At 43.9% G+C, this 60,948-nt stretch overlaps 1 protein-coding gene across 1 annotated transcript; it reads right to left on the bottom strand.

The window, feature by feature from the left end:
• Window positions 1–30,443: 30,443 nt before the first annotated feature.
• Window positions 30,444–53,281, bottom strand: Nr1d2 (nuclear receptor subfamily 1 group D member 2). The gene is made up of 8 exons (XM_040747639.1): window positions 53,123–53,281; window positions 45,472–45,738; window positions 44,166–44,254; window positions 40,701–40,845; window positions 38,552–39,177; window positions 35,590–35,775; window positions 34,391–34,601; window positions 30,444–32,777 (listed from the first exon to the last, which is right to left on the bottom strand). Exons 1-8 carry the CDS (start codon window positions 53,136–53,138, stop codon window positions 32,581–32,583), a joined length of 1,737 nt encoding a protein of 578 aa, XP_040603573.1. The 5' UTR covers window positions 53,139–53,281; the 3' UTR covers window positions 30,444–32,580.
• Between the last annotated feature and the right edge of the window lie 7,667 nt (window positions 53,282–60,948).

Genomic DNA, 60,948 nt, shown 5'->3' on the forward strand with positions numbered 1-60,948 from the left:
CGCATGCCAGGGCCCCCATGCTCCTCCACACACACAGCAACAATGATACATTTTTTAAAGAAAGGAAACAGCTTTGCTGCTCATTTGAAACCAACCACATGTGGCATAGGTATAAAGGCTGCATATCGTAACACAAAGCCCTCAAATATTCTAAAAAGAAAAAAAATGTCAGTCAAACCGCAACACAATTTAAAATCCTCAAAACAAAATATTAAATTAATGTTTTAGGGCTGTGGCTATGGCTCAGTGGTTACCATTTACGGAGGACCAGGGTTTGATTTCCAGCATCCACATGGCAGCTTGCAACCATCTGCAAGTTCAGTACCAAAGGATCTGACGTCTTCTTCCGGCCCCCACATGCACTGCAAGAACGTGAAGCACACACATGCCATCGAAACATCTACACGCATAAAACAAAAATTTAAACTTATGTCTTTCACCACAAAAGCTATCTACCTTAAAGCATAAAAGCACTTTTTCAATTTAAGTAGAGCAGCACACACACACACACACACACACACACACACACACACTTTCAAAGAGAATCAAAATTATACATGATTTCTACACATGTGTTCTGTCAAACTTACAAGGTTACAATTCCCAGGTTAAATAAAGAAGCTCATCTGGCCGGGCAGTGGTGGCACACGCCTTTAATCCCAGCACTTGGGAGGCAGAGGCAGGTGGGTCTCTGTGAGTTTGAGACCAAGCCTGGTCTACCGAGCGAGTTCCAGGACAGCCTCCAAAACAATACAGAGAAACCCTGCCTCGGAAAACCAAGAAAGAAAAAAGAAAAAAGAAGCTCATCTGACAGATACAGGAGGAAGCCACCTCTTCACATCTGCAGAGTCTGGGAGATGTTCACTTAGCAGAGCCTGCTGCTCAAGCAGGGGGACCTGAGTGTGAATTCCTACCACAAATGTAAAAACCTGGTCAGGACAGAAAGGTTTAAGTGGGAATACGGGTGAGAGGGAATAAGGTATGAAAAGTACAGAAAAAGAAGAGGGTAGAGGTCAGGATCACTCAAAACAAAATATGCATGGAAAGTCCATATGGAAATGTCAATTTTAGAAACTAGTTAAAATATATAATTTAAAAAAAAACAATAAGTTTGGACAGAGGTACCTTGCATGGGTGGTGGATAATGGTGCTCCCAAAAGGAAAAGATTATTAAATGACAATCTCTCTATCAGGTATGGGATTCCTCCCTATAAGTAGGTTGGGGAGGCCCCAGAGAATACCCACACCCCAATATTCTCAGTTGCCCACAAGAACAGTCACTACAACTCTATTACGGCATACAACACACACACTTTAGTTGAAGAACATAGAGAAATCAAGCAGGAATGACCTAGAAGCTTCCTCCCTGTTGGCTGCCTCTCACAAGTGCCAGAAGGTGCTGTGCAAGCCACAGGGGAAGAAAAGGCATCAATGATCTTAACCAGCTTTAAACCCAACAAGCTACAATACCAACCTACTAGGCAGGGTATGCTCACTCCTGGCATAATGGCATGACTGTTGGGAGGCTAACTAACCACTTTCTGATTAGAGCTGGGGCCTGTTCCATAGGAGGAAATTCACTCTTGGTACTGTAAATCTAGTCAAAAGCCATGAACGAAGCAGACACAGACTCTGGGAGAACCTACTATTTCAGTTTTGCTACCTGGATTGCCTTCTAAATGTTTGTGTTTGTATCCATACACTAGTTCTGATCTCAGCCTTGGACAGCGATACGTATGTTTGCAATGAGTGATGGTTAATGTAAACATTCATAATTCATCAAAGTACAGAGAATAAGTAATAAGTGACTGACTATTAGCTGTTCAGACCTAAACAGAACATCTATAATCATCCCCCACTAAAGCTAAGAGAACATTGGGGAAAGAATTTAAGACCTGGAGAACAGAAAGGAGGTAAAGTAAACTGTGAAATACTGTCTTGTGGACATGGCACTGCCTTAGTACTCATGAACCCATAGAGGCTGGAGTTGCTTACATAAGACCTACATAAAATCAAGCTATGCAAAACTTCAACAGGGATTGGGAAGGTCCTCCCGCTAACTGAGAAGCTACTGACTGGTAGCCACTGGGAGGAGTCAATTTTCTTTGGTGGTGTGGGCACTGGTAGGGTGCCCATGTTCCAGTGGATTGCCCAGTATACATGTGCAACATTAACTGGACTCAGTGGGTAATAAAGAGAAGAGGGAAGAGATACAGGGAAATATGAGGTGTATCGGAGGATTTCTAGGCAAGCTGAAAGATGGTATAGAGGAGAATATGATTAAAACCCATTGGAGACGTGTATAAAATTCTCAGTGAATAAATACAGTAAAGAACTACAGCAATGGAGTAGTTAATCAGGCTAGCTCCATGGTCACGCATTGTATACATATGTCTAATATCACAGTGGTCCTTGTAAGTATAATTTGGAAATATAATAAGTGTTCTCCTCCTCTTCTTATTCTCTTGTAACTTTGAATATGGGAGTAGAGTCTTGCTCTGGAGCCTGAGATGTACTAGAACCTGTTAGGTAGCCCAGACTGGCCTCATGTGCCTCATTCCTCCTGTCTCTGTTTCCTGGCTTCTGGGATTACAGGCATACACTACTATACCCTATCCCTATGTAAATATATGTAAGTATATGTACTAGATATTTTTTTAAGTTACACAATAACAAGAGATACCAAAGCTCCCACAGACTGAAGACAAACTGGTATTTTCAGCAACCAGTAAGAAAGATGAGCTATTCCACGTGTGGTGGCACACACCTTTAATCCTAGCTCTTGAAAGGCAGAGACAGGCAGAATTCTGTGAGTTTGAGGCCAGCCTGGTCTACAGAGCAAGTTCCAGGACAGCTAGTACTGCTACAGAGAAACCCTGTCTCAAAAAAAAAAAAGGAAAGGCCGGGCGGTGGTGGCGCACGCCTTTAATCCCAGCACTCGGGAGGCAGAGGCAGGCGGATCTCTGTGAGTTCGAGGCCAGGCTGGACCGACAGCCTCCAAAACAATACAGAGAAACCCTGTCTCAAAAAAACCAAAAAAAAAAAAAAAAGGAAAGAAAGATGAGCTCCTTTGTAGTTACTGTATTTGTTTGATACAAGGGGTGTGTGTGTGTGTGTGTGTGTGTGTATTCCTACCTGTCCTCTCTCTGCCTCCCAAGTGCTGGGATTGAAGGCATGCACCACCATGCCTGGCTAACAAAGATGAGCTCTTAAGATCTAAAACTAAAGGTTCAAAACTCATTAATAGATTAATAAAACTAAATCAAAGCAGACATGGTCCCACATGCCCATCACACCAGCCCTCAGGAATCAAAGACAGAAGGATAAAGAAAAGGTGACAAGTCTAAGCTACATAACAACACCCAGTCTCTAAATAAATAAGTCAAGGAGATCTCCCCAGATATAAACAGAAGACAAGGACAATAATAAAGAGAGGTGCTGCATGAAAGGTGTACATTGTGTAAAGGTGTGTTGCTGTAGTTGGTTTAATAAAGAGCTGAATATGTTTTCTTTTTTCCATAATGGGACCTCCTGAAACTGAGAAGCTTCTGTAAAGCAAAGAACACAGTCAACAAGACAAAGCAGCTCCCCACATAATGGGAAAAGATCCTCACCAACCCCTCACATCTAACAGAGGGCTGATCTCCAAAATATACAAAGAACTCAAGAAACTAGAAATCAAATTACCAAATAATCCAATTAAAAATGGGGTACAGATCTAAGAGAATTCTCAACGGAACAATTGCACATGGTAGAAAGATGCTTAAGGAAATGCTCAACATACTTAGTTATCAGAGAAATGCAAATCACAACCACTCTGAGATTCCATCTTATACCTATCAGAATGGCTAAGATCAAAAACATCACTGACAACTTGTGCTGGAGAGGACGTGGAGAAAGGGGGAACACTCCTTCATTGCTGGTGTGAGTGCAAACTTGTACAGCTGCTGAGGAAATCAGTATGGCAATTCCTCAGAAAATTAGGAATCAACCTACCTCAAGACCCTGCAATACCACTTTTGGACATAAACCCAAAGGAGTCCCATTCACACCACAAGGGCATTTGCTCAACTATGTTCATAGCAACATTATTCATAATAGCCAGATCTTGGAAACAATGTGGTATATTTACACAAAGGAGTACTACTCAGTGGTAAGAAATAATAACATCCTAAAATTCACAGGCAAATGGATAGAACTATAAAAAATCCTGAGGGAGGTAACCCAAAATCAGAAAGACAAATATAGTATGTACTTACTCATAAGTGGACACCAGACATAAAGCAAAAGAGAAACCCAGCCTACAATCCACAACCCCAGAGAAGCTATAACCCTCTTCCAGAAACAGATAGAAGCAGATGCAGAAATTCACAACTGACCAATGGACCAAGCTTCTGGAGTACAATCAAAGTGAAGGAGGAGCAAAATTATGAACAAAGGAATCAAGACCATGATAGGGAAACCCACAGAATCAGTTGACCTGAGTTAGTGAGAGATCACTGACTCAGGTCTGACAAATGGTGAACCTGCATAAGACTAAACTAGACTCCCTTGATATAAGTGACAATGGCACAGCTGGAACAATATACGAGGCTACTGGCAGTGGGTCCAAGATCTAACTCTAATGCACAAACTGACTTAGTAGAGTCCATTCTATATGGAGAGATACCTTTCACCTAGATACAAGTGTGGGGGGGGGTGGAGAGGTGCCTTGGTCCTGCCTCAACTACATGATGGGACAGACTTAGTAGACTTCCTAGGAGAGGCTTTACCCTCTCTGAGGATCTGAGTGGGAAAGAGGAAGAAGTGGGAACTGGGATTGGAAAGTGAAAAATAAATTAAAAAGTTTCCTTTTTATTTAGACAAAAAGGAGAAAATGTTGTGGGATATTTGTATACTTATGTGAAGATATATTGCTGTGATTGGTTTAAAAGAGTTGAACAGCCAATACCTAGACAAGAGGCATAGGGGTGACTTCTGGACCAAGAGAGGAAGTAGGAAATAAATCTAGGTATATGAGAGTTGCCAAGAGACACAGAAGAAGCAGAATGTGTGGTACATGGCAAAAGATATGCTAATAAAAATATGGGTTAATTTAAATTATAAGAGCTTTAGCAGGGCAAGCCTAAGTTAAGGCCGAGCTTTCATAATTAATAGTAAGTCTCCATGTTGTTATTTGTGAGCTGGCAGCCCCAAAGAAAGTCTGATTACAGAGAGGCACTCACAATTATTGTGTGTTCCAGAACATCAAAAGTAGAATTTCCAGAGAAAAGGGGGGAAGTCACTAAGGCAGAGGTAGTCAGTTAATCCAGGAACTAGGAATGCCAACAGAGTGGAGAAGAAGGAAACTTCCTATATAAAGGAAGTTGAAGGGTAGCAGGCCAGAGAGCAAGCCCAGGTACAGGCATCAAACAGGGGGCACAGGCAGGGGTGGCTAGGGATGGGAAGTGGGACCCACAGGCCATCTGCTGGTGTAGGGAAAATAACAGCTCTGGGAAAACGAATCATAGAAAACATAATGGAAGGATATCGAAGTGTTTTTCCTGAAACACTGAAGATGCACAGTTAGAGCACAGTGACTGTCTTTTCCCTGTCTGTCAAATGCAAGATGTGGATTTTCTTTCCTGAGGACAGCATCTGCCAGCTTGGAAATCATTAATCAAGAAAATGTTTCCCCTCTTGCCTATGGGTCAATCTGATAGAAGTTAATAGTAAGAATGTTGTCAGGGCCCATAGAAGTTGCTCCATTCCATCTCTGACTTAAGATTAGAGAGTTTGATCCTATCATTGCTTCTTCAAGGTTAAACAACAATATGTTTGGCTTAAGGTGTGTCTATTGTGTGTCTTTCCTCAACAACAGGATATCTGACCTAAAGTGTAGCTAATGGATGTCTCACCTTGACAACAGGATATCTGAAGTAAAGTGAATATGATTAATGGATATCTCACCTTGAAAACAGGATATTTGTTTTAGGGTGTGGTTACTTGATGTTTAGGGTATTGAGAAGGTAATTATGCTTGCTTGTTCTTTGTATCTTGGTAAGGAAGTTTTTTGCCTTTTGATTGGGATATATAACAATTTTGAGTAATAAACCTGGGACTGATCCTAGTATTCACTGGGTGCTCTCCCAACTCTGTCTCTTATCTCTTGTATAATTATTTCTTCAATCTACAGTCCTCCTTCTAAGCATGAACCAGATAAGTCTGCACTGAACAGACTGTCGAAAGAAAGAAAGAGAGAGAGAGAGAGAGAGAAAGAAAGGAAGGAAGGAAGGAAGAGAGAGAGAGAGAGAAAGAGAAAGAAAGAAAGAAAGAAAGAAAGAAAGAAAGAAAGAAAGAAAGAAAGAAAGAAAGAAAGAAAGAAAGAAAGGGAGAGAGAGAGAAAGGGAGAGAGAGAGAGAGAAAGAAAGGAAGGAAGGAAGAAAGAAAGAAAGGAAGAAAGGAAGGGAAAATGTGGCTTGGGAAACAAAGCTAGCTTTATATTCTGAATATCAGAAATCCCACCTAGAAACCAAGGGTAAGTGTCACCCAAGAATGGAGCAGGGGACTTCTATCTTAAGGCTGAGCTCTGTTTGACTTTTTCAGATTCAGTGATTTTTTTAAAAAATAGTTTTTGATATTAAATAAAAAGGGAGAATTTTCCATGCATGGTGGTGCAGGCCTTTAATCTCATCACTTGGGAGGCAGAGGCAGAGGCAGATGGCTTTCTGTGAGTTCAAGGCCAGCTTGGTCTACAGAGTGAGTTACTGAACAACCAGAACTACACAGAGGAAACCCTGTCTCAGGAAGGAGAGAGAGAGAGAGAGAGAGAGATTCTTTTTGTAGGATCCGGTCCACTCCACTGAAACATGTCCATTTCAGTCTGAACTGGCCCTTTCCAAGGTTGGCTTGAAAACCAACACCTCCTCTTGCAAATAAAGCCTGTGGTCACACAGGCAGCTTTGGCATTCACATGCACTTAAGTGGCTCCTTAATGACTCTTCCCGCTTATTATGTTTGTGTTCATGTGTGCACTCTAGTGTGCATGTGTGTGTGAATGTATGTGTATGTGTGCACTAAGGGGGGTACCAGCTATGGAGATCAAGAGACCAATAAGAATATGTACATGGGGTCTCCTTCTCCACCCACGGGTCCAGGTAAACTGAGGACTGCTTCTGGACCATGTTCCTGTGCCTGGGAGGTGTCACTGCAGCTCCCACCCAGACAGGAGCCAACGCACCCCAGCATCCTACTCTCCTCCACCCATGGGACTAAGACCAGGAAGAGGAGAGCTACCAGAGTATTGGACTTGCTTGCACCCGCTGAAAGGGAACCCTGGTCTCCTACCCACCAGGAGAGAGAAAGGAAGAGGCTCTTTCTGCATCCACTGGAAGAAGGAATAGGAAGGAAACAATACAGAAATACACTCAGCAACAGAAAAACAAATATGACACCGCCAGAGTCTAGAGACTCTACACCAGCAAGACTCGAACATTCCAATGCAAATAAAGCAGAAAAGAAGGACCTTAAAAACAACTTCATGAAAATGATAGAGGCCCTCAAAGAGGATAATGAGAAAATCCCTTAAAGAGATGGAAGAAAAAACAAAACAAAAATGCAAGAAATAGAAGAAAAGACAAAGCAAAAATTGCCAGAAACAATTCAAATAGTGCAACAGTTGAAAGCTGAAATAAAGACAATAAAAAAACACAGTCTGAAGGAATGCTGGAAATAGAAAAGCTGGGCAAATAGCTCAGTACTACAGAAGCATAACCAACAGAATACAAGAGATGGAAGAAAGAATCTCAGGTGTTGAAGATACACTAGGAGAAATAGATTCATCGACCAAAAAATTTAAATCCAACAAATCCATAACACAAAATATCCAGGAAATATGGGACACTATGAAAAGGCCAAGCCTAAGAATAATAGGTATAGAAGCAGGTGACGAAACCCACTTCAAACGGGCAGAAAACATATTCAACAAAATCATAGAAGAAAACTTTCCCAACATAAAGAAAGACATGCCAATGAAGGTACAAGAAGCATACAGAACGCCAAATAGAGTGGACCACAAAAAAAGTCCCCTTGCCACATAATAATCAAGACCCCAAAAATACAGAATAAAGAAAGAACATTAAGAGCAGCTAAGGAAAAATGTCAAGTAACATATAAAGGCAAACCTATCAGAATTATATTTGACTTCTCCATGGAAACTCTGAAAGCCAGAAGGTCCTGGATAGATAGTCTACCAACACTAAGAGACCACTGATGCCAGCCCAGACTACTATACCAGCAAAGCTTTCAATCATTATGGAGGGAGAAAACAAGATATTCCATGACAAAACCAGATTTAAACAATACATAATCACTAACTCAGCCCTACAGAGAGTTCTGGAATGAAAACTTCAACCCAAGGAAGTTAACTACAAACATTAAAACATAGGCAATAGATAATCCCGCTTTACCAATAGCCAAAGAAAAAGGGGGTGGAAATCTGCATATAATTCCAACAACAACTATTCCAAAACAAACAAGAATGAGCAATCAGTGGTCATTAATATCCCTCAGTATTAATGGTCTTAACTCGCCCATAAAAAGACATAGGCTAACGGAATGGATAAGAAGACAGAAACCATCCTTCTGCTGCATACAAGAAACATACCTCAGCTTTAAAGACACACGATACCTCAGAGTTAAGGGTTGGGAAAAGATTTTCCAATTAAATGGACTCAAGAAACAAACAGAGGTAGCAATCCTAATATCTAACAAATTAGACTTTAAACTAAAATCAATCAAAAGAGATGAATGAGGTCACTACATACTCATCACAGGAGAAATCCACCAAGATGAAGTCTCAATTCTGAATGTCTATACCCCAAATGCAAAGGCATCCATGTTTGTAAAAGAAACATTACTAAAACTCAAATCACATATAAAACCTCAAACACTTACAGTGAGAAACTTCAACACTCCACTCTCATCACTAAACAGGACTACCAGACAGAAACTTAACGAAGAAACAAAGAAACTAATAGAAGTTATGACTCAATTGGGTTTAACAGACATCTATAGAATATTCCATCCAAACACAAAAGAATGTACCTTCTTCTCAGAGCCACATGGAACCTCCTTGAAAATCAACCACATACTTGGAAACTTAGCAAACACAACAGGTGCAAAAAAATTAGAATAACTCCATGTATCTAATCAGACCACCATGCTTTAAAGTTAGAATTCAACAACACAAATTGCAGAAACCCTACAAACTCATGGAAATTGAATAATGTGCAAGTGTACCATTCCTGGGTCAAAGAAGAAATAAAAAAATAAAGACTTCCTAGAAGTCAATGAGAATGAAGACACAACATACACAAATTTATAGGACACTTTGAAAGCAGTGCTAAGAGGAAAGTTCATACCACTGAATGGCCACATGAAGAAACTGGAGAACAGTCACACTAGGGAATTAACAGCACAACTGAAAGCTCTAGAACAAAAAGAAGCAAACTCACCACAGAGGAGTAGTTGCCAGGAAATAACCTAATTGAGGACTGAAATCAATAAAGTAGAAACAAAGAAAACAACACAAAGAATCAATTTAACAAAGAGTTGGTTCTTTCAGAAAATCAACAACATAGACAAACCTTTATCCAAACTTACCAAACGTCAGAGACAGAATATGCAAATTAACAAAATCAGAAATGAAAAGGCAGACATAACAACAGACAGTGAGGAAATCCAGAGAATCATCAGGTCATACTTTGAAAAAATGTACAGCCGGGCGTTGGTGGCGCACGCCTTTAATCCCAGCACTTGGGAGGCAGAGGCAGGCAGATCTCTGTGAGTTCGAGACCAGCCTGGACTACCAAGCGAGTTCCAGGACAGCCTCCAAAGCCACAGAGAAACCCTGTCTCAAAAAACCAAAAAAAAAAAAAAAAAGAAAGAAAAAGAAAAGAAAAGAAAGTGGGTGGTACCCTTGAACGAATTGGTACAGGAGACTGCTTCCTGAACATAACCCAGTAGCACAGACAGTGAGATCAACAATTAATAAATGGGACCTCCTGAAACTGAGAAGCTTCTGTAAGGCAAAGGACACAGCCAACAAGACAAAAAGGCAGTCCACAGAATGGGAGAAGACATTCACTAACCCCACATCTGACAGAGGACTGATCTCTAAAATTTATAAAGAACTCAAGAAGCAAGTCTCCAAAACACCAAAGGATCCAATTAAAAAGTGGGAGGCAGAACTAAATAGAGAATTCTCAATAGAGGAGTCTAAAATGTTTGAGAGACACTTTAAAAAGTGTTCAACATCCCTAGCCATCAGGGAAATGCAAATCAAAACAACTCTGAGATACCATCTTACTCCTGTCAGAATGGCTAAAATCAAAAACACCGAAGACAATTTATGCTGGAAGGGATGTGGAGAAAGGGGAACACTCCCACACTGCTGGTGGGAGTGCCAACTTGTACAGCCACTTTGGAAATCAGTATGTAGATTCCTCAGGAAAATAGGGATCAGTCTACCACAAGACCCAGCAATTTTACTCTAAGGCATATACCCAAAAGATGCACATTCATACAACAAGGACATCTGTTCCACTATGTTTATAGCAGCACTATTTGTAATAGCCAGAACCTGGAAGCAACCTAGATGCCCCTCAACTGAAGAGTGGATAGAGAAAATATGGTACATTTACACAGTGGAGTAATATTTAGCTGAAAAAAAAAAACAATGGAATCTTGAAATTTGCAGGCAAATGGATGGCACTAGAGGAAACCATCCTGAGTGAAATAACCCAGTCACAAAAAGACAAACATGGTATGTACTCACTCATATATGGATTTTAGACATGGATCAGGTGAGTTCCAGTCTACAATCCCACTGCCAGAGAATCTGGGAAACAGGCAGGACCCTAAGAGAGATATGCATGATACCTCAGAGAAGGGGAATGAGGCAATATCCCTTGAGTAGATTGGGAGCATGGGAGGGAGAGGTAGGGGGAAGAGAGGGAGAGAAGAGGAGGGGAGAAGAGGACATGGGGGAGCAAGAAGGTTGAGTCCGGGGAAGAATAGAGGAGAGCAGGATGAGAGATACAATAACAGAGGGAGTCATTACAGGTTTGAGGAGAGACCTGGCACTAGTGAGATTTCCAGAGACCTACAAGGATGACACCAACTGGCAATCTAGGAAATAGTGGAGAACCGTATATGCCATCCTAGAACCTTCATCCAGTGGCTGATGGAAGTAGAGGCAGACACCCACAGCTAAACACTGAACTGAACTCCTGGAATCCAGTGACAGAGAGGGAGGAGTGATGAGCAAAGGGGTCAAGACTGGGCTGGTAAAATCCACAGAAACAGCTGACCTGAACAAGGGGGAGCTCTTGGACCCCAGACTGATGCCTGGGAATCCAGCATGGGACTGATCCAGACCCTCCTGAATGTGGGTGTCAGTGAGGAGGCCTAGGTAATCTATGGGCCTTGGGTAGTAGATCAGTATTTATCCCTGGCATACAAATGGACTTTAGGTGCCCATCCCACAATGAGGGATGCTCTCTCACCCTGGACTCTTGGGGGAGGGAGGACTTACGCTCTGACCTGAAAGAAATGGCAGACTCTGGAGAATCCCCATGGAGGGCCTCACCCTTCCTGGGGAAAGGAGTGGGGATTGGGTGGGGGCTGGGGGGCTGGGAGTGGAAGGGGAGGGGAGGGGAGGGAGTGGGAGCCCAGACCAAAAAAGAAAAAAGAAAAACATAATATGCACATGGAAAGTATGAGGGGCAAACAAGAACAATGAGATAAATGTAGGAAAATGTCATTACTGAAACACTATTTCATGTGCTATCATTAGGGTTACTATAAATGTAGGAAAATGTCATTACTGAAACACTATTTCGTGTGCTATCATTAGGGTTACTATAAATGTAGGAAAATGTCATTACTGAAACACTATTTCGTGTGCTATCATTAGGGTTACTATCGCTATGACGAACCATGACTAAAACCAACTTGAGAGGAAAGGGTTTACTTTGCTTACATTTTCACACCACTGTTCATCACAGAAGGAAGTCAGGGAAAGAATTCAAATATGGCCAGAACCTAGAGGCAGGAGCTGATGCAGAGGCCGTGGAGGGATGCTGCTTACTGGCTTGCTCACCATAGCTTGCTTAGTCTGCCTTCTTATAGAACCCAGAACCACCAGGCCAGGAGGGGCAGCACCCGCAATGGGCTGGGTGCTCCCATATCCATTACTAATTAAGAAAATGCCCTATAGGCTTGCCTACAGCAAGCTCTTAGGGAGGCATTATCTCAGTTGAGAGAATTCCCTCCTCTTAGATGACTTTAGCTTGTGTCAAGTTGATATAAAACTGACCAGAACACCAACTAAAACACAAAAGAAGAGATTTAGTTCCACCCTGAAAACCATCCAAAGGGAAGTAGTCTGTCTGCTGCCCCAAAGCCTCAAGTTGAAGGGTGAGCCTGTCCCATCACAAACAGGTGGGCTAGAAAGACTAGCAGGCTAGTCTTCTGTGCTCCCCCTTCATAGTCAATGTCACTCACCAACAGGAAGTATTAATGTCAGAGACAGAGAGTAGGCACTAGGTGGGGTCCATGAGCAGACCCCTCTTCCCCCATACCACCATTGGGCACCTTTCTCATGTCGCTCGTCCTGGGCTCCCCTCACAGTGATACCAGCTCACCTCAAGAGTAACACCACTCCTAGAGGTTTCGCCAAGCTCTGACAGCACAGTGTGCTACAGAGAGAAGATGAAAGAAAGCATTTCATATGTTTTTCCACACATCCACATGTGTGAGAGCATGGGTGCACATACACACAGAGACACACGCATGAACAGAAATAAAAAAATATTTTAGAAAATAAAAAATAGGGGCTGGAGAGATGGCTAAGAGGTTAAGAGCACTGACTACTCTTCCAGAGGTCCTGACTGAGTTCAACTCCCAGCAACCACATGGTGGCTCACAACCATCTGTAATGAGATCTGGCGCCCTCTTCTGGCCTGCAGACATACATGCAGACAGAACACTGTAGACATAATACATAAATCTTAAAACAAATAAATTTCAAAAAGATATGGAGTTATTCTAAGGACTTATAGACAGATTAAATACTAAAAAAGATTGTATGTTCACTTTTAAAAAGAAGGATGTTTCACAAGATGTTGGTGGTGCATGCCTTTGATCCCAGCACTGAGGAAGCAGAGGCTGGCAAACAACTGTGAGTTCAAGGCCAGCCTGGTCTACAGAGCAAGTTCCAGGACAACCAGGGATAAACAGAGAAACCCTGTCTCAAAGTAAAACAAAAAGAAGGTGTGAGAGCCAAAGTTATATTTTAAATTTTAATTACTATGCCTGACAGACCCATGAAACAAAAATGCCTCTGATCTGCAAATCCCTTCCCCAAGGACAGATAGTTCCTGAAATGCTATTGTTTATGGGAGAGAACAAGCCACATGTTTTCACTCCCCTAAACAAGATTGCTTGACCCATCTGTACCAGATGTGCTTGATCACATGTGGGCCAGAGTACTCAGGCAGGAAATAGGATATAAATGCTTGTCCCTGATTGGACCTGATGGGAAATGCAATGTTATAGGTTTTCCTTCTTTTTTGTATTTTTATTAATTTATATTTTACATTCTAATCCTGGCTCCTCCTCCCTCCTCTCCTCCCACTCCCCCAACACACACACACACACACACACACACACACACACACACACACACACACACCTTCCTTCTGCTCCTCAGAGAGGGTAAGGCCTCCCAGAGGAAGTCTACTAAGTTTGTCCCATCATCTCACTGAGGCAGGACCAAGGCACCTCTCCACCCCCACACCCCTGTGTCTAGGCTGGGCAAGGTATCTCTCCATATAGAATGGGCTCTATTACATCAGTTTGTGCATTCGAGTTAGGTCTTGGACCCACTGCGAGTAGCCTCACATATTGTCCCAGGTACACCATTGTCACCTATATTAAAGGAGTCTAGTTCAGTCTTATGCAGGTTCCTCATTTGTCAGACCTGAGTCAGTGATCTCTCACTAACTCAGACCAGCTGATTCTGTGGGTTTCCTCATTATGGTCTTGACTCCTTTGTTCATATTAAGGCTCCTCCCTCACTTTGATTGTACTCCAGGAGCTTGGCCCATTGGTTAGTTGTGGATTTCTGCATCTGGTTCCCCTTCTTAAGTCCTTGTCATACTTGATTTTGGGGCATTTCCCAGGAACCTGGCTATGGACCTGACCAGAGACCATCCACCCAGACAGCATTTAATTAAAGCTTGTTTCAAATTTGGCTTTAAAATGTGGTAGTGCTCCTATTCTCAACCTGTGGGATTAACAAAGGAAGTATCAAAAATAATAGTCGCAAAGAAGAAAGCCCTGTCATCTGTGCATCTACGAATGGAGAGAAGCAGGAAACGAAAACCCACAGAACCTCACTGTCTCTGACTGTGGGGTCGGGAAGCTAAACTCACAGAGGCAGAAGACTATGGGGGGGAAAGGATGGGGGATGGGGGGCCCGGGGGTGGGGGGTGGGATCCGACTGGGGATGTGGCTCAACCAGCAGAGTGTCTGCCTAGCATGCATGCAGTCTCCAGATACACACCTGGAGAAGTTCGAGGTCATCCTTGGCCACATATCGAGGTGGAAACCAGCTTGGGCTACATGCTGTTGTCTCAGAAACAATTATACTTCAGTAGGAGTAGTAAGTCCAGGATGGTGGCACATACATCTAATCCCATCACTTTGGAGAGCACACAGGAGGATCTTTGTGAGTTCCAGGCCGCCAAGCCTACATAGTCAGACCCTGTCTCAAACAAACAAACAATTAATTATATCATAGTAACTCTAGTTGGTAAAATACTTTGCATTTCTGAATATTGCTGGATGAGTACATCTTTGTAAGGTAATGAATAAGATAATTAGCATTATTTGGCCATTTCACAACTTAGTCATTTTTCAAAACAACATGTTGTATGCATATATTCAATATGTATACATATATATAAATTTTGCAATTTAAATAAACGAATAAAATGCTTAAAATTGGATAAAATGGCAAAGTGAACATATGTGCTACAGTCTGTCGCCCCCAAATGCCTTGGAAGTGACAGAAGAAATATTTTTAAATAATTAAATCTATAACAATGTTGGCAAAAACATGAAGCACCCTCACCAGAACTTTTAATGAATTCCTGGAAGTTGGAAATGACTCTTATCAGGTTTGTGGTAGAGCAGAAAGACCAGGGACCAGCATCCGAAACACTGAGGGCCGAGTGAAAATGGGTGACAAGACAGCCACAGGGCAGAGGACACGTGACGGCATACAAAGTGCAAAATGCATAAGGAGTACGTAGGAGTCAGGAAGAAGGCTGGGGATCCACACTTGACCCAGCTCTCGGAAGGCAGAGGCAGGAGAATACCAGGCCAGCCAGGAGTACACATGGAGAACCTATTTAAAAAAATAAAATCAATAAAGATTTTTATCCATTTTTGCAAAATTTTTATTTTTAATTATGTGTATGTGAGTGTGTGTTTGTTGTGAGTATGTGTTGGTGTGTAAGTGTGTGAGTACAGGTAACCATGGATGACAGAAGAGGGTGTCAGATTCCTTGGAGTTAGAATTAGTGAAGGTTTCCAGCTGTCCTACATGGGTGCAAGTAACTGAACACTGGTCCTCTGCCAGTTCAGTACTCAATCTTAACCACTGAGTCATCTCTCCAGCCCTAGAAAGAATACACACACACACACACACACACATGCACGTACACACGCACACACACGCGCGCGTGCACACACGCACACACGCACGCACACACGCACGCACACACGCACGCACACACGCACGCACACACGCACGCACACACACACGCACACACAGAGTTGGCTTTTTGAGGCTTGCTTTCTCTATGTATCCTTGGCTATCTGGAACTCCCTCTGTAGACTAGGCTGGCCTTGAACTCCCACAGATACATCTGCTTCTGCCTCTCAAGTACTGGGATTAAATAAGTGTGCCCCTGGCACACTGGAACACCCAGAATTCCACACACCAGTATGAGTAGAAATGGGTACAGCTTTCTAGAAAATGACTGGAAATTCATTAATAGAATCAAAGATGTGTGTGCCCATAGCCTGCACATTCACCACAATTATTGTGTACAGTGATTCACAACCACCTGTAACTCCAGCACCAGGAGATCTGACACCCTCCTCTGTCCTCCACGGGAACCTGAACTCACATGCACTTCCCCACACACAGACACGGACATGATAGAGATAGAGAAGGGGGTGGGGGCGAGAGAAGGGGAGGGAGGGGGACCTGGGGTTGACTGCAGTGTCCTGGTTTGCTTTCTACCACTGTAATGAGACAGGACCAGAGGCTGCTTAAGAGGGAAAGGGTTTATTTCTCCTTACAGCTACCGGCCCATCATGAAGGGGTCAGAAAGGGCTCAGGCAGGAACCTGGAGGGGGGAGCTCAAGAGGAACCCAGGACCCACAGTGGGCTGTGAGCCTCCCTCATCTATCACTAATGAGGAAAGTGTCCCCTTGGGCTTACCTAATAGACAATCTTAGAAAAATATTTTCTCAATTGAGGTTCCTTTTCCCAAAGGAACTGAACTTTTGTCAGACTTCCAAAAATATCTAACCAGCTACCCAAGAGAAAAGAAGTTGGGGGTGGGGAGAAAGAAGGAAGGAGGGAGGGAAGGAAGGAAGGAAGGAGGAAAAGGTGGGGGGGGGGGAATAACATGAGAATTCCTGCTGAGAGTTTGAAAGTGTTTAAAATTAAAAGCTAATCTGGAGAGTAGGGAGAAGGCACCATGAGGAAGAGCCTTGAGCTGAATCCCCAGTACCAAGTACAAAAGCCAGACATGGCTGTGCACAGCCCTATAACCCCAGTGTGACTGAGGAAGCAGAGACAGGAGGGGGTAGCTGTCGAGGGCTCTTCATGAACAGGTGAGGACAACGGGGCATCTGTCACCCCGCTGATCCAGCAGGGTCTACTCAGATGACCTGGTGAGGCCGCTTTCCCTCACCACCCCATGTGTGTCCCTCCTAAAGCTATATGCTCCCTTCCTGGAACGAAGGAGGACCAGCCTCTGTCATGGCTGTTCCAACAGCTGCACTCCCTGCTAGAACCTCCTGTACAATACCAGGAGAGGACAGCAGAGTTGGCAGGGCCATGGGAAAGATTTAAGTGAGAAGATGGATCCCATGGGAGAGAGTGCCTAGTGTGCACAAGACACAAGTTTGTTTCTCCAGAACCACACAGAGGAAGAGGGAGGGAGGGAAGAAAGGAGGGAGGCAGGGAGGGAGGCAGGGAGACAGGGAGACAGGGAGGGAGGGAGGCAGGGAGGGAGGCAGGGAGGGAGGCAGGGAGACAGGGAGGCAGGGAGGGAGGCAGGGAGGGAGACAGGGAGGGAGGCAGGGAGACAGGGAGGCAGGGAGACAGGGAGGCAGGGAGGCAGGGAGGCAGGGAGGCAGGGAGGCAGGGAGGGAGGCAGGGAGGGAGGCAGGGAGGGAGGCAGGGAGGGAGGCAGGGAGGGAGGGAAGGAGGGAGGCAGGGAAGGCCCAGAATATAAGACCCAGTAGAACACCTATGATCTCAGCATTCTGGAAACAGCTGGTCCATTTCTCTGGCCACCTTTCCAGAACTTTCCCCCATTCTTCTTTTAAAAATCTGGTCAGTAGCACAGACTGCTCTTTCCAAGGACCCAAGCTGGACTCCTCGAACCGACCTTGCGGGACTCACAAGTGTTTACAACTCGGTCTCTGGGGATCTGATACCTCTGGCCTCCCAGAGCACCTGTATTCAACTGTACATTCCCACACAGACACACACGTGTGCACTTGTAATTAAAAATAAAATGAACCTTTTTTTAATAGAAAAGGTCTAAAGAGTGAAGCCTGCCTTTGGAGACATCGCCATAATCCTCAACAGGCCAATGTAGATAGCACTCCCCAAATCCAACCATTTCTGCTGTAAATAACTTAATTCCACTATTTGGAACCTAACCCCAATAACTAAAATCCCAATCCATCCGTTTAATTCTGCTAACGTGGCTTCCAGGCCATACCGGGCCTCTTTCCACCCATGCAGGCACAGATGCGACCGACGCAGAACTGGAAGGACTCAGTTTCCGGGATCTCAAGTTCAAAGTCAGCCAGAGTCAGACCTAGTGGCCTGCGCAGTCGCACACGGGACTGGCCAGGCAACCAGAGTGCCCAGCAAGGTCATCGCCTCTCCCGGGGCTCTCCGGTCCCACCCAAGCCTGCGGACGGTCTCTACGGTCCTGTTTCCCTCATCTTCCCTCTGATTTCCAACGTTTTGTTTTTCTTCCTCCTCTCGAGTTTTGGTGGGGTTTGTTTTGTTTTTAAACCATGCTTACAGGCCTCTCAGCATTTACTCGTGCAGGCATGTTTTTTTTTTTTTCTGTCCTTGGAGGGACAGCTTGTCTTTCCCTTCAAACGTCGTTATCGCAATGCCTGGTAAACTATTTTTCCTAACAGCTTTCCTGGAAAACAAACATTAACCAAAACCCGCCTCTTTTCTCTGATTTGTAACTTACGCTGAAATCGCTGGAGCTGGAGCGCCGCCTGGTGGGAAGCTGAAAATTAACAGGTAACGCTGCCTTTGCCTTAGCAGCCCCTAATTGATTTGATACAAGGGCCTCCTGATTCTGCCGGCCTGGGCCTTGAACTGTTCTCCCCCAACCTCCCGAGTGAGTGAAGCATCACAGGCATGTCCGACCATTCCTGGCAGGTGCCTTGTGCTGTTTGTTTTTGTTTTGAGAAATGTCTGATCACGTAGTCAAGGATGGCCTTGAACGCAAACCTTTCCTCCCCGTTACTAGGATTAATGTGTGTGAATGGGAGGGAATGTGTGTATAAATGCACATGTCTGCGTGCGGGGGCCAAGGTTGATGGATGTCAGGGTTCCTCTTCAACCCATCTTCTGCTTTATTATTTGAGGCGGGGTCTCTCCAGCAAACTCAGAGCTCACTAAGCTCCCCAAGCTTGCTCTGGGGACATCCCATCTTTGCCTTCTGAGTCCCATATTACAGGTGGGCCTCCATGCCTACCTGGTGTTTATGTGGGCTCCTGGGATCTGAACCCTGTTCCTCTTGCTTGCATGGCAAGTGCTTTAACCACTGGTCATCTTCCCAGCCCTGGAGTAACTCTCCTTTTTTATTGAACATTTTTAGAATTATTTTTGTTTGGTGAGTGCTATGCCTGCATGTATATGTGTGTGCCTTGTGAATGCAGTGTCTGTACATTTCCACTGGAGTACAGGTGGTCGTGAGTTGCCATGTGGATGCTAGGTCCTGTCCTCTGCAAGAATAGCCAGTGCTCCTAACCACTGAGCCATCCCCCAACCCTGGTTACGAAGCCTTAACACCTTCCCTTTTGACATATATCTTCATGTAGTACCTGGAATTCGAATGTTTTCCTTTCTATGATGGTGCCTCATGGATATATCTCTGCATGCAGCTGGTCTTTTGTGGTTTTTATACTATTGTTTTTATATTATATAGTGTTCTCTGACTGATATGGTCTGCATGTTACCAGAAGGGTGTGTTAAGTGAAAGGGGTAAACTAAACTCAAAGGCTTCACTTCTAATAATTTAGAAATAAAGGGACCAGACCCTCACTCAGCCCCCTGCTTTAGTAGCCATAACAGGCTACAGAAAAGACACATAGGCCTCTGTCACAAGGAAACTCCAGATCCTCTGGCCTCTCGGAGCCTGGGGCCAAAACTGAACACAAAGAAATTCCAGACTCCCCCTAGCATTCCAGATGCTTGGTTCCTGGGAACTGTTTGGCCACAAAAGAAACTCTAGAGGGGACCAAAACCTCCCCTGTAATCTCCAGGATACAGTTCTGAAAACTATTGGTATCTATGAACAACAGGCCACCTGCAAGTAACAAGACAATGCCGTAGAAACCACAGGATGTTCCCTCTCAGCACTGACCAATGAAAATAATTGGCACACAGGTATTTCATGCCAAAATATGACTTTGAGAAATTCTCCCAATTGTTCCCAAATGTCAACCAATCAGAAGCCAACCCGTACCTACTGATATAATCCTGTAACTTTTGTCTTTAAAACCTAGCAGTAGACAGGGAACTTCACTCCTACAGGTTGCTGCAACAGCTAGCCAGATGGGGTCCCTGTCATGGTTGGATGAACAATCATTAAACCTTGCTTTTGCAGTTTGGTGGGTTTGTCTGTCTTCCTGGTGGTCTCTGGGGACTTTGCAACTTGGGCACAACATTAAGAACCTGATTCTGCATAATAGAGGGAGTCATTATAGTTTTGAGGAGAGATCTAGCACTAGTGCGATTTCCAGAGATCTACAAGGATGATACCAACTGGCAACCTAACCAATAGTGGAAAGGCTACCTTAAATGCCCTTACCCAATAATGTGATTGGTGATTACCTTATATGCCATCCTAGAACCTTCATCCAGTGGCTGATGGAAGCAGATGCAGACACCCACAGCTAAACACTGATCTGAACTCCTGGAAACCTGTTGCAGAGAGGAAGGAATGATGAGCAAAGGTGTCATGACCAGGCTGGTTAAACCCACAGAGACAGCTGACCTGTACAAGGGGAGCTCATGGACCCCAGACTGATGGCTGAGAGGCCATCATGGGACTGATCCAGATCCCCTGAATGTGGGTGTCAGTGAGGAGGCCTCAGCAATCTATGGGACCTCAGGTAGTAGATCAGTATTTATCCCTGTCATACAAATGGACTTGAGGAGCCCATTCCACATGGAGAGATGCTCTCTCAGCCTGGACACATGGAGGAGGGCCCTAGACCCTGCCCTGGATGACATGACAGACCTTGGAGATCCCCCATGGAGGGCCTCACCCTACCTGGGGAGGGGAGGGGGAATGGGATGGGGGCTTAGGGGGATGGTAGAGGCAGGGGAGGAGGGGAGGGAGAGGGAGCTGGGATTGACATGTGAAGCAAACTTGTTTCTAATTTAAATTTTAAAAAGGGAAAAGAAAAAAAAAGAACCCAGTTCTGGGTTCTGGCTGCAACTTTCCTGGGAATGCTTGAAAAGCAGACTTTTTACAGTGAACACCAAAACATCAACAGCACTGGTCTGTCAACACAAGGGTCAGATACCTTGTGGACTAAGAGGACATCGGCTCACCTGCTTGTGATCCCTGTGACCTGGAGTTCTGGCATTGTGAAGCCTCATTAGGAACAGCCCTGCACAGATGACTGTACTGGCTTTATCTGTGTACCCACTGAGGGTGTGGTGAGAGCCATGGAGCCAAGGATTCTGAGTGTGCCAGCCTGCCTCCCTCTCCTGGACTCGTGCCTGTACTTGTGGGTTTTTTTAAAACTTTGTCACCAACCCTTGAAGACTCTAAGGCTATGAAAGAACACTGTAAATGTCACTGTCTAGACATCTTACAAGCCTCTCATCTCTGCTGAGCTGGCCTCTTTACTGTTTGTGGTGTGGACAAGGAAGGCAGAATCCAGATTCAAGTCAGGTTGCTGGAGCTCTGGGTTGGTGCAATCTGGAACTTCCTCTTTCTCTCACCTTCATTGTAATAAGGTTTGCATGGAGGCCACCAGCAAGTGATCAAAGATATGCCTTCATGCCATCAGTAGATGACTGTCATGATGAAGTTGAGGGACTCATGGTCACATCTGGAAAGTTAGCCAAAGGAGTGAAATTAAGATCCTCAAAAAACAGTTTTTAAATGCAACAGCTAAACTTACTTCTGAGCATTTTGATGAAGATTTGAAGTGGGTGGGAGAAAAATATTCCCTCTTCAATCACAGATGTAGTTCTTCTGGGGTTAGAGGACTCAGATAAGGACATGTGACCAGATCCAAAGCAGCTGGGGAGAAAGTCCTCTTCAGAAAAGATAATGCTGTTGGAACCTTTAGAAATGAAGTCACGGTGATGGGAAAGGACCGTCTGTACTTACGACTGAGACAGCTTTGCAATGATATATTAAGCTTTGGTGTCTAATCTTGGAAATCTGTTCATGCAAATGAGTTCAGGTGGGAGGAGGGACTTCCGCCCTCATAAAGCTGACTTTAAAGGTCAGTTTAATTGCCATTAAGCTGCCTGAGTTTGGAAATAATTTGAGAAATGTTACATAAATGATGTGTACACAAATGCCTGATCGATGACAGTGGTAGATATGTGGAGTGAGGGGTCGCTCTCTTCACTGAGGAAAAAAAACAAATGTCTGTGTGAATACCCATTTCCTCTCACCTTGGAGAAAAATGTGATTTTTTTTTTTGAGACAAGGTTTCTCTGTGTAGCCCTGGGTGTCCTGGAACCTGAAACTTGCTCTGTAGACCAGGCTGGCCTCAAACTCAGAGTTCCATCTGGCTCTGCCTCCCTAGTGCTGGGATTAAAGGCGTGTGCCACCACGCATTTAATGTTTTGTTTTTTTTTTTTTGAAGACTAGCCTAGCAGTGTTCACCTTTTGCATTGATAATTTTATCCTATGTTTACACTGACATGAGTTAGTGTTGGAACATGAGCACGTTCGTAAGTTTAATTTTGCCCTGTTTTGGGTGTGCATAAAGGTCTTGTCTGTAAGTACAACCATGCACTGCCCACCATTGGAGTTACTTCTTGTGTGAGCTCTAGGGAACACATATGCCCAGAGGAGTCCTTAGGGTACCTCCAAAGAGTTGTTCTGTCATTGTCCTCTCCCTCGGGCCAGGGGTGTACAAGCTGATGATGATTCTGCTGTGACTCCTGGCCACAGTGCTCCCCTAGAGCACTTTCTACCCAGCCAGCTGGGTGCCCCCTTCCTTGTGAGCTTCTTGGGGACTAGCATTATCATTTACAGACTTGGTATTTTCCACTTCATAATAAAAGGATATTTAACTACACCACACACCATACTCACTTTTAATTAACAGCCCTCAGCCATGGTTTACACCTTTTGCTAAACTATGTGTGTAACATATGGTTTCAAAGGTTTTGTTCTATTTTTTAATAATGCCCTCGACATGAAAGGCACTTGAACGTGGTATGAAAATGTGAATGCTTGGTTTGCTGCCTTCACAACCAAAGACACCAGGCCAGCGGGTATTCAGCATGGTGATGCAAGGCGGGGCTTGCATGGTTCCTCTCTGAAGGCCTTCCATCCAGCATTGCAAATTGAGAATAACTAGATAATTGTGTTTGAGAAAACATGAACATCTGACCAGAAAGGAGCACTTAACTATAACCTACTATGGTTTGCACTGTGATGCCATGAAACAAAACATTCTTCAAAAACCTGCTTTCTTAATTCCCTACATTCTCATGTCAAAGGGCTTGATGGGGATGTGTTTCTAACAGTCATGCCTGCTGGAAATGTGTTTTCATAGTGAACACTGGGGAAGCTCATGCTGTTGGCACACCTGGTGAAAAAAGGGCTGTCTTTCAAGATCCCACTGCTTTGGACCCTTCCCATGGGTCCCTAACCCTTCCCATGGGTCCATTGTTTCCATCAGTTTCCTCCACAGGGATGAGTTCCTGTATGCTTCCCAGAGTGTCTGTCCACCTTCTGACCCAGTCATTTTAGAACTGGAGATACTTTTGGCAGGGCAGGGTGTCCCTGTGGAGCCCTCGCTGGCCTTGGACCTCTGACCCTCTTGCTAAGATCACAGGCATGCACCGCTGTGGCCCACTGTACATTTGGATGTGATACAAATACAAATGCCCGCCGGGCGGTGGTGGCACACGCCTTTAATCCCAGCACTGGGGGGGGGGGGGCAGAGGCAAGCGGATGTCTGTGAGTTCGAGGCCGGGCTGGACTGATAGCCTCCAAAACAATACAGAGGAACCCTGTCTCGTAAAAACCAAACAAAAACAAAAACAAAAATACAAATGCCCTCGTGGGATGAACAGTTGACCTCTGCCCACATGTCTACAACTGGAGAGCCCAGGGCGTGCAGCCAACAGGTGCTACGAATTAAGTGGACTGTGAGTGGGGAGTTGATGACCAGGAAAATGCCTCTGACACCACCCAGTAGTGTTTAAAAAACAACAGGAAAGATAAATGATGGCATCTCTATGGAGGCATAGCTCCAGTCAAAACTAACTTTTCTTTCCGTCTGGAGAAAGTTTCCTCTCAATAACTTTCTTAGGAGTGGGGTTTTTTGTTTGTTTGTTTGTTGGCTTTATTATTTCTTTTGAGTTTATAATTACATAATTTCCCCTCTGTTTCTGCCCTCTAAGTCCTCCCATGAGCTTCCCCTTGCTCTCTTCCAAAGCCATGGCTTCTTTTTTCAAACATCCAACCTGCTCAGTCTATATAGTATTACATGTATGTTTAGGGCTGATTACTTGGTATTGGAGAACCAATCGATGTGCATTTCCCTGGGGAAAACTAGTTCTCCCTTGTCCCGCATTCCCTGGTTGCCTGTAGTTATATGTTTGGGGTTGAGGTCTCCTGGGCTTCACCCATCAGTTCTGCCTTGCCTATTGCTGTCCTTGTTCACTCATCTTTAGGTACTCATATTGGTGAGAATTTCTAAGCGTAGCTTCTGACATTACTTGGTGACCCAATCCTACTGCAAACTCCTGATGTTCTGATTCTTAACAATCTTTCCACCCCATCTTCCACAATGTTCTCTGAGTCTTTGGTGTGGAGAATTGTTTTGGAGTGTATCCATTGGGACTGGGCTCCACAACTTTGCATTTTGATTGGTTGTAGCTTTCTGCAATGGTCTCCATCTATTGCAAAGATAACTTTCCTTGAGAGGTGAGGACTACACATATCTGTGTGTGTAAGGACATATGTTCAGAATGCAGTTAGAAATTATATAGTTTGGTAAAGTGACATGTAAGTTCTCTAGGATCCATGACTTCACCAAGCCTTGGGTAGCTGGGTAGGTTTCCAATGCCTCTCTTGTTAAGCAGGTCTCAGTGAGCCCGTAAGTGAAGTGATTATTTATATTGTTCTAGTATTAAGAATAAGTAGGGAGTTAGATATTGGGGTAAATATCTGATAGATCAGAGACTCGGTGAAGCGACCAGTGACCTCCTCTCACACTCCTTCCTCCATCCAAAAGGGCTGTGAATCATTCTAAGCCCCTTCCCACTACTTCCTGTGTCTATGTCCTGGGTCATCCAAAACCTTTATGACTATTTCTGGTCAGCTAGTAGCTAACTCCTCCCTCCAATTCAAGGTAAACTTTATTGGCAGTCTTGGGAGTATCAGACTGCAATCAAAATATCCCACAACTCATACAAGCCCTGCTTAGTTGATACAGTGAGCTGTGTTCTCCTGGTGTCCTCCATTCCCTTCTACAATCTTTCCACCTTCTCTTCCTCAAAGTTCCCTGAAATCCTGAGGGGAAGAACCTGATGGAGACCTCCAGTTTAGATGCTGTCACAAGTGTTTTTCAGCCATTTGAGATTCTTCATTTGAGAATTCTGTTTAGATCTGTATCCCATTTTTGTACCCCATTTTTTAAGCTGGATTGTTTGGTTTTCTGGTATCTAGTTTCTTGAGTTCTTTATATATTTTGAATATTAGTCCTCTTTCAGATGTAAAGTTGGTAAAAATCTTTTCCCATTCTGCAGGCTGCTGCTTTGTCCAAATGATGGTGTCCTTTTTCTTACAGATTCATGAGGTCCCAGTTATTAATTATTGATCTTAGTGCTTGCCTTACTGGTGTTCTGTTCAGGAAGTTGCCTTCTGTGCCAATGTTCAAGGCTATTCCCCACCTTCCCTTCTATCAGGTTCAGTGTATCAAGTTGAAGTCTTTGATCTACTTGGACTTGAGTTTTGTGCAAGATGACAGGTATGGATTTATTTGCATTCTTCTAAAGGCTGACATCCAAATTGAATGACACTATTTGTTAAAGATGCCTTATCTATTGTGTACTTCTTTATCAAAAATAAAGTATCAGTAGGTATATGGATTTATGTCTGGGTCTTCAATTCCATTTATCAGCATATCAATTTTAGGGCAATACCATGCAGTTTTTATAGCTCTGTAGTACAACTTAATATCAGGGATAGTGATACCTATAGCAGTTCTTTTATTGTTCAGGATTGTTTTAGCTATACTGAGTTTTTTGTTGTTGTTGTTTTACCATATGAAGTTGAGAATTGTTGTTTCAAGTTCTGCAAAAGATTCTGATGGAATTTGGATGGGTACTGCACTGATTTTTTTTTTAATTTAGGTTAGAAACAATCTTGTTTCACATGTCAATCCCAGCTCCCTCTCCCTCCCCTCCTCCCCCGCCCTCCCCACCAGGACCCCCAGTCCCCCACCCAATCTCCACTCCGATCACCAAGGAGGATGAGGCCCTCCATGGGGGATCTCCAGTAACTGTCATTTCATCCAGGGCAGAGTCTAGGCCCTCCCCCAAGAGTCCCGGCTGAGAGAGCCTCCCATATTGTTGGACCATCTCTTCATCTCTAGGATGAAACCTATGTTATCAGGGCAGATGATCTTGAATAAAATTTGCAAGTATTTTATTGAGCATTCTTGCATCTATGCTCATGAAGGAAACTGGTCTGTAATTTTCTTTGTGAGTCTTTATGTGGTTTGGATTATCAGGGTGAGTGTGACCTCAAAATGAATGGGAAATGTTCACTCTGTTTCTATTTTCTAGAATAATTTGAGTAGTATTAGTATTAGCTCTTTTTTGTAAGTCTGGTAGACTTATGTTGCAAAACCATCTGGCATGCTTCTGGTGCCCTGCTTGGAGCCTCCTGAGGCTTGGGAACTGTGCACAGAGGGGGGGACCATTCTGGCAGAACAGCTCAACCAGAGTCTGTCAGCATCTCAGTGCTAGTTGCAACTCTACCCACAGGAAGAGGAGAGCCTGCTTGCACCCACTGGAAGAGAACCTTGGAAATGTACCCACTAGGAGAGAGACAGACCCCACCTGTACCCACTGGAAGGGACGAGAAGACAACAGTATAAGCAGTATAAGAACACACCCAACAACAGAAAGATGAGTATGACACCATCAGAGTCTAGGGATTCCACAGCAGCCAAGACCTGAACATCCTAACACAGATGAAGCAGAAGAGAATGACCCAAAAAACTCATTACCTCTTTAAGAGGTAATGAGAAAATCCCTTAAAGAATGGAAGAAAGATTGAACAAACAAGTTCAAGAAATGGAGGAAAAGACAAACCAAAAATTGCAAGAAATAAACAAATCTGTTAAAGAAAACAAGGAAAGCCAAGAAAAAACAACCAAACAAGTGAAGGAAACAATTCAAATAGTGCAAGGCTTGAAAATTGAAATAGAGACAATTAAAAAAAAACAGTCTGAGGGAATGTTAGAAATAGAAAAGCTGAGCCGGGTGGTGGTGGCGCACGCCTTTAATCCCAGCACTTGGGAGGCAGAAGCAGGCGGATCTCTGTGAGGTCGAGGCCAGCCTGGTCTACAAGAGCTAGTTCCAGGACAGCCTCCAAAGCCACAGAGAAACCCTGTCTCGAAAAACCAAAAACAAAAAAAAGAAATAGAAAAGCTGGGTAAACGATCAGGAACTATAGATGCGAGCATAACCAACAGAATACAATAGATGGAAGAAAGAATCTCAGGTGTGGAAGATACACTAAGAGAAATAGATTCATCAACCAAAGAAAATCTTAAGTCCAACAAATCCATAACACAAAATATCCAGGAAATATGGGACACAGTGAAAAGGCCAAACCTAATAATAATAGGTATAGAAAAAGGTGAAGAAACCCACTACGAAGGTTCAAAAAACATATTCAACAAAATCATAGAAGAAAACTTTCCCAACCTAAAGAAAAACATGCCAAAGAAAGTACAAGAAGCTTACAGAACACCAAATAGAGTGAACCACAAAAAGTCCCCTCATCACATAATAATCAAGACCCCAAACATACAGAATAAAGAAAGAATATTAATATTTCTACTCCTCTTAAGTGTGCTTAATTCTTCTTGTTCTAGACCTTTCAGGTGTGCAGTTAAGTTACTAGCATGAGGTCATTCCAATTTTTGTGTAGGCACTTGTTAGGAACTTTCCTCTAAGTTTAGATACCCTGTGTATTCATTTTAATTCTAGAATTTTTTTGTTATTTGACCTGTTTTTCATCCAGTTTCCATGAGTTTGTAAGCCTTGTTGTTTCTGTTGTTGATATCCATCCTTAATCTGTGGGAGGTCTGACATGATGCAGGAAATTATTTCAAATTTCTTGTGTATGTTGAGACTTGCATTGAGTATGGGCTCAATTTTGGACAAAGTTCCATGAGGTCCTGAGAAGGTATATTCCTTTGTTTGGGCCAAATATCTGTTAGGTTCATTTGGCTTAAGTCTGTTAGCTCCAGTATTTCCATTCAATTTTTGTCTGGATAAGAAAAGGGTATTGAAGTCTCCCACTATCAATGTGTGAGGGTCAATGTGTGATTTAAGTGGTAGTAGTTTCTTTCACAAAAGCAGGTACTCTTGTGTTTGGTGTACAAATGTTAAGCATCCTGATGAATTTTTCCTTTAATGTCTATTTTGTTAGATATTAAAATGGCTAAACCAGCTCGCTTTTTAGGTCCACTGCTTGGTTTACCTGTTTCCAACCCTTTACACTGAGATAATGTCTGTCTTTGGTGTTGAGGTGTGCTTCTTGAATGGATCATTTTCACACTAATTCTGTTAGTATGAGTCTTTATTGGGGAATTGACACCACTGATACCAATGATTGTTAATTACTGTAATTTCTTGGCAGTGGTGGGTATGTATGTGCTTCCCTTCTTTTAGTTTTGCTAGTGTGTTTTCATAGGGTAGCTAACCTCTCTTCCTTCTACCACCTCCTGTATTTGTTGATATAGTTTAAATTTGACTTTAACATAGAATATCTTATTTTCCCCACCTATGGTGATTTAAAGTTTTGCTGGGTATAGTAGTCTAGACTGGTATCTGTGGTCTCTTGAAAGTCAGTAGCACATCTGTCCAGACCTTTTGTTGAAAATATTTTCTGGACTTTTGATTGTTCACTTTCCTCTATTTCTAATATTCAGATTTGGTCTTTTCATGGTGTCCCACATTTCTAGGATATTTTGTATCAGAAAAGTTTTAAATTTAACATTTTCTTTAACCAAAGTATAAATTTTCTTTTTTTTTTTTTTTTTTTTTTTTTGGCTATCACATTTTTCAATGCCGGAGATTCTCTCTTCCATCTCTTGTATTCAGTTGAAGTGTGCCTCTATAAGTTCCTGTTCAAATTCCTAATTTTTCATTCCACAATTCCCTCAGTTTGTTTTCTTTATTGCTTCTATTTCTACTTCCAGATCTTGAACAACTTTGTTTCCTTCAACTTCTTGTTTTTCTTGGCTTTCTTTAAAGGGTTTACTCATTTCATCCGTTTGTGTTTTCCTGGCTTTCTTTACAGGATTTATTCATTTCCTCTTTAAAGACCTCTATCACCTTCATATAGGTAGTTTTAAGACCTTCTGTCTTGTGTTTCAGCTATATTAGAATGTTCAGAGCATGCTGTGGCAGGTTCTGGAGTCATATTGTCCTTGCTGTTATTGTGTTTTTACCCTGGCATCTAAGCATCTGGGTTTAGGGTGATTACAGATGTAGGTTTTGATTTCTGAGAGTTCAGGATGGGATGTTCAGTGAGATCCACAGGAGGCATGGGAGGAAGGGAGGCTACAGCTGGCGTGAGCCTGAGGGATTGAGTCTGCTGGGGGATAGAAAGAGCAGAGAAAAATCTTCAAGCTGCCTATAGTCTGAGCTGGAGGCTGGGAGACAACTGAGGGGAGGGAGGCTAGTAGGGGATGTTCCGTGAAATCAACAAGAAGAGTGGATGGGGAAGGCAGTCTTCAGCTGGTGTTCTGTTGCAGCATTAGGGGTGAGCCCATGGGACTGGCTGGGAGAAACAGAGAGCAAAGCAAATAAACTTTTTTCTTATACATTCAGCAAACTTTATATTGCAAAAAGAGAAAGAACAATTGAGACAGGTGTTTGCTCTCGTGCACAGGAATACATCTATCTGAGCTCCTCTCACAGCTTTGCTTTGCAATGTTTACATAATACACATCAATTCTGACCCAGTCACAATGGTAATTTCTTAAAATGTAGATATGAAATCTATACACTGATCTACTGAAATACTCGAATTTTTTAATCTGCAATGAAACCATCACCATGAGAACAAACTTCACCCCAAAATGCCTCTCCTTTCCCTCAGCTATCGCTCTCTGAAACCTGGAATCCTCTCTCAGATCATGTAGACACATTAAAAGCACAGGAAAAAAAAAATGGTTCATCTTGCTAACATAATGCCCATAAGTCTGGTGAGATAATGCCCATATTTTAACCTTGAACCATAAAGTCAAAGTTAAAGCATCACTTAATTCATACAGTACATTATTAATTATCAACAGTGCCCCACTGACTCAGAAGTTCCCTATCTGGCTGTTATCATTTATTACTTGTTTAACCATGACTCAATCAAAGAGTGTGCTTATATTATGCTGCTGGTTTAATTTAGAATTAGAATGTTCATATTTGGGCAACTTTCAAATACAGAAATACTACATGTGGCATATGAACTATGATGAATTTTGTTTCCCATTATTACAGGAAGAATTTATTGAAATAAAATTTTACGAGACAAAATGCAAATCTACATGCTTATATTTAGGTGTGTACATGTATATACTAACCCTAACTAAAGCATTACAAGCAATACTAACAGTTCTAGTTACATATTCCCAAAGACTTAACTATTTTAAAGATACATGTTATAAAGACACTTATGTCAAAGGCAAAAATGAATAATCAACATAATCTTTGAGGTTTTCAGTATTACTTCAAAAAGCTCTCTATCCTCCATAGAAGAAACTATGCATTTGTTTATTCTAGAAAAAAAATATAAAAGGATAATGCTATCATGTAAAGGATTCACAAAACCTAGTTGTATATCCCATGAAAGCCATACCCACTGAAGGCAAACAGCAGTTATGGTCCCTACTGTATGACAGACACACCATCAGCTTTCCTCTTTGACAACAAGGGTTTATCTTTTTCAAGCTCTCTTAACTGTGCCACAGAAATTCAGATCCTGTAGCAACAAGTTAAGACTACAAAATAAGGCATTCTGCTTACATGTCACAAAAGTAACAAGCTTAAAATAGTAAAGCATATTCTTAACGTCTTTACAATTTCATATAATCCAAACATTATACAGAAAGTAATTTTACTCAAAAAATACAATTACTTGCTACTTTCCAGGGGGAACATGTTCAGGCATCTTCAACTTTGGCTATCTCTCCTACCATGATCTTTAAGTCTAGGCAGGTCACCCACTAAAAGGTTTTTCAAATTATATTGTATCTAATTTGACAAAATCCCTGTAATGTTATTTAGGAAGGAAAGAAAAGTGGACTTGGCATAGACGTGCCAACAGGATAACAAAGTTTCCTTAAACAAAACTTCATCCTCCACACAGTGCAAACCTTCCGCCTACCTGCAGTGGGTAAGAGGCAGCAACACCACCTCTATCAGCACAAGGGAGAAAGCTGAAATGCTCTGAAACACCTAGTATTTCAACTGTAGACGTTACACCAAAGATGTACTCTAAAATACATGTTTTTTCAGAAATCTGGATTTGACTGCCCTTCACACTTTTACATTAAATGTTGCTTAAACAAAAATATAGCATAATTTCAGTATTCTACCACCTAAAGATCGTAAAGCAATGGTTATACATCAGCAGCAGGAGGTAAAATGCACCTAATTTGGGTCCTTGACACCTCTTGTTTAAGTTTATTGTATGATAAAGTCTTCACAGTTTAAAATATTGTGAAGTAAGATTTTATATATAATTATATTCACATACATACTATGTACAAATACTATGTGAGGTGTCCATAAACCTGGAATATGTGTTTATCAGTAGGGTACCCCACTTGAGAAGGAACCCTGAAAAGATTGGTGTGGACTGTCAAACAGTTTCCAAGAAATGCTTAGAAATAAGACAAGAATATTATTATGATCAATTATATTAAAAACTTCACGTTATTTACATAGTGCCTATCTCCCAAGAGGTAAAATATGCTTCATGGATATTTTTCAGTATCTCTGTGAGGCAAGACATTGGGGACACTATCAATTATCATTTTCCACAACCCAGGGACTACTAGGACAATGTACTAGAGCAAAATTCAAACATGTAAAGACCTCTTGGCTCTCAGTCTCCCTTACTACATTTCAGTCTTGTGGTACAGCAGGATTCTCAGCACAAAGGGTTATGTCTAAGTCTTCCTGTATCACCAATGTGTGTTAGGTTTCTACCACAGGGAGATCAAATGGTATTTTGGCTTTGGCAGATGAAAAAGTCTAACATTCAGTGTGGTTATATCTCAGTGTAACTTCTCCAGTCTAAGTGCAACACAGCTGATTGGTCTACAGGGGGAGGGGGAGGCCAATGTCTAACATGGCAATGAGTTCTCATCCAAACAGCTACTGGTAACTGACTACAGAGACAGTCCAGGACCTGGCACTGTCTAAGGTCTTTTCTAATTCCACATATGGTATACACATATAAATAAGCATCTTAGCATACACTGTACAGTTGCATCAGTTCACGTTTCAAGGCCTTACGGGTGAACTTTAAAGGCCAAGAGCTCCTCAGAGTGCATATTGTTTAAAGATCGAAGATCTGGCAACTTCAGAAGTAATTTTGTAAAAATGGAGGCCTCATTTGGGTGGTTTTTCATGATTAAGGTCCTTAGTGCACGGATAAGTGTTTCTTGCAAAGCTTCCACTGAGTTGACATTCTCAATTCCAGACCGATCTAATGGGAAATAAGGAAGAGAGAACTATGAAGGGAAGGACACATTAATAATATATATTCTTACTTAATGATCACTATCAAACACAAGCTTAAAACTTTACAGCCCAGCAATGGTGGCACACACTTCCAGCAATTGAGAGGAAGAGCTCTGAGTTCAAGGCTAGTCTGGGCTACTGAGCCAGTTCCAGGATAGCCAGAGCTACAGAGAAACCCTATCTCAAAAAAAAAAAAAAAAAAAAAAAAAAAAAGGGAAAAAAAAAAAGGAAAAATTCTCAATGGGAAGTTTTATAGCTGCTTATTGTGCATATATCTCCCATTTGGTAAATCAGAATTCTTTTAGTAGTTGGAATTTTGTTCATGTAAGTCTAGAGGTTCTTATCTTTTTTTCTAACATATATGGGTTGTTTTGCTTGCAAGTATGTGTGTGCATGCCTGACACTGAGGAGTCCAACAGACCCATTAGATCCCCTGGACCTGGAGTTATAGATGGTTGTGAGCCACTATGTGAGTCCAAGGAATCAAACCCTAGTCCTCTGGAAGAGCAGCCATTGTTCTTAACTTCTGAGTCATCTTTTCAACCCAGAGTTTCTCAATATTTAAATTTGATACTAACGCCAACTGCTTCTGACTGGCAATATAAAATAACAGTGCAGAAGTATTCCTTTACCACACAGGGACTACACTCCTACTTCCATGCACAGTTGATTGCCTACCTAGTATTCACAACTTGTGGTCCCTTCTTAGAGAGGGTGTAGGGGATTCGATCACATTACGCTGTAAACCCCGAGTATGCATTTGCATTAATTAAATAAAATTAACCTTGGGTCAGGAGGCTGAGTTACTAACTAGTTGGCCAAAAGTAATCGTAGAGCATCAGAGGGCATCTGGACAAGATAGAGAAATGCACCAGAAGTAGTAGGGAGGGATTTGGAGTGAAGCAGCTTTTTTTCTCTTTGGTGGAACAGAAGGATGCTCTCTTTCAGAGATGCCAGCAAGGACAGAAAGTTAGCTAGGTGCTAGTCAACCTCTCTGAGCTAGCAGGTTTTCACCCCAGCCTTTGAATCTCAAATGTTATTTATAAATAAAATGACAGAGATCTAGTTAAAGCTATCTTTAGCGGTGGCAGCAGAGTTAAGTGTCTGCAGGGACAGAATTCCTGCCAGGCTGTGCCTCAGCAGCCAGGTCACTGCCAGAGAAGCAGGCCAGTGACTGTGGAGTCACAATAGCAGGGAAATAGCAGTAGATTAAGGCACAGCCAACGTGCTGAAGTTAAAACAAGAGGGCTAGACTTACTGATCCCCATACAATGAATAAAATGTGGCCACTGAGAGGAGCAAACCTTAATGGCTACTATCTGGAGAGATACCTTGAGAGGAAGTTGTTACAACCAAAATACAAGGTGTCAGGGAAACTGGGAACAACACAGAGTCATGAGGAAACACTGTGTAAGGACTCAGACACCTGGTCACTCATTCAAACAGCAAGTAACCCCATACTAGGTTCACATGAGAAAAAGCCTTTTCTCTAACAGGTTGTGGAGTCTGAAGCATAGAAGGATGAAATTATCAGTCACGAATTAAAGGCATAACCGGATTCAGAGCCAGCCTGCTTACCTGCAGATACCAGAACAACTGCTGTGAACAAGCTCATCTCCTCATCACTGAGCTGGAGGGCGTTCAGCTTCTCGCTGAACTCAAACATAGAACTGAGCAGATCCCCTGCTCCCATTGAGTGCAGGTCATCCACACTGTACTTCTTCCCACTTAGAAAGGTGACAGTCCGCTCCTTTGCATCAAATAATGAAGCAAATCGTACCATTAGAACCTGGAAGGCAGAAAGTTCAAATGTATTTGGAGAAGTTCATTCAGAAAACTAAGATCTAACTATTCGAGTCAATTAAGAAACATCGTACATATAAAAGTAATTTTATAAAAAGGAAACTGAATTTATATCTAGAATTTTAAAGGCTAATTCTCCACAAAAGCAATAAATATCCCAACATCAAAACCAAGTCCAGATAGCAACAGCAAGATGCTAAACACTCTTAAACCCTATAAGCAGAGATTCAGAAACACAAATATAAAATTAAAATGAGCAATGATTTCAATGAGTTAATAAATAGAGCCTAGCCAATGGCATTCAAGATACTCTTCAGGATCCCAAGCATATTTCAGGTGTCTATGCCCTGAGAGAAGTCCTATTTCAACAGAGCATCACTGAGAACCCTCAAATAACCAAAGGCAGTCAAGAGAAACACATCACACAAACCCTTAGAACACTGCAAGACCCAGAGTCTACACCTAAAGACAGCAATCACAGCAAGTGACTGCTACTCAAGCCAGGCAAAGACTATATCAGGACAACAGCATTCCCTGCATCCCACTCTCTGACATTAATGCTGTCTACATGCCTCTTTTACAACTGAAGGTGCACTGTGCTTTCTTCTACAATGCCCCAAGCAAAGGTGGGCTGATCAGACAACCCAAAAGGGGGTGACTATCCTGTGATAGTAATTGGCATTACTATCAATTACTTTGGAGCCAATTACTTTGAAGCACAGCCACAAGGTAGAAAGAACATAAATCTTGATGTCCAGGACCCATGTTGAAATCCTTGTCACCATAAGAACTCTCATGCTGGGTACAGAGTTGAATGCTTCCAGTCCCGAGTAGTTCATCGTACCTGTCCCTTGTCGAAGCCCCGGGATAATTACTGTTTTGTTAGTGTGAGACTCTGAACTATAAACATTTATTTAGAAAAGAAAAACAGGTGTATGGGCTTTACATCGACAGTCAGGATGAATACAACCTACCTCAAAAGTGCCAGCTTTTAAAAGGTTGACCTGATCATGCTGAGACAGATCTCGGAAACCAGGAATACGTTTTGCAAATTCCACCACTTCTTTTACTGCTGGTGTAAAGCTCATTGAAAACTCTTCCCAGATTTCATGCCCAGACTTCTGAGGGTCCACATATGGAGACTTGCTCATAGGACAAACCTAATTTACAGCAAAGATAAAAACTCTTAAATTGTGAGGGGTCACAAAGAATTCAAAATTGTCATCTCAATCATGAGAAACCTCAACATGAAGTAACTCCCTAACTCAAGCAAGGTATTCCATTAACCCTTCCTCTGTATGTATTTCATTTCACCTTAACACAAGAACCCTCCCAGCAGTAAATACAGTTATACTTGTCAGTGTACATAAGAAAATGTATAAATCCTATGCAATATAAGGTAGGTAAATAAAATAGACGCTTTACAAATCACACATTCAAGCTGGAGATGGCTTAGCAGTAAAGAGTAAATACTGCTCTTCCGAAGACCCAGGTTCAGTTCTCAGCACTCATGTCCGAGGCTGCCTGTTAGCTGCAGCTTCAGGGGCTCTAACGTCTCTCCTCCTCCAGCACTTTCATACACATGCACATACCCACACTCACACATGCACAAAGTAAAGATGCAGCAGCACATCCCAGAAAAGGGGAGACAAAGGCATGAGGATTTCTGAGTTCAAGGTCAACTGGTACACATAATGAGTTTAAGGTCAACCTTGAGTACACGGTGAGACCCTATCTCAAAACAAAAAACAACAATAAATGTTTTAAATAAAATAGAAATCACCTGTCTTTTACATTTAAAAAGTTTTGTGCGGGCAGTGGTGACACACGCCTTTAATCCCAGAATTTGGGGGGCAGAGGCAGGTGGAGCTCTGTGAGCTTGAGGCCAGCCTGGTCTACAAAGCAAGTTCCAGGAAACTCAGAGCTGTTACACAAAGGAAACCTTTCTTGAAAAAAACAAACAAAAAGTCTTGTAAAGCTAGGAGAGGTGGCTCACAACTTTAATCCTAGTACTAAGGAGGCAGAGGCAAGCACATCTCTATGAGTTCCAGCCTGGTCTACAGTCCCAGACCAGTGAAGGCTCTACACAAGACCTTGCCTGGATGGATGGGCAAAACAGTCAGCCCTATAAACTAAGTGTGATGGCACACACCTTTAATCCCAGTACTAGGGAGGCAGAGGCAAGGAGATCTGAGTTCCAGGTCAGTCAGGACCACAGGAGACCTTGTCTCAATTATGATTTAAACAGCCTAAGGCAACCTAATCTAAACAGCTATAGATGTTTGAGATAGCCTAGGAAATACATTATCTAAAACCAGCTACTTCAAAAACATCTTGCATAGGCCTACTGTACTCTGTAACACTGCTGCCACCTCCCACAGGCATGCAGTGCTTTCAAGTTCTGAGAACAAATCTTCCCATTTGTTTCTCACACCTTGGTTATTATAGCCTGGTTGTAAAGACAGGGAGTCTGTTTTGTTTTGTGGCTGGAGAGACAGCCATGGGTACTGGGAACCGAAGCCTTACATTGTGGGTTGTGAGCCTAGCCTTTAATGGCTGAGTCGTCTGTAGGCACCATGAGTACATGAGCCTCTGAAAGACTCAGTGCCTCATCTAAACCCAAGTGAGGTTACAAACCTCTACTTACTTCCTATTTCAGAACTCATTTTTTCCTCAGTAAACAAAAACACTGCACACTCTAAAAGGTAGGCAGTATAAGGTGCCTCATTTAATAGAGTCACTGGTCCTTTATCTCATTAACAATGGTGACCAGGGACCTCCACCTGCTCAACTAGGAGACAGACTGGATACCAGGTACACCTTCCAAACAGGAACTAAGGGAAGCCAAAGAAGTTGTAGCAACACTAGATACATGAAGCATGTACCATATCGTCTATTATTAAAACTAGCCTTTATTTAAATTTACACTAAACCCGTAAGAGTCCAGGAGTGAGATGATTCTTAAGCCTGGAAACGGCTATGAAACAGAACCTACAAAGTCTACAAGTGCCTAGAGGAAGAACCCAAGGACAGAAGGTAAACATGTCTAAGGGTGCCTTCCAGACCCACACTCAGACACTGGCAAGAGACAAAAGAAAAGCGAGCATGAAGACTGGGATACAATCAACTAGTTTTAAGATGAAAAACCAAAAGGTAACTGCCTGCCAGCTGCACAACACAAGCACTATCAAAGGGTCTCCCAGTTTAAACTGGAAATGGCATAGTACTGCTGTTGACGAAATTCTGAACACCGTATATTTTGGGTAGAATGTTGAATTTGAATGATACAACTCAGGATAAAATCTTAGAAATTAGGCGATTAAATTAGTCCTTAATTCTAAAACAATAAAAGATCTATCTCCAAAGCTCTTTCTACATCATAACTAAACAGAGGCTAAAAGAACCTCTCTGCTAGGCAGTGATGCACCCTGAAGTCCCAATGATCTACAAGGTCACTTGAACCTAGGAGCTCAAATCCAGTGTGGGCAACATAGCAAGACTGCCCCTACAAAGAGCAACAAAACCTCTCTCCACAGAAATCAAAGAAGCTAAAAAACAAATAAATAAATAAAAACTAACCCTTCTGAGAAAGATCCCAAAGCTAATGAAGTACTAATTGATGAGAACACTTACATTTCCAATGAGATTTCCACGTACTACAGGATCAGTTCTGTGTGAATCATAGTTTATACGAATCTTAACCCTACAGCAGTAATGAAAGTACAAGCCTGTACCTACTGCTATGTGAAATTAAATTAGTCCACTAGCATTGCTTATTAGCATTATTTCACTAAAAATGCTACTACACAAAGGCTTCTAGAAATCTCTCTTGGTCTTCCTGACCCACTTCCCAAGTCAACATACCACCCCCACCCAAAACAAAGCCTTCCAAGCTTTCCTTGATACAAGGCGAGCAAAGAATCGATTTCACTATACCAGATGCATCCTCCCTCCAGTGTTGCACAGGAAACTATTCTTGTTCTCATTCTGAGAAAATCCATCTAGTGGAACTCTATCACAGACTCTTTGCGTATAAGCACTGGAGAAGTTCACACAGTGTCCATTTGCAATACAAATGGCATGCCCATTTGGGTAGTGCATTATGTTCCTCCCTTTGTATTGTCCACTGAGATGCTGCTGGTTCTCACTACAGGTAAAGTGGCTGTGAAGCCCACTGCCACAGTGGTCATGATTTAAATTATATTGCTCCACATTCCTGGGGATCCGTTCTCCTCTCTGGGATGGTATGCTCTCAGCTGAGTTTTCTCGACGCTCTTGATTATAGAGAAAGGTATCCTTGTGGGCTCTGGTCACCATGCCAATCACTTCCTCCTTTGCAAAATCAGAAGAGGGAGGAGAGTTTTTGAGGCTTTCTTGCTCCAGCTGGGGCTTGGGCCGCAGCTGTTCCTGAGCTGGTAGGGCTGACTGTCCATGGCGCTCTGCTAAGGTGTCATTTTGCAGGTGGCCGCTGAACTGGGTGTTCATCATGGTCTTCATTGCACTCTGCATTTCAATTAACATTCTCTGTTTCTCACGCTTAGGAATTCGGCCAAATCGAACAGCTATTGAGGAGAAAGACAGTTAGCGTCAGTGTCTGTATTCTAATAGGCTCTGCTTATAGAAATGCTGACACAAAATTGCCTCTGAAAGCCATGGCCTCTTACCATACAAGTCAATAATGTCTGCATGTCCTTGGCCTAAATTCTTCTAAAGTTCATCTTGATACAGGAAGAGAAGTAGGAAAGAACAGAAAACTTGCTGCTGCTTTCTCTCCCTACACAAGGTTAAGGAAAACATGTATTTCTTGGCTGTTTTCTAAGCAAAAATCCAAGAAACACGGAAATAACTAATGAGAACTACAGTGTAGAGCAGGACCTTACTAAAGACAGACACCACCACAGCATTCTGTACAATCTCTGTGGGTTCAGGACAATCAGGGCTACACAGTGAGACCTCACCTAAAAAAATTTTTTTAAAAAAAAGAGACAGCTGAGAAGATGGCTCAGTAGGTCAAAGCAGCTGCATGCAAGCTGATGACCCACACAGAAAGAACAGCTCCAAAAGTTGTCATCAGACCTCCACATGTATGCCAGGTCACACACAAGCCCACACATAAATGCGATATAAAACAGGTAAGTAAGGAGCTGGAAGGATGGCTTGGCAATTAGGAGCACTCCTTGTTCTTGCAAAGGACCTGTGTTCAATTCTAACCACCCATAAAGTGGCGGCTTACAATCATCTGTAACTCTAGTTCCAGGGACTCTGACACCATCTTCTGGCCTCAGCAAGCACTGGGTGCCCACATGGTATGCATACACACTTGCAGGCAATAAATAAATAAATAAATAAATAAATAAATAAATAAATAAATAAATATCATACAATAAAGTAAGTAAGTCTAAATAAGTAAGAAATGGACTCTTTAGTAATACCAAAGGACCAAGACAAAGCCAAAAAATAAATCTTAAAAACAAGAATTAAGGTCAGACACGATGGTGCCTGCCATAAATTCCAGCACTCGGAAGCAAAGGCAGGTAGGTCTCTATGAGTTCAAAGTCAGCCTGGTCTACACAGAGCATTCGAGATCAACGAGGGCTATATAGTATAATACATAAAACATAGTATAATATAGTACTTAACACATAGATATATTTTTACGTATATGAATGTTTTGCCAGCATGTATATAAGTATTCCACAGATGACAGAATAAGGCATCAAGTCCCCTGATACTAGAGTTACAAGTAGTTGTGAGCCACCATGTGGATGTTGGGAACTGAACCTAGGTTCTCTACAAGAGCAGTGAGTGCTTTTTAATCACTAAGCCATCGTTCTACCCACTCAAAGGAAAAACGTGAAATCACTGAGAAAAATGGAGGTCCAGTTACAAGAAGCAACATAAAAAGTAGCCATGCCAACAGCTGCCTCTGAGATGACAGCCCTAATCCTACCACAGTGAGTTTCAATCCACAAGATGTCACAGGGGGCTTCCTGAAATCTGCACTTCCGCATAACAGGGCCTGGTAATCGCTGACAGCTCAGTGACCAACTTTACACTCTAGAAAAACCCTGAGCTGGGAACTCACCGTCTCTTGACATTCCCACTGACAGACACTTCTTGAAGCGACATTGCTGGCATCGGTTCCTGTTCATCCTCATGATAGAACAGTTCTCATTCTTCAGGCACTTCTTGTATTGGATATTTTGCTGAATGCTCCTTCGAAAGAAACCCTAAAATAAAGGAAGATTTATGTATCCATGTAAAAATAGCTGCATGAAGTTTTCACAAGAACTAGTCCCACACTAACTAGTGTATGTAGAGCTGGGCCCAGGTCAAAGAAAAAGAAAATCTGACACAGAATTTAACTGGCTCCTTACTGGTATCAATCAGCAGGTACAAGATATACCAAACAAACAAAATTCCTCTTCCCACTGAAGATTCTCTGTGTGGCACAAAGTACCTTTTTATAACCACTCCTCCTGCTAGACCTCAGCTGCAGCCACATGCTCTACCTTGAAAGCAAGTTCCAAGCTTTTTTTTTGGGGGGGGAATGGGTCTCCTATAGTCCAGGGTGGCCTTGAACCCATTATATAGCTTGGGATGGTCTTGAACTCCTCATTCTCACACGTCCACCTCCCAAGTGCTGGGATGATAAGCATGTGCCACCATATCTAGGTTTCAAAACTTCTGAAACATAAGTAAGTTTCAGAAAGCTGACAAGAGTCTGACAGTTAACAGAACATTGTTAACAACAGCAGAGCTTTGTCGTTTCTGGGTCATTACCTACTGACACCAACAAAGCCAACACGCTCATGCTAGATGTCCAGATGTCCCTGACCATAGGTCAGCAGCCATGTCACAGCACACACCCAGGGCGAGAGTTCCCGGGCAGATGACTATAAACAGCTATCTTAACTACACAAACTATTAAGCACGTGCTCTATGCCAGGTCTTCATCGACGCTCTAGCTTAATGTTCCCAGAAAGAAAAGAAAACGTAAGAAAAATAACTACAAAATCATTTCAAACTGTCCTTCCCTCTAATATTATAACCACACATAATATATTTGTTAAATATTAACCAGATTACATATATATATCACTTTTGTTTCTTACTGCTGTGATACTATATACTTGGCTTAAACAATGCAAGAGCTAAAAATAGTGCATTTTCAAGAGGGTACTGAGGGTCAGGAGGTAGCTCAGTGGTAAAGAGTGGCCTAGCCAGTGAGAGACCTTGGGTTTCATTCCCAGCACTGCCCCAAAAGCATTCATTTAGCAGGATACGGTGGTCCACTCCTGTAATCCCGTAACTTGGGAGGCTACAGCGGACTGAGTTCTAAGCTAGCCTGGGTTACATCAAGATATGGATCAATTATTTGTATTTATCAATGGGGTGCTAGAGAGATGACTTAGTAGTTAAGAGCACCGGCTGCTCTTCCAGAGGGTCAGCACCCACATGGAAGCTCATAACCATTTGTAATGTGTGTTCCGAGAATCTAACACCCTCTTCTAGCCTCCACAGGCACCGGGCATAAAGAACTGCATAGATATTCAGGTAAAACAAGAACATACATAAACTGGTAATACTTTTTAAAGAGAATATGTAATACATTTCATTCAGATCACGGTTTTACTTTCTGGCTGAAAAGTGACATGAACTTAGTTTAAAAATACTTCACATTTTATTTAAAAATATATACAGAATTTATACAATTCTTTAAAACAGTAGAAAAGAGCTACATCTACACAATACTTATTAGTCATTAGAAAGCTCCCAGATTCAACTATTCAGAACTGTCCCAAGAGACTCACTCTTTCACCACGAATGTTCCCGATCTTATTCGCCCTGCCACATCCTGCCAAACTGTCTTCCTACTCTAGCCCACTCCAGTGAGAAAACAACAAGAACACATGCTGGCCTTGCTAATGTTTAGTAACAGGAAAAAGGGTTGTGTCAGATTAAGAGACATTCCCAGATGTAGCTAAGGAGGCAGAGCCGCTTCAATGAGACTACCTAAGGCTCTGGTTGCAAGCACTAGAAATAATCAACTTACAAATCAACTCTTTCCTACGTATTCCATTTGGATTCAAGGTGATCTGACTCCACTTGTATTATATTGTTGGTTGCTATTACTTACTTTTGCTTGTTTTGTGTTTGAGATAAACTCTTGTTAAGTAGCTCAGGCTGGCTTAGCATCAACAATACTCTTACCTCAAGCATTAGTTCTTACCACACTATATTTTGGCAAATACTTAGCAGTTATTTCCATCTCATAGTACCTAACAAGGTCTAAGATCTGATATGGTTTGAGCCGGGCGGTGGTGGAGCATGCCTTTAATCCCAGCACTCGGGAGGCAGAGGCAGGCGGATCTCTGTGAGTTCGAGGCCGAGCTGGTCCGACAGCCTCCAAAACAATACAGAGAAACCCTGTCTCATAAAACCAAAAAAAAAAAAAAAAGATCTGATATGGTTTGAATATGTTCCTCAAAGATCACGTTCTAGAAACTTAGCACTCAATGTCAGTCTTGATGGGCGAGACTTTGTGAGTGGGATAACAAGTGTTCTGCTTTCTTCAACTGGCTAACGTTAATACAAAAATGAACTTGTTGTAAAAAAGTAAGTTGGGAGTCAGGCATGTTGGTACATGCCTGTAATCCCAGAAGAAGCAGGTGGATCTCTGTGAGTTTGAACTCAGCCTGGTCTACATGGTGAGCTCCAAGGCTACATGTAGAGACCTTGCCTAAAACAAAACAACGACAAAAAAAGTTAGCTGGGCTCATTCTATACACACTCAAGCTCACATTCTTAGGCATAAGCACTCTATCTGCCCCTATTCAGGGTCTTCCATCCTCCAACAGAAAGACTCTCCCCCAGTCTCCAAAATTCTAAGGCAAATTAACTCTACAATTACCCCACCTGCAGTATTCTGCTTCAGCAAACAGAAGATACTGCGACCTAACTCACATCTTGATTTATAGGCACGGTGCCTGTAATCTCACCCCTTGGCAGGAAGCAGGATCACAAACACTGGGCCATCTTCCGTTGCCATACACAGCAAGTACCAGGTCATCGTCCACTACCTTACAGACCAAGTACCAGCTCATCCTCCACAAACCACCACAGCAAGTACCAGCAAGTATCCTCCACTGGCATATACTCAAAGCACCAGCTCATCCTCCACTGCTGTACATAGCAAGTTCCAGGCCAGCCCTAGACTACATGAGGCCCTGTCTCAAAAACACAAGAAGAGTAAAAAGTGAACTACCCCAACAAAGCAGTGAAACCCCTCACTGTCTGATTCATACCTATTTCCTGACCACAAAGGCCTGTGCCTGACTGGACAGTGAATGAACCAGAACTGTGGCTGCTCCACACCCCAAGTCACTGGAACTAAGATAGCAAATTAATTTTGATCAGAATCTTAAAACTGAGAACGAACAGCTGAGTCCTCCCTCCCTTCTAAGTAAACTGTGGACATTCACAAGCCTAACCCGCTTTCTTTAGTCCCAGAGTTAGGATGGTAGTAAGAAATAAAAGCTTGCGTTACCTTACAGCCTTCACAAGCATGAACTCCATAGTGGAATCCTGACGCCACATCCCCACAGACTTTACACAGTAGAACCATGCCACTAAATTCTAGGGCACAAACAGACAGGAAATAAAAAGCTGGAAGATCACTCAAGTGCTTTCCCAATTGAATATTTTATCTCGTTAAATTTGCAAGTGCTTTAAAACAATACACTTACACCTTTGTAGCATAGAAAAAAATCTCCATAACAAATTAATAAAGGAAAGTCTTTCCTCTCCCCTCACCCAGTACTCAGCCAAATGCACCAAGCTGTATCCCCAGCGATAGCTGACTTTTTCCATTTTGATGATTTTATAAGTATCCATGGAAATTTTGTAAATCTGTAGTTACCATACATGCAACAAGAACTAAGAAAACAATTCTCTTAGAGAAAAAGAATTCAGAGAAATTAATCAATAGAAAATATGTCTAGGAGGGGAAGGGACAGTGGCTGACAGATGGCTCAATGATTAAGAACACTTACAGAGGACCAGGGTTCAATTCCCAGCACCCACTTGGCAGCTACCAATAACTTAACTCAGTCCCACCTGATCAGGTAGGGTGCCCCCTTCTGGTCTCCAAGGGTACGTTACACACACAGTGCACATACATTCTTCTAGGGCACAGACACACAGACACAAACGGTGCATATGTATTCTTCCAGGCTCACATACATAAGCATAAATTTTAAAAGCAAATAAATAAGTGAACCTTTTCCAAAAAAAGAAAATGTAAAGAAGGCGGAAGGTATGGTTCAGTGAAGAATGCTTGCCTAGTGAACAAGAAACCTGAGCTCCTTCCTTCCCCAGCTTCACAGAAAAAAAAAAAATTAAAGTTGCAAGGGTTTTGAGTTATGCTGCTTCAGTTCAACAGCAAGAGCTGGGCAAGCCCCGTACCTTCTCCTCCAGCTGCACTAGCCTTGCTCACCCACACTCACCCAGGTGAGCCACCACACTGGTCAGTACAATCCTGCTTGGCTTCCTAGTCCCAAATGTTTCCAATTCTGGCTTCATGAAAGTAAACCCTTCCACAACTAGAGACAAGACTCAATACTAGGAGTCCAGCAGAAAGGTCCCTGCAAGTGTGTGGAAAGGAAGAAGAGACAGAATAGAACCATGACAGCCAGCTCCTGGCTGAAACTTCTAAAACAATCACTGATGTTTTGTCTAACCACTGACCATGATTACCAGAGGGAGAATAAAGTAGAGTAGTACCCAAAGGAAAAGCCTGGGATACAAAACCCATCTTCATTAGTGATCACAAAATAAAACACTAACAGACTTACTTGTCATACCGCTGTGACTCTTGGTCATGCCAGGAGCACCAGGTTTGCCAGTTTTCACAGGACAATCTGTGCGATCACTCTTCAAGACACCGTCGATGCTAGAGATATCACTGTTCTTGGGATTTCCGTTGGCATCAGAGTTAGAACTATTTGGAGAAGATGGAACGGATGAGGACGAGGACTGGAAACTGTTCTCAGAACCCTCACTGTGACAAGAGGCAGGGCTGGAGGCAGAGCTGGAGGAACTGATGTAGGCAATCACACCTCCTAGAAAGCAGTACAAGTAGACAATTAGATAGAAGATTATACATGTATTTGATTTTTACAAGTAGACAATTAGATACAAGATTATACATGTATTTGATTTTTACTCATAAATGTTAGAAAACTCACTAACTTCAGAAACAAAAAGTGATTGACATTAGTTCGGTTTACACCAAAAAACTTTTTCTTGTTTCATATTATTCCTTCCACAAGTTCAAAGCTATGTTAAGTGCCTTTGACTTAGCCATGAGAAAGGCTAATACCTTGTTTGTCATAAGCACACAACAGACACAAACCTAGCCTCTGAGTGTCCTCAAGGCTCAAATCAGCAAATTGCTGTTCACAAACCTGCACTAGTCCCAGCCTCCTTGGCACCCAGTGCTTGTTTCCCCAGCACTTAGCCGAGACAACGACTAAAGGGAACAAGGGTTGCATTTGGAATAGCAGACAAGGTCTTTATCTTAATGCAGGGAACCTTTCCCAGATGCTGCTCCCCAATCTTGCTGCTCTGATACTGCCTGAAGACAGGACTCCCCACGGGAGTCCAGGGTCCACCTCCTTCCTGGACCCAGCCACCAATGCACTTACACACCCATCTGTGTTCAGTTCTTAAGGATCCAGACACACTGTGTGTTCTTCTAACACTGTTTCAGGCCACATTAAAGGGACTGGCAGAAGATACACTATGCAAGAACAATAGTAAGGCAGAAGCCAATCTTATCTACCAGGCATCCTCCCGTCTGCCCAAAGCAGAACAGTTAAGTTCATGGAAGTAACCTCCACAATCCCTCAGCAAACTGGCCTGAGCCTCTGCAAAACTATAATCTGGTCAGGATGAGACAGTGTTTAAAAGTGTTCTTAGGGTATAATTTTAAACTTCTTCCCTCAAAGAGATAAAATATTCCCCAAGTAACCTCAAGGCTAAATATATTATTTTCCTAAATCCCAGACCAAACAAGTAATTCACCTCTTCTCTACCAAGGTCCACTGTGGTTTCTTCTGCCTCCATCATCAAATATTCACTGGTTCCTCAGTGTACAGCAGAAACAACGGTCAACTTTCCCAGCACTGTACTGAAGTGATACCACCTACTGCCTGCCTGCTTTCACCTATTTTCTGGCTGTAATCCTCAGGACACTGTACAGGGATGGACCCTGCCACACATACTTTTACACTGACTTCTACCTTTGTGAAGTCCACACTGACTAGCAGATTCCAAGCAGTGTGAAATATAAGCGGAACGCGAAGGTATCAGACACGGGGCTCCTGACAACAGTCTAGATGTATGCGCACACAGGAGGTGGAGAATGTCAAGTGCAATGGAAGCATTAACCTGAAAATTAAAAATGTAAGATATGAGCTGGGCGTTGGTGGTGCCCACCTTTAATCCCAGCACTCGGGAGGCAGAGGCAGGCAGATCTCTGTGAGTCTACAGAGCAAGTTCCAGGACAGCCTCCAAAACAATACAGAGAAACCCTGTCTCAAAAAAAAAGTAATATATGGCTCAGTGGTAGCCAGCATGGATGAGGCCCTGGGGGTTCAATCCTCAGTACTGAGAAAAGAAAAAGAAGTTTCCTAAAGACAACAGCTCTTTGGCCGGAAGGGTAAAGATGGAATCTGTGTTCATCAGTTGCTTAAAAATATAAGAGGTGGAGGAAGGTTCCACAGGCAAAGTACTTGTGACACACGATGACCACAGTTCAGATCCCCAGAACCCAGGTAAAGAGACAGGAAAGGCAATAGAGATGCTTAGGCATTAAGAGCACCTTCCCCGCTCTTGTTGAGGACCTGAGTTCAGTTCCCAGCACCCACATTAGGCTGGTCACAATCACCTGTAACTCCAGTCCCAGGAAATCCAACACCCTCTGTCTGGGCTCCACACGGAGCCCCTGGATACATGTATGCACACACACATACATATACATAAATCTTAAAAACAAATGCCAGGTGGTCACAATGTGTAGTCAATGTGCATGCGAGAAAACAGTGAATTCCTTGAGTCAGAACAACCCAACAGCACAGCAAAGAGACCAGACTCACTATGTGAGGTAGAGATCAATCAAGGGACACGCCCAACACCAAACTCCAGCTTCCACATGCATGCCAACACATCTACACAGACACACACACATACATACACAATAATAGTAATAATTTAATATGAATAAACTAACCCACAGCAAACAAGTTGAGGTTCAAACAACCCTCCCAAATCCAGGTACTTTCATTTACATACAGGAAGAAAAAAAACTACGCACAGGAATTTAAACCACTTTCAGTCTATTGTGTTGAAATCAGCTATTCGATGTTTACTCAAGTACCAATCACCCACATCTTAATGGGAGATGTCCTTCTGTATGCAGTGAATATTATGTTTCTTATTGGTTGATGAATAAAAGCTGTTTCCGCGATTGAACAGAAAGGATTTAGCCAGGCAGGAAATCCGAACAGGGACAGAGAAAGGGAATAGGTGGAGTCAAGGAGACACTATGTAGCTGCTGAGGGAGCAAGAGGTCCAGCATCACAGGTAAACCACGACCACACGGAGATAGACAGATTAGTAGAAATGGGTTAATAATTGAGAGAGCTAGCAATAGGAAGCCTGAGTCATCGGCCAAACAGTTACAATATAGGCCTCTGTGTGTTTATTTGGGACTAAGTGGCTGTAGGACCAGGAGGGACAGAAACGTTCGTCTACAACATTCAGATTGGAAACCTTAGGAGTAAAGTACAACCACAGTTCTCAGGGAGCTGCTACAACCCAAAAGAGGAAGGAGATGAGTGTCTCCTTAGCTAGGGAACTTCTCAGTATGTGAAAATTCAACTGCACATACTTCACAAGATTTTTAATTTATGTGCCTATGCTTGTGTTCATAAATATATGCCAAGTGTGTGTAGGCACCCAGAGTCCAGAAGAGGGCATCAGATTCCCTGGAGCTGGAGTTACTGGCAGTTGTAAACAGCCCAATGTGGGTGCTGGGAACCAAATCTGGTCCCTCTAAGTAGAACAGGAAGTGCACTTAACCACTGAGCCATCTCTCCAGCCTCTACAGTTCACTGTTAATTAGTCTCTATTTAACACAACTGTCCAATTATTTTAAATGCCCTATCTCAATGAGAACCTGCAAGCCTATTCTGTCTGGAGAACATCATGTGTGGAGAAAATCTCTAAACACATCTGTGTTTAAAAAGCTTAAGAGATCTCAAGTACACACCATAAATCCCAGGGTCAGCAAACTGCTCCCAGTTTACAGGTGCCTCTGCTCATAACAGGATACCAAGAAAAACGTTTTATCAGTGCAGTATTTCATAGTTCTGCATCTGCAGGAAATACAGCCTTAGGGACTCAGTGCAAACCTATTATCTGAAGAAGATAAAAAACTAGGCTCTTCCTTGAGATGACCTTTCTAGGGCCAATACTATAAGTCATTTATGTTCACAAGGCCTTCTGAGTACCTCTGCTTAGAAATAAACATTTAGCCTATAATGTCAAAAGTCAGGAAGCTGAGGCAATAAGATTTATATTCAAGATCAGCCTGGGCTATACGGTGAGATCTTGTCTCAGAACAACCTACAGGTCCTTAATGGGGGAGGGGGCCGAGCAGGCTAAGGAGGTACCTCAATGGCCAAGAGCTCTTGCTGTGCCAGCATAAGGATCTGCAATCAGATCTCAAGCATCCACATAGGAAGCCAGCCATGGTTTTGTACAACTGTGACCCTAGGTCTGGGAGGAAGGGTTCACGATAGGAAGATCCTTGGGGGTTGTTGGCCAGCCAGCCAAGCTAATGAGTATGGGGGGAGGGGAGGACGACAGCACCTGTGTGAGGGACAGGGGCTCTCAGTTCAGAGAAAGACAGTCTCAAAGGAATCGAGTAGACAGCAATGGAGAAAAGCCAGCATTCTCCTCTGACCTCTGCACATGTGCACACATCACACTGTATACACAAACTTTTAGAAATCTGCACAAACTGCGCACACCACACACACTAACTAAACCTTTTAGAAATCTGAGCTAATGCAGATGGCTTAAAAGGAATCAAAAGCATTGCTTAGGCCATGATGGAATTAAAATTTCTTTTGCATTAAAGCTCCAAAATAAAACATAAGGAAAATTTCTGGACTGTTGTCAACCCAGCTTGTGTCTAACTCCACTCTCTAGGTATTCAAGTGTTTGTATTCCACACCTTGAAATCACTGGGACCCATCTAGAAGCAGCAGTCATCTTCCAGTCAGACCTTCAAAACCAATTTTCTTGTCCTCATCTCCTCTACACACCAATATACCAAACTCACCGTTAAACTCAGTGGTTAAATGCAAACTTCCTAGAAGGTAAGGCTTCCAGGATCAGGGCCTCGTGTGAAGAAAGGAAAATCAAACTCTTAAGTTAACACACAGTACTGAAGCCAACAATGAAATGAACATAACCTCCTGGTCACATTTCAGCCTTCTAACCTCCATTAACCCATTTTGCAAATGAGGAAGCTGGAGTCTGAAAGACTGAGTAAGGCAGCTATAGTGAGCAGCAGACCAGATACAAAAGCCACTGAGCTATCTATCCAATGAGTACACAAGATCACTAAGACCTGAGCAAGCAAGTTTCTTTCTCATCAACCCTAAGTCATCACATAAAACAGAAATATCTGCCTGTAACTGCAAGACTAATATCAAAGTGTTCATAAAAGTGATTATTATATGTACATGTTTTTGTCCACACGGTCTCTGATGATAAAGCAAGAAATGTAAAATCCCTGATCCAGCAAATCCCAACACTTCCAGAAACAAGCAAAATGCACTTCTTAGAGCCTTAAGCTAAAATTAACTCAGGCAGCAAGCAGTCCTCTCTATTTTTAGCTGAAGGGGAGTGGAGCTCGGCCAGGTTCCCAGTCAGGGCTTACCCAGGAGTCAACGCCCTCCTGCAGGCTGAGGTCGGCTTACCCCTCCTGGAAAGGAGGTTTGGCACCAAGTCACAGCAATGCTTTTCTGTTTTGTGCCTTAGAACTGAACATTTTACCACCAAGGATGCTTATTTTCTTATCACAGAAGTGACTTATTAGTGATTCCTCTTATAAGAAGGTTGGGCAGATCTAACCGAAGCACTGAGTTTCCACCTGTGCTGGGTCTGGGGCTCCAGAGCACAGCATGGTCTCTCTCCAAAAAGCTCTAAGGATGAAGTGGAGAGCTGTGAGCAATGGTGCACAGAAGGGGTTGAATGCTAAGGACACATGAGCAGTGAACAGGACAGAGAGCAAGCAAAGTAGGTCAGAAAGGATGCATCCCCTGCTAAACGACGTGGCCGGGAAGGATTTTTAAATAAGATTGCAAAAACGAGGTCTTCATATGTAAAACTAACAGTAGTTTGGTTTCTATGTACAGCACTAGAAGGAAGCCAAGGTGTAACCTGGTGTCTGGAGAGAAAGGACAGAGGGGGAGAGGGAGTGGGAGAGTGAGGGGGAGGAGGAGGGGGAAGAATGCTGACATCAGGAACTCAGACAGAAGCCACAACTCTATTCCTCTACAAACTGAGTGGATCCATACGTTATCGCCTTAAAGTTCCTCACTACAGATCCTTCTACTTCAAGATTCCCTAAGTCTGTGGTTCTCAAACTTCCTAATACTGCGACCCTTACACAGTGCCTGTTTGTGGTGACTGTAAACTACAAATTCCTACATTTCAGATCAGGCAATTTCTGAACAATGAATAAAATCTAACTTCAAAAAACTTCCCATGAAGCCGGGCGTTGGTGGCGCACGCCTTTAATCCCAGCACTTGGGAGGCAGAGGCAGGCGGATCTCTGTGAGTTCGAGGCCAGCCTGGTCTACAAAGTGAGTTCCAGGACAGCCTCCAAAGGTACAGAGAAACCCTGTCTCGAAAAACCAAAAAAAAAAAAAAAAAACTTCCCATGAAAAGGTCCTAGCTGACCTCAAGGTCACTATGAGTCAGCAAAGCAATATGCCAAAAAGAAATAGGTGTGTGCGGTGCGGAGCGTGCATGCATGCATGTGTAGGCATGTATAAAAGGGCTGTAAATACTTCATTTGCAGCAGGGTCCAAAGCAAAGAGCCTAACTTGGAACTTGGGAAATGGCAAACCGATTCCACGGTGCGGTGCACTACTCACTTCTGGGAGCTACATGCCAGAGAGAAACTGATTAAACAGGATTAGAAAAACACTGGACCAACTGACAACTGTAAATGGGGTGGGGTGCGGGCCACTGTCACCAGTCACCACGGAAAATGCTCACACCAAAAGTCAAGACTAACACTAGTAACAACGTCCTCCAAGGCCCAAATCAGAGAAATTTCTAACCCCCCCTGACCCAACCACGTCATGAATTAGAACCTGAAGAATTCACATGTAGGGCGGGGCTGAATCTACCAACCACTAAATTACTAGTGGAAAAAATGTTCACCCCATGAAAGATTGAGGCAATGGTTAAGACGAACCTTAGGCAAAACTGTTTTTACCGTTGATTTAAAAATTCGTAAAACATTTGTTACAACAGGAGTGATTTTTAAAGGTGCAGAGAACTCAAAGCCTAGTATCTTTCTGGGTTCAGGCAAGATTGGTCCTGAAAAAAAAGGGGGTTTTCCTCTTCTGCCATATGAATTAGGATCTCACACTGCAACCCATGCCTGCAACTTTCTGCGGTCTCCTGTCTCTGTCTCCCGAGCGAGGATAAAATGTTTCTAATACAAATAAAAGTATTGTAAGGTTCTGAAACCCTAGGGTCACCGCAGCCCTGGAACACAAGGAGCCGCGTGCAGAAAAGCCCCTTCTCTCCAAGCCCGAGGGCACGTCTGGACTGTGTCCTCCAGGAGGAGGGTGCTGCGGGGCTCCCACAGGCGTCTGCTCGGTCGGGAAGGACCCACGCACTCCCTGCCCGGCAAGGTCAGCCCTCGCGGGGTCACCTCGGGACGCGCAGGCTGCAGCGCGCACTGCGGCGGGACGAACGCCCGGCCTCGCGGCGGCCGGTGCGCATGCGCGGCGGACTCTGCAGCGGGCAGCAGCGGGAGACCCGGGACCGCGGCCACGTCACGGCGGAGGCCCCGGGGGCGGAGCCTCACGCAGGCTGTGGGCTCCCCGGCGGCGCCGCCCCCACGTGTCCCTGCAGCCCCGGGGAATGTGGGTCACCGCGCGGCCTCACGTGTCCCCGCCCGCCGCCGCCCAGCGCGCATTATGTAATGCCGCGTCACGCGCCCGCGCAGCCAACCGGCGCCCGCGCCGCCGAACGTAAACACACCGTGCACGTGGCCCGCGCGGCAGGGCCATGTGAGGGGGGCGGCCGGCGTGCAGGGATCCCAGGCTCCGGGATCCCCGCGGCCTCCGGTGCGAGAGACCGCCGCACAGACACGCCGCCCTGCGACCCGTGCCTCCCTCCCGCTCTTACCCGCGTTCAGTTCCATGGCGCTCGGCGGGGTGCGGCCCTCACCGCGCCGCCCGGGGCTGCAGGCGGCGGGACTCGCGGGCCCGCCTCATGAGCACCGGGCGCGGGCGGCTCCTGCGGGCCACCCGGCAGAGACGCAGCGCAGCGCGGCGGCTTCCCGTGGCAGCGCTCGGCGGCGGGCACGGCAGCTGACGGGGAGGGCGCCTCGACCATGTGACCCGCGCACACCCCCTCCTCCGCCGCCGCCGGCGGTGCGGCGGCTTCGCCCGCTCCTCCTCCTCTGGCTGCCCGCTCCTTTCCCCGACTCCTCCCGCCCCTGCCCCCGGCTCCGCCCGCTCCTCCTCCCCTGGACGCTCCCGCTCCCGCTCCTGGCTCCGCCCTCTTCCTCGCCGCAGGCCCCGCCCCCTATCGCGGTCCAGACCTGCCATTCGGTGGACCCTCCTCAGGCCCGCCCCCTCCTGGTTCCTCCATTCCTCACACTTCTGCTCCGGACTCTCCCTACGCCAGGTTCCGCCCCCTCCGCTTGGCCAAGCCCCCCGCTCCCTAGACTTGGCCCGGTTGCCCCGCCCTCTCCCGTCGCTACTCTGCCCGTTTGGCCCCCTTTGCCAAGCCCTAGCCGCGCCTTCCTCCGGGCTCTTGCCCCGCCCATTCCACCTCCTTCGTCCCTCTCCTCCTCTCGCAGCACCCCCATCCCCAATCCCCACTCCTGCCAACTGATCTTGGGCTGCTAAAGGTGCTCTTCTCCCCTCCCTACTCTGCGCTCTTCCCCAGTGTTAGCCAGCCGCCGAGCTTTCCAGAACTCTAAGTTTGGCTAGTATGTCCTGCCCACCGACCTCAACCCAGCTCCCGGGTACACCTTTTCTCGCTATCCCCTTAGGTATTTCCATCCAACCTCATCAATTAAATAAACCTGTGTTGTGGTTCTCGCATTCACATTTCCAGTGAAGACCTCAGATCTGGATTCCCATATCTAGCAGCGAGTTTGTTTACGACCTCTCAGTTTAGGATGTGGACTGGTACATGCATTCTCACAACTCAGCGAACTATACTAAAGATTGGAGCATTTCACCTTGCATGTAAATATTCTATCACACTGGAAATAGAAACAAGTTGGATGCATGCGTGCTGAGGTGAATCCAGGAAGATGTGCTCTGAGGTGTACATTCAAATGTGATACAGAAGTAAAATGACTTGACGTCGGCAGGGATAGATGGACAGTAATACGTAAAGTTTAGGTGGTGGGTATTGAAAAGTTTCTACACCCCAATAAGCCTCTCTACCGACACAGCAATCCAAATCAGACCAAATCAAACTGAATTAGAAAAAGCCCACGTTTACAATGGATACAACGCTCCCGCAAAGAAGAGATGGGAAAGGGAGACCCGGAAAAACCACTGGTTTGTCTTCTAGGGGGCAATTTAAATACCCCATGGGAGTGGTCTTGAGCATCTCTGGGAAAGGTTCCATCATTTGGCAGGCTTTCTGAGATGCAGCAGGATTTGGGGGAAATGGGTCAGGGCGCTTGGTGGAACTTCCACCATAACATCCCAGACTGTTCGGGTGTGTGGATGCCAGGGGCTGGGGTGAAGCTTCCACCTTGACAGGTGGGACTGTTGTGCCCAAGTTGCAAAGTCCCCAGAGACCACCAGGAAGACAGACCCACCAAACTGTAAAAGCAAGGTGTTTTGTTTTGTTTTTCGAGACAGAGTTTCTCTGTATTGTTTTGGAGCCCGTCCTGGAACTCACTCTGTAGACCAGGCTGGCTTCAAACTCACAGAGATCCTCCTGCCTCTGCCTCCTGACTGCTGGTATTAAATGTGTGGGCCACCAACACCCGACAAAAGCAAGGTTTTAATTGTATTGATTGTTCATCCAACCATGACAGGAACCCAGTCTAGCAAGCTGATGCAGCAGCCCAAGGAGGGAGTAAAGTTCCCTGTCTACTGTTAGGTTTTAAAGACAGAAGTTACAGGATTACATCAGTAGGTATGGGTTGGTTTCTGATTGGTTGACATTTGGGAACAATTGGGAGAATTTCTCAAAGTCATATTTTGGCGTGAAATACCTGTGTACCAATTATTTTCATTGGTCAGTGCTGAGAGGGAATATCCTGTGGTTTCTGTGGCATTGTCTTGTTACTTGCAGGTGGCCTGTTGCTCATAGATACCAGTAGTTTTCAGAACTATATCCTGAGACTACAGGGGAGGTTTTGGTCCCCCCTGGAGTTTCTTTGTGGCCAAACAGTTGCCAGGAACCAAGCATCTAGGAGGTTGGGGGTCTGGAGTTTCTTTAAGTTCAGTTTTGGCCCCAGGCTCCGGAAGGCCAGAGGATCTGGAGTTTCCTTGTATCAGAGGCCTACGTGTCTTTTCTGTAGCCTGTCATGGCTGCTAACGCAGGGGGCTGAGTGAGGGTCTGGTCCTTTTATTTCTAAATTATTAGAAGTGAAACCTTTGAGTTTAGTTTACTCCTTTCAATGACCAATGTAGAATGCATCCCTGTTTATGCTGAAATTACTCGGTCTAGAATGTTGGAACATGTCCTAGGATAGACGTGTTTACATGTGAACACTCTCCCACCTTCCCCTCAGAGGTTCCTTCACCGTAGCAATGTCTGCTGTGTTGGTTAATCAGCCTGAAGTCATCAATTTAAGATTCTCACATGCTCTCTCGTTGCATTTCACACTATTTAATCCTTAACGATCTGAACTAGTTTGCACTCACAATGTCTCTGCTGAGCTTGGGTTGCTGCAACAGCTCCCTAACAGGAGACAGCTCCTTGGGCCACCAAGAGTCCCTCCGGCCCAGCAGTGGTTTATTTTTTAGATAGGAAATAGTACCTCAACAATGAAAAAACTCCACGGTCTTCCTAGATCTGCACAGTCTTGTAAATTCTCTACTTTGCTTCTCTGCAGGGTCTCCAACCTAGAAGTCCTCTACTTCCTCGCCTGGAGATTGTATTAGCACCACGTGATGTCAATGTAAATTTCCCAGCTTCTCCTGCTCCTTGCCTTTGCATTGAGTATCATCTACCTCACAAGTAAAATGAGGCTAGTGCAGACAGTCTAGAGAGACGTAAAAGTCACGAGTGGACTCTACTCCTGAAAGGATGTCTAGTGTATGATAGCAGCCACATGACATTGTAAGTGACAAAACTACAAGGAGGAGACAGGAAAAGATCACCGGTTGATAGGCATTAGAGGAAAAGAGATCAACACACTGAACACAGAGAGGTCAGGGACGCTTCTGTAAGATACTGTTAAGTTAAACACACATGAGCATGTGTCTGCCAAAACATACTCTACTGTCAAAAACATGTCTAATGCCAGAAGTTAACTAAGGCTTTGGTGGTAATAATGTGTTCCTAAGCCGGGCGGTGGTGGCGCACGCCTTTAATCCCAGCACTCGGGAGGCAGAGGCAGGCGGATCTCTGTGAGTTCGAGGCCAGCCTGGTCTACAGAGTGAGCTCCAGGACAGCCTCCAAAACAATACAGAGAAACTCTGTCTCGAAAAACCAAAAAATAAATAAATAAAAATAATGTGTTCCTATGCCACCATGGGGCAGGATGTTGACTGTGGGGGAAGTTCTGTCTTGGTCTAGACAAAAGGTACATAGGAACTCTTGGTACTTTCCATCCAGTTTTGCTGTGAACTGAAAACTGGTGTGTGTGTGTGTGTGTGTGTGTGTGTGTGTGTGTGTGTGTGTGTGTGTGTAACAAATGGCAACCCCTAGGTGTCTGTTTAACATATCAAATTAGACCTGGCTGCCAGGTTCTCCCAGCATCCCTCAGTCCATACCTGATACAGAGTACTGTTGGCACACCCTGCCCCTACCCTAAACTTCTCTACCCCGGGGACTGGGCTGCCCTTCCCCCCAGATGCTCTTCCCTATATAATCCAGACATTTTGGTTACCCAGCCCTTTGTCAACCCTTAGCGACCCTGATAGTAAATGAAGAACTTTGTAGGAAAAACACAGGCTTTTTATTTGCTCGTTTGTTTGTTAATGGATGGGTATTGCCCACTTGTATGTGTGTTCCACAACCTTGGAGTGATGCAGAGGCCAGCAGAGGTGCTGGATCCCTTGGAACTGAAGTCACAGATTGTTGGAAGCCACCATGTAGGCACTGAGAATCAAACCCAGGTCCGCTGGAAGAGCAGCCAGTGTTCTTAAATGCTGTGTCATCTCTCCAGCCCTGGAAGGTAGCAGTATTGAAAACTCAGAGGCTTAGACACAAGTCTAATAAAATAATATATTTTACCTATATTATTATTGAAGAGATGTGCTCACAGTCTTTTAAATACTTCCTATTTTGATTGATTATTTTAAAATTTAAATGTTTGTTGCTTCATATATTTTTAAGTGTGTGTGTGTGTGTGTGTGTGTGTGTGTTGTGCTTGTTACTATGAGAGACAGAGAACTCCAAGCAGGCCCATCACCACACACTACTGACTACTGGAATCTCACTGGGTTCCTCAATAACAAGAATATAATAACTAGGTTGTTCCCAGAGCGCCATGCGGCAGTGGCAATCACCTTTGCCACTGTACTGTCTTTGCCCGGAGCCTTGGTCTCAACTCTGGAGTCTCTGTAGACGCTCAGACTACTCACAGCAGACATGTGTTTCTCCGCCTCACTCATTCTTCTGACCACGACAACTCAGCTGAAAGAAGCGACTCTGTCCTCGGAAGTTACCTCTTTTTTTTTTAAAGATTTATTTATTACATATATAGTGTTCTGCCTACATGCCAGAAGAGAGCACCAGATTAAATTGTAGATGGTTGTGAGCCACCATGTGGTTGCTGGGAATTGAACTCATGACCTCTGGAAGAGCAGTCAGTGCTCTTAACCTCTGAGCCATCTCTCCAGCCCCCCCCCCCGGAAGTTACCTCTTAAAAATGCAAATTGCAGTTGGGCGTGTAACTCATGCAACTCCTGAGGCTGAGACAGAAGACTCTAGACATTTAATGCTAGCCTGAGCAACACAGCAAGGCCTTTTTGCTTTCTTTTTTTTGTTTATTCTTTCTTGTTTTTTGTTGTTTTTCGAGACAGGGTTTCTCTGCGGCTTTGGAGGCTATTCTGGAACTAGCTCTTGTAGACCAGGCTGGTCTCAAACTCACAGAGATCTGCCTTCCTCTGCCTCCCGAGTGCTGGGATTAAAGGCGTGAGCCACCATTTCTTTTCATTTTCTGAGGCAGGGTCTCATGCTGGCCAGGCTGGCCTCTAAGTCACTAAGTAACTGAAAATGGCTATTTTGCACTCCAGCTCCTTCTGCATCCTCCCTCTCCCCCCAGATTGGAATTGTAGTCATGTAATCACCATACCACCCAGTAGCCCTACAGTGAACAACAGTTCTGCAAAAACCAGCTCAGGACAAGTCAATATGGATGTGCATAAAGGAAGGACAAGTCGAAATGTTACCTCTATCACAAGTCACACCCACAATCCGTCATAACTGCTTCAGTTGTCCAGAGTCTCTCTGTGTCTCTGTCTCTGTATCTCCATCTCTCCCTTTCTCTCTCTGTCTCTCTCTCTCTCTCTCTGTTTTTGTTTTTGTTTTTTTTCGAGGCAGGGCTTCTCTGTGTAGCCCTGGCCGTCCTGGAACTTACTCTGTAGAACAGGCTGGCCTCAAACTCAGAAATCTGTTTGGGTGTGCCGCCATTACCCCACTGAGTCCATTTTTCTTATTTGTAACTAAGGAAACTTCATTGATCAAACTACTTTAAATTATTCTCATCTGTTTTTAGGAGACACCTCAGTATATTAAGTCACCTCATAACTTGGTTGTTAAAAATAACAGCGTTGGAGGTTGGGGGCAGCCAGCCCCATGGTGGAGCGCTACCCTAGTAGGCAGGAGGTCATGGTTCCATCCCTAGGACAGCCAAAGAGCAAACAGAAAGCTGAAGAGAACAAAAAGTGTGATTGAATTATCTCTGCTGGAGGCCAGTGACTCCTAGCTGCAGCCCCTCAAGCAGCCAGACATCCTCTCTGCCCCTTCTTCCCAGCCACACACACCTTGCACCCCTACCCGCTGACAGTTGCAGAACTTTGACAGGTGGGGGCCACTAGGCCTTCTGTGTCATAGTTTGGACTTGGAGTGTAAGACAGCTGTCAGAGCATTCAGGACCCCAGGGCAAGTATTCCAGGCTCAGGGCAGAAGTCACATCATTTTTCTGAATAAACCTCTTGGCTGACTGCAAGACACCACAGCACACCCAAATAAGAGGGCATGAGGACCTTACTCCTTCATAAAAGGAATATCAAGCTCATATTCTGAACCTAATATGGGAAGGAATATGCCTCAGTCACCACTGTTCAACAGCACAGCATTTTTTAAAAAGATTTATTTATTATGTATACAGTATTCTGCCTGCATTCATATCTGCATGCCAGAAGAGGGCGCCATATCTCATTACAGATGGTTGTGAATCACCATGTGGTTGCTGGGAATTGAACTCAGGTCCTCTGGAAGAGCAGTCAGTACGCTTAACCTCTGAGCCATCTCTCCAGCCCCCACTTTTTTTAATTCTTTAAAAAACATGGGAGATCATTGTTTTGTTTTGAGGAGGTCTCACTGTGTAGCCCTGGCTGGCCTAGAATTCACTATGTAGAACAGGTTTGCCTTGAGCTCACAGAGCTCCATCTCTACCTCCATGTGCACCACTATGTCCAGCTAGCCTTTTTATTTTAAGGATATATTATTTTCCACTCCAGTGTCGAGAATGAAATCACAAAGACTTACCTTGCTTATATTTTTATTTAAATTATGTATGTATTTGTACCCTGTGTGTACAGTGCCTGTAGAGGCCCTTTAGGGGCACTGGACGCTTTGGAACTGGAGTTATGGATGCTTGTGAGCTGCTGGGAACTGGCCCAGGCCCTCCTTATGCACAAGTGCTCTTAACCAATGAGCTACCTCTCCAGCCCTGCAGCCCATTTTAAAGAACTGCACAAGAACAGTCTGCTTTTAAAAGCATCAAAGCTTTAGCGGCTGCACTTCTCCAGGTGAGCGCTCTCATCCTCTCTGACAGGCAGCATCTCCCAAGGGGTGATGTAAGGAGGAAGAATGGAACAGGAAAGCAATACAATGGGGGAAGAGGAGAGGACCCACACTGAAGTTCTCCACTCTCCACCCCACACGTCACACGAGGGCTCCATTTACTACAGCCTTCCTTGTGTGTCCAATGGCTCGTCTCCCCGCGGCAGTGCTATTTCTGGAGGTTCTGGAGAGGTTAGGGTTGTGGGGTAGCCACCAGAGAAGACTGCTTAGACCTGGGTGTCCCAGTCAATGCTCCATTGCTGTAAAGAGACACTGTAAGCACTGTAGCCTTACAAAGGAAAGCATGTAATGGGAGCTTGCTTAAAGATTCAGAGTTTTAGTTCACTGTCATCACGGCAGGAAGAATGGTTGTATATGGACAGACATGGGGCTATAGAAAGAGAGTTCTGGATCCAGATCGGCAGGCAGCAGGAGGGGAGAGATACCAGGCCTGGCTAAAGCTTTTGAAACCCCAAAATCCACCCCCAGTGAGGACACACTTCCTCCTACGAGGCCACACCTCCCAATTCCTGTTAAGTAGCGCCTCTCCCCAATGACTAAGCATTCAGATATAGGAGCCAATGGGGGCCATTCCTATGCAAACCGCTACAATGGGTTTAAACCATAAGGAAGTCTTTATTAGCTGGCCAGCACTTACACTGGGTGTTCAGGATCCCAAGGTAACAGTGAGCCTTTTTCATGGTGAGCTTTTACGCACAAAAACCATATTCGGGGCTGACACACTTCAGTTAGCAACAACAGTTAGCCAGAAGTGGAACCACAGAAGTTAAAAA

Source organism: Mesocricetus auratus, unplaced genomic scaffold, assembly GCF_017639785.1.
Source record: "Mesocricetus auratus isolate SY011 unplaced genomic scaffold, BCM_Maur_2.0 Super-Scaffold_100006, whole genome shotgun sequence".
In the NCBI taxonomy this organism is placed as follows: Eukaryota; Metazoa; Chordata; class Mammalia; order Rodentia; family Cricetidae; genus Mesocricetus; species Mesocricetus auratus.

Coding starts and splice junctions, on each gene's coding strand:
- Nr1d2 (XM_040747639.1), bottom strand. Junction 40,846..44,165: donor ATGCTTGTGAAGGCTGTAAG/GTAACGCAAGCT, acceptor CCTTTATTTTAG/GGTTTCTTTCGAAGGAGCAT. Junction 34,602..35,589: donor TAAAAGCTGGCACTTTTGAG/GTAGGTTGTATT, acceptor TCTGCCTTCCAG/GTTCTAATGGTACGATTTGC.